This window comes from Heloderma suspectum, chromosome 8 (assembly GCF_057233095.1).
Source record: "Heloderma suspectum isolate Gila_16-S chromosome 8, 16-S_ref, whole genome shotgun sequence".
Taxonomy (NCBI): Eukaryota; Metazoa; Chordata; class Lepidosauria; order Squamata; family Helodermatidae; genus Heloderma; species Heloderma suspectum.
In genome coordinates this window covers 6,195,259-6,265,500 of record NC_139465.1, presented here as the reverse complement: position 1 = coordinate 6,265,500, position 70,242 = coordinate 6,195,259, and the positions used below count along the sequence as shown (strand labels likewise).

The 70,242-nt window shown below is 48.8% G+C and overlaps 4 protein-coding genes across 5 annotated transcripts in view; 1 reads left to right on the top strand and 3 right to left on the bottom strand.

Moving 5' to 3' along the window:
• The window catches only part of IRF8 (interferon regulatory factor 8), a 22,077-nt gene extending 14,156 nt beyond the window's left edge, over window positions 1-7,921 (bottom strand). The window contains exons 1-2 of the mRNA XM_084812833.1: window positions 7,463-7,921; window positions 763-937 (exon numbers count right to left, since the gene is read on the bottom strand). Of these exons, the coding sequence (XP_084668959.1) occupies window positions 763-937; window positions 7,463-7,575 (288 nt within the window). The 5' untranslated portion in view covers window positions 7,576-7,921. The remainder of the gene's footprint in view (window positions 1-762; window positions 938-7,462) is intronic.
• A 9,920-nt stretch (window positions 7,922-17,841) lies between these two features.
• On the bottom strand, window positions 17,842-50,342 carry LOC146338814 (dual specificity protein phosphatase 22-A-like). The gene is made up of 8 exons (XM_084812832.1): window positions 49,737-50,342; window positions 49,442-49,550; window positions 43,479-43,512; window positions 42,484-42,566; window positions 37,492-37,541; window positions 31,265-31,339; window positions 30,092-30,263; window positions 17,842-18,989 (listed from the first exon to the last, which is right to left on the bottom strand). Exons 1-8 carry the CDS (start codon window positions 49,880-49,882, stop codon window positions 18,768-18,770), a joined length of 891 nt encoding a protein of 296 aa, XP_084668958.1. The 5' UTR covers window positions 49,883-50,342; the 3' UTR covers window positions 17,842-18,767.
• A 3,325-nt stretch (window positions 50,343-53,667) lies between these two features.
• COX4I1 (cytochrome c oxidase subunit 4I1) lies at window positions 53,668-61,663 on the bottom strand. The gene is made up of 5 exons (XM_084812830.1): window positions 61,616-61,663; window positions 59,941-60,020; window positions 58,905-59,069; window positions 58,588-58,719; window positions 53,668-53,949 (listed from the first exon to the last, which is right to left on the bottom strand). Exons 2-5 carry the CDS (start codon window positions 60,017-60,019, stop codon window positions 53,813-53,815), a joined length of 513 nt encoding a protein of 170 aa, XP_084668956.1. The 5' UTR covers window position 60,020; window positions 61,616-61,663; the 3' UTR covers window positions 53,668-53,812.
• Window positions 61,664-69,644: 7,981 nt separating this feature from the next.
• The window catches only part of EMC8 (ER membrane protein complex subunit 8), a 17,021-nt gene continuing 16,423 nt past the window's right edge, over window positions 69,645-70,242 (top strand). For both annotated transcript variants that reach the window (XM_084812828.1, XM_084812829.1), the window contains exon 1: window positions 69,645-70,082. In XM_084812828.1, the coding sequence (XP_084668954.1) occupies window positions 69,852-70,082 (231 nt within the window). In that variant the 5' untranslated portion in view covers window positions 69,645-69,851. The remainder of the gene's footprint in view (window positions 70,083-70,242) is intronic.

The following is a 70,242-nucleotide window of genomic DNA, read 5'->3' as shown; positions in this document are numbered from 1 at the left end:
ACCTGTCAGGGATGCTCTGACTTGGATTCCTGCATTGAGCAGGGGGTTGGACTCGATGGCCTTGTAGGCCCCTTCCAACCCTCCTATTCGATGATTCGATGATTCTGTGTTTCAGAGTCAACGCCACACATACACTTAACCTTCTTGCTTGCCATTTTAAAAGTTCGAATGGGTATCCCATCTGGAATATGTGGCTGCTTTTCTTCCTTTTGTTCGTATAAGAAAGCAATGCTGTATTGCTTTTTCCTGCAACCAGGTTTCACTAGAGCACTCTTTGCACCGCGAGCAGATTCAACAGCACAGCAGTACTTCAAAGCAAAATACAAAACGGAGTTCCTTTGCGGGGGGCGGGAGAGGCAAACTTTCACACTTTCTCTATGTAAAACAGGATAAAACCAATCCAGATCCATGAGACCATGCCACATTTCATTAACACAGGCCACCAAACAGCAATACTCACCATGTGAGAGGACCTACAGTAAAAAAACAAAGGGGGGGGGGGCTAGCCCAACGTGTACTTAAGCAAGAAGTCCTTTCTTTCTACCATGCCATTTTCTAAACAAATCTAAGACTAAAGCCCAGTTTGGAATAGAGATAATGCACGGGGCATTGATTATGGAAAACTCACCCCCAAAGAATTCTGAAAACATCGCACCTGAGAGTTTTGTACTAAGCAACCAACAATGGCTATCAACAAAGAACGTGACTCAGAAAGAACACTAGAGTTGGCTGCAATATTTACACGAGACGCATTCTTACTACCTTGAATATAGATGCATCCACTTCCTGGTTGTAATCCTGTTTCCCCGCATGTTTCCATGGGATACGAAACATGGTTTTCTCATCGTTCTCCCAGATCAGCCCAGGGTACATCCCACTATCGATTTGTTCGATCAGCCATTGCCTCAGCCGCCTTCCACCGTTGCGGTCGCACATCCTGAATGGAAGCGTTTGAAGAGTTTTTGCAAGGAACCTCCAAAATCAGTCAATCCCAACCATCAACCGCACTTGCCATTTATGGAAATCGAACTTTGCATACATGCACCCCAATCCTATCAGGTTTACATTACAACATTTTTAATGTTGCATGAAACTAATCCCGCCGATTTCAACAGGAATTACCTTCAGATAAGACAGCGCAGGATTGCCACCTAAGATAGTGAGGCAGTTGCAGGTCTGAGAACTAAGGCGGAGTCTGTAAGAGGAGTCTTTTCTGTGGCGGCACCATTCTGATGGAATTCCCTTCCATGGGAGTTAAGCTTGGCTCCATACCTATGTTTAATTGGACCATAAAGACCTGGCTGTTTGAGTCCTCTTTTAATTGATATTGTTCTCTGCTTTACATTGCATGGCTTAACTGCCACTGATATTTTATTTGTTGTTTAATTAATTTATTACATTTATATCCTGCCTTTTTTCCTCATTAAAGAACCCAAGGAACCATAATCCTGCTCCTATCCATTTTATCCTCACAACAACAACCCTATGAGGTAGGTTGGGCTGAGAGTCTGTAACTGGCCCAAAGTCACCCAGTGAGCTTTATGGCTGAGTGGGGACTAGAACCCAGAGCTCCCAACTCCCAGTCCAACACTCTTGCTACTACACCACATTTCAGTTTGTACTGAACTTGTTCTTCCAAAACTGAATTCAGCCCATCTCAACAATCCTTTGAGGTAGGTTCAGCTCAAAGGTGCATGGCTGAGGGGGGGGGTGTATTTGGGTCTTCCCTCTCCTGCTCTGACACTCTAATCCAGGAGTGGGCAACTTGTGGCCTTCCAGATGTTTTAGCCTACCACTCTCATGAGCCCTCACCATTGGCTATGCTGGCCAGGGCTGATGGGAGTTGTAGGCCAAAACATGTGGAGGGCCACAAGTTGCCCACTCCTGCTCTAACCACTACACCACACTGGCTCTCAAGTGTTATGTTTCTGTGCTTTTGAATGTTGCCCAATATGCATCAAAGGGAGCCAATGTTCCTTTCCTCGTAAGAATTGTGGTTCTTATATTTATTATCCTACTTTTAGGCCTGAAGTGGCTCTTGCATTGAATGTCAGTGAGCAGATCGTTAGGGCGACCTTTTTGGTTTCCAATTTTTAAAATATTATTATTGTTTTGTTGCTGCTGCTGCTGCTGCTGCTGCTGCCTTAACCTTACTACCCAAGTAGGCTTCCACATGCTTTGGAACCATGAGACTCTCTTCATCCCTTCTCATTTTGACCTGCTCAGTCTCTTACTGAGAAAAATACTGAGCCCAACTAGTTTGTTTTTCCCTCTTCTGGTTTTCCAAAGCTAAACGCGAGGGTCGATTCGCACATGCACAGCTCAGCACTTGATCGCTGCGGCATTGAGGTACCCTTCATGTCTGAACAGATTAGGTGTCACTTCTTCACATCCTCTCAAAGGCAGTGCTGGTCAATGGAAGCTGTGCATATATTCAAAAGCGACTTGGAAGGCTGGTCTGTTCACATTCCTCTAAATCATAGACTCTGTATTTGTGGAATTGGTTGTGTGGTGGATCTAGTGCACTACTTATTGTGCTGTCCACAGTATGCTTGTCCCAGAGAGCATTTTTGGTCTCACCTTGTGTCGCAATGTAGCGGTGGCCAGCTCAGAATGTAATAATTGAAAAGGTTTTCACAGAAAGGTTGAAAGGTCGTCACAGAGAGGAAGGCCAGGATCTCTTCTCGATCATCCCGGAGTGCAGGACATGGAATAATGGGCTCAAGTGACAGGAAGCCAGATTCCGGCTGGACATCAGGAAAAACTTCCTGACTGTTAGAGCAATGCGACAATGGAACCAATTACCAGGGAGGCGGTGGGCTCTCCCACACTGGAGGCCTTCAAGACGAGGCTAGACAGCCATCTGTCAGGGATGCTCTGACTTGGATTCCTGCATTGAGCAGGGGGTTGGACTCGATGGCCTTGTAGGCCCCTTCCAACCCTACTACTCTATGATTCTAATCCAGCTGCTTTCTGATGAGCAGAAGTATGGTTCTTATCAAGTCGCACTATATGTGACCGCAGCAAAGAAAATTAGAGTGAGAACCTTGGAAGAGATGGCAACCAACTGTAAGGGGAATTCAGCAATCTGAAAGGGCTAACCTCATAATTTTAGTATGCTTCAAGGTCCATTTAAAATTTGTGCAGTTCTAAATTGAATGCAAAGTTCTATTTTATTTCTATCTCTGTGTTCACACCAGTGGTGGTTCCACTGTTAGATTTTGTGAGTAATTTTAGTAAGATTTGAGGTGTATTTTAAATGTGAATGTTCCAAGATGTATTTTAAACCATGAATGCTTTTATTTATTTATTTATTTTATTACATTTTTATCCTGCCTTTTTTCATCCTAAGGAACCCAAGGCAGCATACACAATCCTTCTCCTCTCCATTTTATCCTCACAACAACAACCCTGTGAAGTAGGTCGGGCTGAGAGCCTGCGACTGGCCCAAAGTCACCCAGTGAGCTTCGTGGCTGAGTGGGGACTAGAACCTAGATCTCCCGACTCCCAGTCCAACACTCTTGCTACTACGCCACTTTTCAGTTTGTACTGAAATTGGTTTTTTTAAATGCTGCTGGTTTAGTTAACTGCATTTGTTATACCCACACACATTATTGTTTTATGTTTCTTTTCTTTTTTTCTAAACTGCCTTAAGAAGGCATTGCCTGGGGGTGGGGGAGTTTAAGTATTTTAAATAAATAATTGTTAAAAGTAATTTAAAGTAAAAGTAAAGGTAAAGGTAAAGGTGTCCCCAACCAGTCGTGTCCGACTCTAGGGTGCGGTGCTCATCCCCGTTTCTAAGCCGAAGAGCCAGCGCTGTCCGAAGACGCTTCCGTGGTCATGTGGCCGGCATGACTGAACACCGAGGTGCACGGAGCGCTGTTACCTTTCCCGCCGAGGCGGTACCTATTTATCTACTTGCAATTTCTTGCTTTCGAACTGCTAGGTTGGCAGAAGCTGGGACTGAAGACGGGAGCTCACTCCGTCATGCAGCACTCGGGTCTCGAACTGCTGACCTTCCGACCTTCCAGTCTGCAGTTCAGCATCTTAACCACTAAGCCACCGCGGCCCCTCTAAAGTAAAAGTAATTACTGCTAATTACTTATTTAAATGTTTATCTTGCCCTTCCTGGGGACTCTGGTCAAATTTACAGTACTTTAAACCTTAAAAATCTTAAAGATGAGTATGAAATGAGGTGTAAAATTTAAGATGAAGCAACCCATCCCAGCCTTATTTAATTCATTTGTTCCAATGATATCCCGCCTTTCCTTCAAGGAGCCCAAGGCAGTGCACATGATCCTTCTCCTCTCCTCTTTATCCTCACAATCCTGTGAAACAGTCTAAGAGTCAGTGCCTGACCCAAAGTCACCCAGTGAGCTTCACGGCTGAGTGGTGACTAGAACCCGGATCTCCCGACTCCTAGTCCAACACTCTAACCACTACACCACACTGGCTCTCAGTGTGCCTCAGCCTTCTTCAGCCCACTTCCAGTTTAGCTCTGATCAGTAAATGCTAGATCCCTCGCCTCCACCAGATTTCCAGAAGGCATTAGATTCAAGCTCTGAATGGGTCTCCAAGGCCAGATCTACACCTCCTGTCGTATCAATACGATCTCGTCATGGTGATGCAATATCCCTCTGGGGCATTTATACCTCGTATCACACACAATGACATCTGTTGCAGTATTTTGGATAATATGGAATAAAAAGCAGGAAATAATGCGCCCCAATAGTTATCAGTGCCCTTCCGTACTGATAAAAAGCATTAGTGTAGATCTAGCCCTGATGGAACAAAGTTGTACAACTGGGGGACAGCCACCAGTGATGCACACTTATACCCATCTTTTCACAAAAGTGGTACATGGACAGGAAGACACTGGCTTACATCAAATCACACCATTGGTCCATCTAAGGCAGCTGTGCTGGATCAGGCCAAAGTCCTACCTAGTCCAGCATTCTGCTCACACAGTGGCCAATCAGATGCCCCAAGGAGAACATGAGTTCAACAGCACCATCCAGACCATGTGCTCCAGGAATCAGCATACTGCCTCTGAGGTAATAGCCATCATGAGTAGTAGCGATTGGTAGCCTTCTCCATGAATTTGTCTAATCCCCTTTTAAAGCCATCCAAATTGGTGGCCATCACCACATCTTAAGAACATAAGGAGAGCGGTGCTGGATCAGACCAAGGGTCCATCTAGTCCAGCATTCTGGTCAACCGGCTGCCCAAGGGAAACCCACAAGCAGGACATGAGTGCAACAGCACCCTCCCACCCATGTTCCCCAGCAAGTGGTGTACATAGGTATACTGTCTCTGATGCTGGAGGTAGCACACAGCCATCAGGACTAGTAGCGATCAATAGCCTTCTCCCACAGGAATTTGAGAGCCCTGGTCAAGGGGACCAAAGGTCCATCTAGGCCAGCCCTAGTTGCTTCTGGAAAGCCCACAAGTAGGGCATAAAGGCAACATACCAACAAGTATAATGTGACATAAGCTTTTGTGGGCCAAACATCACTTCATCAGGTGCATAATGCTATCCTTTAAGGGCCAACGTGGACAAGAAATGCAAGATCTTTATTTGGCTCTCCTGCATTTTTTAGAAAGCTTAAAGCAAGAGCTGGGGTTGGAAATGCAACCAAATGCAAGAGCTGGGGTTGCAAATCAGATGAAGGCCATGGTGCTGAGGGAGGATATTCAACCCTTTCCCTATGCCATGTTCCTGGTCTAAATCCCCCTCCCCCGGCAGAAGCTGCTATATGCCCCATGGGGGGTGGGGGACACATACATACAAGCACACAAATAGAGAGGATCAATGACAATGACAGACAAAATCTAATAAGGAAAAGACAGTTGCAGATATGGTTCCAAACACATTTGAGGAAACTCTTTATCAAGGGAAATATTTAATGCTTCTTGATAAAAATGTGTCTGCTACAGTTGAAACAAGCTGTAGTAGAAAAGTTGTCCCACAGAGTTCTAACTCAAGAAACATGAAACATTTCCTCTGATAAAAAGTTTCTTCCAAATGTGTTTGGAACCTGATCTACTGCACAATGACTTTTTTATTCTAGGAAATAACATGCGTAGGTATATCTAACCCAAGCATGGAAAGAAGAAGAAGAAAAATAATTTTCTGTTGTTATTGATGTTTTACATCAAGAAGTGAGATGGTCGAGCAAGATAACACGACATGGCTGCGAGGGACTAGCAGCCTCCTTTAGTGACTTTCATCATGAGTCAACTCACTCCATGGCACATGGCAATCCTATCCTCACCTACTCAGACATTCAATGGGACGTACTCCCAAGTATAGGATTGCAGCCTTCCTCTTGAGAAATTTGCAACAGATCAGAAGCAGTACATCTCTCTAAGCAAGAATCCCAACTCAAAATTGCAGCAAATGGTTTTGAGACAGCAGAAAGCGATGGAAGAGGCAAATGTAGAGCAGGAAGGCAAGACCATAATATAATTATCCCTCTAAGGCCTGAAGTGCAATGGCCATTACAGCTCCAGAATTAAGCGTGGATAGGTCACAGAAGCCATATGAGATATTGCAATGGAAATTCATTTGAGAATTTGGCATCACCATTGTTCCTTCTGGAAACAATTTTTGTTCTCCCAGTAAAAAGTATCAGTAGTTGTGCCAAGTCAGATTATAAGCAATACTGCAAGCTGATTATCCCACTTCAAAACCAGCTAACAGGAACTGCTACTATTATTATGAATTGTACATATTAATGAACAATTTCTGTAGCACTTCTTAACAGCTAAAGCATGCAACAGCTTTTTAACAATTTGCTATTTGCTTTCTTCCTCACACAAATATGTACACACATATGTATACAACCCAAAGCTATGCATATCTCCTTTGCATATTTACATGAGAGTAAAACCCATGCAACAACTTCTGAGTAAGCATGTAGAAGACCCAGGTACATATAGAAACACACAAACACACAGGAAAGAGGAGACAGCCTTAGGGTGCAAATCCCGAGTATGTCCAGTCGAACTTTATGGAGCTTACTTCTGAATAGACACGCATAGGATTGCTCCGTTACAGGGTAATTCTAGGTATGCTTAATCACAAGTAAGTCCCACTAACTTGCTCACAGATAAGTGTGCACAGAACTGCAGTCCACAGCTTCTTCACGGGGAGAAGAAGGAGAAAGTTCAAATCTAATAACAATAATGGAGAAAAATGCAAAGGTAAACCCCAGTCGCATAAGAAGGCGAAGTTTGTAAGATTAGCAGATCGGGGAAGGTCTAATAGCTACGAAGAGTTGTGCAGCTTATTGTTAGCGAACGCCCCGAGCCAAACTGCTGTTTTTCCCTTGCAGGAGAAAAAGCCTGGGAAACCGGTCAGCCGGCCCCGTTCTGCTAACAGAGGAAGCGGAATCAAGGCGTTGCACTCGCACTCGCACTCGCACTCGCTCACGCACGGACACACGCACACACCACTGACCTCCACATCTGTGCCGTTTCGCCGCTCGGCCCGGTCTGCACCTCCGCTAGCTGTCGGGTGGCGAAAGTTACAGAGAGCCGCTCGCCCGCCCAATATATACCGCATCTCCGCATCTGGAAGAACCGGGGAGGATGTGCGGCCGCCTCCCCGCGGGGGGCGCTCAGCCAATGGCGAGCCGAGAGAAGGCGGCGAGCGGGCCAATGCGAAGGGGCCGGGATCGGTCGCCCGCCGCTCGGCCCAGTCTTTTCCGAGAAGTCGGCGGCCGCGCGCGTCGCCCGGGCTCTCGCCGGCCCGCGATCCCCGGGTCCGCGCCCCGCTGCTCCGCTCCGCTCCCGTTCGTCCGCTCCGCGCGCCTCGGCTCGCGCCCCTCCCCTGGCGCCCCGGTGCGCCCCGCTCGCCGGAGATCGGGAGCGAGCAAGGGGGCAGGGCGTCCCCGGCCAGCCCGGGCCTCTTCGCCTCTTCTGCCCGCGGCCCGATGGTTTCGGCCGCGGCGTGAGGGTGCCCCGCCGTCGCCGCCGCCTCGTCCTTCTCCGCGCCTTTCATTCGGCGCGTCCTTCGCCGGTGAAAAGCGCCCGGAGGGATGCGGGGCAGCACCTGGCAGCCGGGCGCGCGCGCCTCAGGCAGGCAGGCCGGGAGCCAGGAAAGGGTTCGGGGAGGGAGCTGGGTGGTTTCCGCCGAAACGGGCTCCGACTGGAGCTGCCGTGCGCCGGGAGCGTCCCGCAGGGAACCCAGGTTCGGTTTGCTTGGAAAGATGCCGCTGCCGCCGGTAGTTCGGAGACTTCCAGGCATCTCACGATGCCGGACGGGCACACCTGCTTGACAGGACGGAGTCTTTCTGAAACGCCGAGGTGCAAAAAAAGCCCAAAGCCTCACCACCGCACGTACGCGCGCGCAGGGCCAGAACTGGGGCCTCCGACCCCCCTCGAGGGATTCTTTAAACGTGTGTTTCTGGAACGGCTCCTCTCCCCGCCCTTCACAGTGCATGGAACGCAGGAAGCTGCCTTATTGTGAGTGGGACCCTCGGCCCACCTAGCCAGCACTGTCGACACTGACAGGCAGCAGCTCCCCAGGGTATCAGGGGTGCCTGCCATGCCATCCAAAAACTCCCCAAGGAGTCTGTGGAGTGCTGCGGATTCCATGAGCCTCTTGGCGCGGACAGTCCTGTCCCCCGTGCCCGTAGAGGAGAAATAACCACAGAGAGTTTAAACCTCAACAGGAACATAGGAAGCTGTCATACTGAGTCCGACGGCTGCTCCACAGAGCCCGGTGTTGTTGGCACTGACTGGCAGCAGCGGCTCTCCAAGGTTCAGGTGGGAGTTTTTTCAGCCCTACCTGAGATGCCCGGAATCGAATGCGGGACCTTCTGCGTGCAAAGCAGGGGCTCTTCCACACTTGAGCTATGCCCGTCCCATAGCATCATCATGATATGCGCAGAACCGCTAGAACAGCCCTCCCCAACCAGGAGCCCACGAGATCTTTGGTCTGCAACTCCCACCAGCCCTTGCCAGCGTGCATCATGCCCCTGTCGGAATTCCCCCCCAGGAGGAAGAGTTGGAGGCCCCAATGGGAGATGATGCCCCGCTCCTGCCAGGGCCCGCACCGCGACAGGGGCCTGAGTCTGTGGAGGAGCCTGCTGAGGTCCCAGCTGCTCGGGGAGGGGGGGCTCTGCCTCAGGGGGGGGGGCCGAGCAACCCCCAAGTCCCAGGGAGCAACTTTGCCAGAGGAGGCAGGCCCAACTCAGGGAACCGCCACGAAGTTCCAGGCTGCAGCAGAGGTCTACTTGGGAGGAAGCGGGCTCCTCGTGAGTAGGGCTGTGACCAGAGAGCTCGAACGCCCTGTGGCTGAGCCCTGGGTAGGGTAGCAGGCTCTGCTGTTAAAAGCCTTCAGTGTCGGCCTAGCTGGTGTTGGGAACAACACTGCTCCAAAAGGTCCCGTGCCTCCCAGGCCTTGCCCTGTGATCGATGTTCCATGATTCTCACCTTTGGGCTCCTTCTTGACTCTGCTTCTGGACTGTGTAATTTATCTGGGGAAGCCCAGGTGGCTGTGGTGTCCAGGAGTGCTTTTTACCAGCTTAGGCTGGTATGCCAACTGTGGCCCTCTCTGGAGAGGATGGACCTTGCCTCAGTTATCCACGCACCAGTCACATCTAGGCTGGACTACTGAAATGTGCTATGCTGCCTTTGAAGACAGTTCAGAAACTCCAGCTTGTGCAGAATGCGGCTGTCCAAGTATTGGTGGGGGCGAGGCGATCCGATCACATAATGCCCATACTGCACCAGCTGCCCTGGTTACCGGTGCATTTCAAAGTGGGTGAGATTCAAAAAGCTGGTTTTGACCTTTAAAGCCTCATATGGTTTCGGACCAAGTTACTTGAAGGACCGCCTTCACCCTAGCCTGCTCCCACTTTAAGATCAGAAAGAGAGGTCCTTCTCATTTGTCCATCCATGAGAGCAGTCATGTGGGTGATCACATATGAGAGGGCCTTTTCTGCAGTGGCCCCACACCTTTGGAACAACCTGCCACCAGAGGTCCACCATGCTGTGTCATTGCAGACTTTTAAGAAGGCCTTGAAAACATTATTTTACCGTGGCCTTCTCATGATATGACTGCTATTGTTACTGTTACTGCTGTTAACATTGTTGCTGGTTTTATTGTTGGTTTTTATTGTTGTTTTTATGTTTTTATCGCTTTTAATATTTTAACTGTTTTTATGTATTTTATTGCTGTAAGCCACCTTGTGAGGGCTTCTGCCCTGAAAGGCAGCCAAGAAATATTTTAAATAAATAAATCTGACTGCCTCACTGTGTTTTGACCTCCGCCTGCTCTTTGGACCACTACTGCCAGAGGGTGCCTTTATGCCAGCCTAAAATCCCACATTTAACATGAGGCTTTCTGCTTCTGTTTCAAATGCAGGATCACGACAGACTCCCTTTACATGCGCTTCCTTTTCCCCTTATCTGAGTCTTCCATATATTCATCTCGCTCCTGTTATTGTGACTTTTCCTTTTTTACAGAGGCAACTCAAGTGGAGCTCAAGCATGGTAATTTGATAGCTCATTATCTCCAATCTTTTAAAAACTGGAATAAAGGTCATTTAGTGCAGGAGACGCCCTGGAGGTTGATGACGTCATGTAAAGGACCCGCAAACTGCAAACTTCCATGAGTAACCAATCTTAATAGCAGGATAAAAACTCTGTGTGAAGAAGACTTAGCCTGACCCCACATATCTGACTGCTTGCCTGTGCTTGACCATTTGCCTGCTTAATTCACCACTCTTTTGTTTATGTCCTTGTACCAAGTCATCTTGTCTGCCTCCTGAGGAATCTGTATAACGACCAAGTAGCAATGGTAAGAACAGACCATGGAACAACGGACTGGTTTAAGATTGGGAAAGGAGTATGGCAGGGTTGTATACTCTCACCCTACCTATTCAACCTGTACGCAGAACACATCATGCGATGTGCTGGGCTTGATGAAGCCAAGGCTGGAGTTAAAATCGCTGAAAGAAACATTAACAATCTCAGATATGCAGATGATACCACTATGATGGCTGAAAGCGAGGAGGAGCTGAGGAACGTTATGACGAAGGTGAAAGAAGAAAGTGCAAAAGCTGGGTTACAGTTAAACCTTAAAAATACCAAGATTATGGCAACCAGCTTGATTGATAACTGGCAAACAGAGGGAGAAAACATGGAGGCAGTGACAGACTTTGTCTTTCTAGGTGCAAAGATTACTGCAGACGCTGACTGCAGCCAGGAAATCAGAAGACGTTTACTTCTTGGGAGGACAGCAAAGACAAATCTTGATAAAATAGTTAAGAGCAGGGTCATCACACTGACAACAAAGGTCCACATAGTTAAAGCTATGGTATTCCCCTTAGTAACCTATGGCTACAAGAGCTGGACCATAAGGAAGGCTGAGCGAAGGAAGATAGAAGCTTTTGAACTGTGGTGCTGGAGGAAAATTCTGAGAGTGCCTTGGACTGCAAGAAGATCAAACCAGTCCATACTCCAGGAAATAAAGCCAGACTGCTCACTTGAGGGAATGATATTAAAGGCAAAACTGAAGTACTTTGGCCACATCATGAGAAGACAGGACACCCTGGAGAAGATGCTGATGCCAGGGAAAGTGGAAGGCAAAAGGAAGAGGGGCCAACCAAGGGCAAGATGGATGGATGATATTCTGGAGGTGACGGACTCGACCGTGGGGGAGTTGGGGGGTGGCAACGGCCAACAGGATGCTCTGGCGTGGGCTGGTCCATGAAGTCACAAAGAATCAGAAGCGACTGACTGAATAAACAACAAATTGACTAGCAAACAGCCAAGACTCAGTTTAGAGTGGGACAGTATGGCTAAAGGTCAGGAATGCTGGGAGTTGCAGCCCAAAACATCTGGAGAGCACCAGGTTGGGAAACCTGCACTAGAAGGTTCAAAAGCAGTCTGAGGTAACAGCAGGAGGGAGGAGCTTGTTTTTCCAAGTCAAAAAAATTATATGGTATCAGTAACATACGTGGCACTTTATAAAGTCACAATGGCAGCAGACCTGCCCCAAGAGATTACATTAGATGTGGCAACCAAGGAGAGAGGACAACAAAGGTTAACAATGGACATAGGAAACTGCCTCATACCAAATCAGGCAGTATTAGTCCAGTTGGACCCAATGGTGTCCACTCCAATCTGCAGCACTCTCTAGGATCTCTTCAGATCCCAGCCCAGTTTCCTGAGATCTTTTAACAGGAGAAGTCGGGAAATTTATTTATTTACAGAAAGATTTCAGTCCTGCCCTTCTAGTGAATATGCACTATTCAGAGTGGCTTCCAACAATTTCAAACCACAATATGACATAAAACAATAGATTAAATAAATACAACGAAAATACAGCAGAAGCAGAGACCATGGATAAAACACAACCTTTAAAACACACACACACACACACACACCAGATACTTAACACAGCAAAAGCCTGCTGGGATAAAAATGTCTTCAGCAACCAGCAGAAGACAACCAGATAGGGGACCACCCATTCTTCACCGCTGCAGCCGCTGAGAAGGCCCTATATCTCTTGCCACCACCAACCGCAGTGCCAGCTCCAGGTTTTTGAGGGCCTTTGGGCAGGACCCCCTCAACAGGCCCCCCTCCCTTAGTGAGTCTACTGTCTCACTGCCGTTGACACCAGCTGCTCTTGTTTCTCATCCTCTAGTTCTCATCCTTGCTCCCACTTGCTGGCTTGACAGGCAGAGAGCCAGGGAGCAAGGAGGCCGCGGCATCTGCTGCTCCTCCTTCTCACCACCACCATTGACTGGGCCAGAGCAAGAGGCAGGTGAACAAACAGACTGGAATGAAGAAGAGGAGAAGAAAGTCCAGGGGGCTCTTGACAGGGGGGCCTCAGCAGGTGCCTGACCATGGCTGTCCTTAAGAGGAGTTTGAGCCAGGATGTGCATGAAGCAAAAGAACATAAAACAGCCTTCATCTCATCAAGGTCCATCGAGTCCAGCATCAGATTTCCAGCAGTTGCCAACCCTCCCCTAGGCAGAGCATGAAAGCAACCACTCATTCTTGCTGTTTGTTCTGGCAACTGGTACTCTGAGGCACACCATTTCTGAAACTCCCATATAACCATAACTGCTAATAGCCATTGATAGATATTTCATTCTTTCATTCATTACATTTATATGCCACCTTTCTTCCATTGTGGAATTCAAGGTGGCTACGTGTGGTTCCCAGGTGGTCCCCCCTCCAAGCACTGACCAGACCCAGACCTGCTTAGCTTCAGCATGGTGGCTGCCTCATGTGGCTTCAGACTATGACGTCTCCTTCATAAATTTGTCTGATCCCCCTTCAAAGGCATTTAAATGAAACCAAGTTTGTGAATGCTGGAAAACCGGACTACCCGAAACTTAAAATCCTCTTTGGAGGCCCTGCTCCACGTGCCCCGCCCAAATGAAGCGAGGAAAGTGACTACCAAGGAGAGGAACTTCTTGATGGTGGTACCCCACTTGTAGAATAGCTTCCCCAAAGAGGCTCACCTGGCACCTTCTTTATGCTCTTTTCTGTGCCAGATGAAGACTTTGTTATTCACCCAGGCCTTACATTTTAAACACTCCTTGGACTCTTGTTTTTCTGTGGGTTTTCATCTGAGCTGCTGCTAGTTTTAGACTATCTGTTAGAAAGGGTTTGTTTTTTAATGCTGCATATTTATTGTTTCTTGTTTTTCAGTATTGTATTTTGTACTGTTACCATTTTATTTTGTTTGTCTTGATCTGTAAGCCTGTTGTTGATATGTTTGTTGATGAGAGGACATCTAAATTTAATAAATCAGTCAAAACAATCAATCAATCAATCCAGTATAGTAGCTAATGCAGAAATTAACCCCAGGACTTGTGTAAATACTACCCAGGGTTACATGATGTGCTCTATCTAGACCCATGTACAAACTTGCACACATTCTAATGAAACTCACACACCTGCTTATAAGGAATCTTTAGACATTGGCCATAGAGCATGTATGGCTAAGAAGGCGATTCCTACCCAAAGAGATTCACACTCAGACATTGTTGAAGAGGATCATGCCACAATGGCACATTTATTGGGGTTTACAAAGATTCAAATGCACAAGTTAGTTTGGGGAAAATTAGCTGAGCAAATGGATTTAATACTTAAGACCAACTGGGGATGCTCCAGCCATCACCAAGTTATGCTTTGGTGAGGAAATTAGCTGTATTCTTGATGAAGCTGAGCTCCAGGCCTAAAAGTAATTTTCAAGACTGTGGGAAGGAGTCTTCCTGAGGCTTGAAACATGCATGCACAGAGAGAGAGAGAGAAGGGAAAGAGGGCATGGAGGCTACAATTTGTAGTAAGACCTTCTCAAAACAATTATACCTTTCCTTGGGCTGAAGCCCTTTCCTGCAGACAGGAACTAGTGCGTGTTGCAATTCCTGGTCTCAAGTGAAGAGGAAGGAAAGCAGAGAGCCTTGACTAGGGCAGGCGAAGAATCCACTGTTGGCACCTTGCTCTAGCAAGCAAGGAGCTTAGCGATTTCAGTGATTTCAGCATGGAGCCTTTGCTCTGGGAGCTCTGAGTGATTTCAGCAGCAGTGTGGCACCATACCCCTGGAGGGGTGAGGCACCTAGTGATTTCAGCAGCATGGCCCCCCACCTCTGGGAAGAGGGGACTCGGGATTGCCCCAACCTGAGGCTTCTTTTACAGTTCATAGAAAGGCAGTGACATCGCAACTCTGATGAGCCAGACACTGCTCAGAGGCACGGGAAATGGTGCTACTTGCTATGGGAGAAAGACTGAGTTGGCCTCCCATCCCATATAACAAAAGAGGGTGCTTGAGGATGATGGCTGTACCTGCCGAAAACAAAAGTCCTACTTACTATCTCTTATTCTTTTATCAAAAGATGACCTTGGACAATAGGAGCATACTGCAGGTAATTGACTAGGTAACTTACCAGATATCACTCCTGCTATCCAGCAAATTTATATTTTGCTGAATTTTCACCCCCACCTTTGTCTTTGGCGGATGGTAATTTTAAGAAGTCCATCAGCAACTGAATTGCCTGATCTAGTCTTGCATGATGCTCTCAATCCCATTCCTGTGCCTTTCTCCTACCTTTGCTGAGGCTGGGGATGAAGATGCCGGGCTTTTTGGCTGTGTCTCAAAATGAAGTCAGTACCGTTCACTCAAAAGAGAACTACTTCATAACACCAGAGAATCTAATGCAGTGCCTCAGCATCTCTTGAGTCGGGGAGTACATAAGAATAAGGCCACTGCTATTTTAAAAGGCATCGAGTATAAGCAATTGCTTCATTATGATCTAAGAATCCTCTCCATCCATCGCAAATTTGGATCGTCATGATTTAAATGCATTGTCAAGCTCAGTTCCTCCTACTTGCAGTTCTCTTCATGTGCATGGTGGTGGCAACAACTGACTGCAACCAAATTACAGGGTTATTCCAAACTATTTGCTGTGAGGGAAATCAACAGCAGGAAGTGAAATTAATCCAAATCATCATGGCTTGTGTAAAAAAAATGTCCTCTCATGATTCCTAGATGTTAAAGATTCATCATAACCCACTGACCTCCTAATTCCTGAAAACCTAAAGGGTTCTTGTTTTTCTCTGGCATCTTAATTCCAAATGCATTGATTTAAAAGTCCTATTAATTTCAATGGAGTTCATATCTAAGAAAGGGCACAATCTTCTGCATGTTTAGACAGAAAAATGTCCTAGAATTCCCAGCATTCCCCAGCCAGCCATGCTTGCTGGGAGTTGTTGGACATTTTTCTGTCTAAACATGCATAACATCCTAAATGTGTTATGATTGGGGCTTTAGAAAGATTGTTGGTACAAGCTTAGGGCAGAAATCTTTCACATAAACTATAGCAGAAACACTATTGTTTATAGGCATGCCTATGTTCCTTGATTTATCCATGGAGAACAGGAATACAATGAGATTTTGCAACTGAAATTGTACCTACTTGGTTTTCACCTCTGATTCTCCTACTAAGGGGTTTCCTATCAGAAGACAGAATATGCAACGTGTGAAAACCACACATAATGAGGTGACTGATCGATATATTAGAATTATCTAAATTAAAATGCCTGTATTGAACTCATGTGTCCTTATGTGGCCTCTATCTGTTGGTAACACCTATTGCAAATGTAATCTCTGCTTATCACATATCTACTATAACTTCCTATTCCTACCAGAAACAGCCTGTCTCTTCTTTCCATGTTACACTGTTGGCTTCCTGTGCTGTTTACAACCAGACACACTGTCTGGGTTTTTTCCTAACTTCCTCCCCAACCCATTTTGATTAACAGCAGAATTTGCAATTGCTTCACATATTGGTTGCCACAGGTCACTCTCCTAAGGAGTGGAGGTTCTTGGCATTGTCTTCCAACAGGTGGTCGTGGTTTGGAAGGCTGCCATCTTGAAAGGCCAAGGAGATACAGGTAAAGGACTAACACAAAAAGCAGGAAGGTCCCCATTTTCCTAGATCAAGGATGAGTAACTTGGGGGGGGGCATTTTCATACACACCCAGATGCCCCCATGGGTCATACTCCTGCTGTCGCCCTGCCACCAAATTTGGTTGGGACAAACACTGCAGCAATTTGCCACAAAGCTAAAATGGCCAAATTTAGATTGAAAACAAGCTATATTTGGCCATTTTAGCTGTCTGTAACCATGTGCAGCCAAAATTCAGTGGCAAACAGCCCATTTTTTGCCACCACCACCACAAATTTCAGTGGCGCAGTGTCCTAGAAGAAGAATCATGCAGCAGATTAATCGACAAGTGGGTTTAAATGTTAAAAAAAAAAACCTTGGCAATTTGCTGGGAGTTGTTACCACTGTTGTTTCCAGTAAAATATGACTCCTTCCCTAGCTGGAGGGTTTACCGTGATTTGGGACACTGTGAATGTGAAATTTCATGGGCACTGTCTACTTGCACTTGCATGAATGTTGCAGGCGCCAGTTGGATAGTTCCCATGATGTCCCTGGCAATGAGTGACACAGTTCTTGCTACCATGTATGCATTGGGCTGTCCCCCAGCAAAGAGGGAGTTTTCACAGGAGTCAAGAGTGAATAGTCTTATGGCTAGGCAAACTCTGGGGAAACCCCTGGATTAGTTACAACTTCCTGCAGGTCTTCCTTAGACTTTGCTATAATGGGTAAAGCTGACAATGATCTTCTCCAACCTCTCTCTTTAGACTAGTCAGTTTCAGCTATCCAGTACTGAACTAAACAACAGAAAGGTACAAATCTCTTACCAGTTTTAACATTTTGTCCCTGCCCCCACCCCCTTAGGCTAGGGAGAATAAAAGTAAGGGTTTGGAACCTCAGGTCTGGGGGCCAAATCTGCCCCCCCCTGCTGTCTCAATCCAGACCTCTGGGGTTCCCCAGGGGGCCACCCCCCTTTCTCCCAACCATCAATCATTTGGTGGTTTCACAGCTTTTGTGCAGTTCTTCCCCCATTCTAAAAGGTTGAAATGCCTCTTGTAAAGCATAGTTACTGGCAGGAAGAGCTGTGAGCTAAAACATGCTAAAATTTGGGAAATTTTAGCCCTGCCCCTTGTGCCTTTGGCCCTGCCCACCACTGGAATGCAGCTTCCTCAAGAGCTTCTCCAAAATGGAATTCAGCCCCCGACGTGAAAGAGGTTCAGTACCACTGAGCTAAACTGGGAATGTGGCCCTGGATGCACAGATAGAAGATGAGATCTCCTATGTGACTTGACTTTGAGTCATGAAAATGTGTGCCAGCAGCATACGTGCATGTTGGTAAGGCCCTTAATTCACTGGAAAACAGAATAAAGCCCCTGGCACAAATGTACACAAAGCCAAACTAGGAAGTTTTACCCAAGAAAGTTCTGTTGAATTTACAGTTTAATTAGAATGATGTGGGGATATTTTCAAGAAAAGCAAAATTGTGCCAGTCAGCATAAAAGGCATTTGGGATACAGAGAGGGAGAGGGCAAAGGCAGAAGGAACAAACAACGCAGGAATGAACCACAGTTTGTTTACTAGACAAACCCTAGGTTAAATAAACCATGGGTTAGCATTAAGTGTGAACTAGGCCAATGTTCACAAGAACTAGAAGACACACCTCCAACTGATCACTCCAAACGGCCCACATTTCTGAAGACTACAAATGGCCATTTCCCATGTGACATGCCCCAATAGCCATATTCAGTAGTTGAAAACTAAAGTGCCTGCGCTAAAGAGCAAATGCTCTCCATCTCGCTTGTGGAAGCACCCCTCAAGGATTTGCAGGTCAACCTTCATCTTCTCAACTTGCTAGATACTGGCACTATTGCATTTCAAATGTCTCCTCCTGAAACTATAATCTTTGGTTCAAGACCATCACCACCTGTTGTCCTTGGCTGTGGAAAGCCCTGGATGGCCGCTGAGAGTCATGCTAAAGGGGAGCCCAACTCAGAGAGACCTGTTGCTGCAGCCTACCCAGTGAAGTCATACAATGCATCTGCGGCAGAGCCAGAAAGCAAAACAAGAGAGGGTATGGCTCTAACCACTTGAGAATGCTGACTGCAACAGCATCTTCAAGATGCGGCTCGTCGGCTTGCTCACCACCATAGGCCAAAATAACCAAACTGCTCTTCCTAGAAAGAAAACAGGCAGAGTTCAGTCCAAGCTTTTAATGCAGCCTTTCCAGCTCAGGACCCTCCAAACATGTTGGAATATGACTCCCATTATCCCCAGATGGCTGCAGATTATGGGAGTTGTCATCTGACACATCCGGAGGACATCTCAGCTTGGGAGAAGCTGCAAAAGGAGTCCTTGTTATCTGTTCATCCACCGGCAATTGCTGCTGCTGCTGCTGCTGCCGGCATAGGGGGCATGTGGCCGGGGTCTGGTTGGGCTCGGAGCATTCATCCAATTTGTCTCTCCGAGTCCAGTTTGCTGCTCTTTTAGTTTCTCTTCCTGCAGTGTGAGTAAATGCTGCAGCTGTTCTTGGTCACGGAGTGGGTTCTTGCCGTACTCCTGCTGGATCCAGACACGGTACTGCCAAGACAAAATCCCAATGCTGTAAGCTAAAAGAGCAAGGCAAAGTTACTGAACGTACTCCATCCACAAGGCAACCCATGTAAACAACTGGGGCACAGCGGGAGTATGTCAAATGCAGCTGCATTGCCAAGAGGATGGTGAAAACACAGGTGGGTGCAGCAGTCTTTTTCTAAACTGGTTTCTTAGCACAGCATGCTTAAGTAGCCACCAAGGAAGCTGCCTTACACCAGGCCAGACGGTCTGTCCATTTAGCCCAGGGGTGCAGAGGGTAGAATCCAATGGCTGCTTACGCCTCCGCCGATTCTCTTGGGCCCTGTTGATTCTTTGCACAGGCAGGACTCACGTGCACAACAGTGATTTAGCACCCTGAAACAAGCAGAAACAAGCAGAACTGGGGCAGGTCGGCAGAGCTCCCTTATGTGAGCTCCGCCAACCTGTCCCGTTCCAGAAATGAGCATTTTCGCTCATTTCCGGTTGCTCCAAAAGCACTAAATCTTCCTTCCGCGAGCAGTGGATCCCGCTTGTGGACAGGAATCAGCAGGTCATAAGGGAACTGGGGAAGGTGCGAGTGCTTTGTTGGATTCTGCCCATTCCGGACCGATCTACATTGCTTGCACCCACCATCGCAATGAATACGGTGTCCCGTCGGGTTAAACGCTCTCGCATTAAAACGTGATTATTCACACTCACCCATTTTCCCCATTGCAGTGCTTCAGCGAATGCGCGAGCAAGGTTCACACTCGAGCGCTGTGCTGTTTTCCTACTGTTTTCCTGCGCGCGCTTGTCTGATCTCAGATGCTAAGCAGGGTCGGCCCCGGTCAGTAGTTGGTAGGGATGTTAGAGAATTCCGCCTCGGATCCCAGGGAGGCCGAATTCCAGTAAATTCGGGGGCCGAGAATCTGTAGTGGAATGGAGCAACCCGCCCCACCACCCCGCGAAAACCCCATGAAACGGAGCCTACCTGGCTGTGTCTCTGCCTGCAGCAGCTCCAGCGGCTCCAGCTGCTGCTGGGCGGCAGCCGCAAATGGCGGCCGCTACGCCGGCCGCCATTTGCGTCCCTGGCAAGCTGTGATAGGCTACCAAAGTATCTACGTAGCCTATCATGGCTCAGGGCAGGGATGCAAATGGTGTAGCCACCGCCATTTGCGTCCGTGTCTTTAGCCGTGATAGGCTAAGTAAATATATACATAGCCTATCACGGCAATAGGAGGAACGCAAATGGTGGTGGCTACAGTGGCCACCATTTGCATCCCTGTGCAGCCCAGCGGCTGAATGTCCGGCTGCAGGCAGCCTCGCCAGTGGCTCTGCGGAGTCACCATGGAGCGGAGCCGGCTGGGGGGGATTCCGGGGGGAGGGATGGAGCGCCTCCCCCCCACCATGGATTGCCCGGCTTGTGAAGCTTCACAACTTCGAATCTTTGAAGATCATGCCTGAATTAGGGGAAAAAAAACATTGCGGAGAAACCCCGATTCTGCGAGGGTAACGCCTTAATGAAAAAAAAACACATCCAGAGCGGGGGATAGGAGGGGGTAAAATTTAGTCTCATTTGAAGGGATAGAACAACCCCCTGCTCAGTGCAGGAAGCCTGATTCCCAGGCGGTCACCCATCCAACTACTGACCAGGGCCGACCCCACTTAGCTTCCGAGATCAGACAAGCACGTGCATATCCAGCCCTTTGCTTGTTGCTGAGGAAATGGGGGCTGCTGAGGAAGCTATGCGATCAGTAGCCGGAAGAAGACATGGGGCTGTTGAGAGCTGTGATTGGACAGGAGGGAAATACAAACACCGCCGTATATGGACAGGCGGGGGAGGGGACTACGACCGGATATGGTAGCGAAGGTGGAAAATCAGAGCACATTAAGGGGAAATACCGGGATATTCGTGTATTGAAAGCAGGAGCACGGAAGTGGGAAATTCCAGTTCCAATTCGAGGCGGGTACTGCGTAGTGTGAAAGGCGGGCAGTGAAACCTCATTGGAAGTGAAAAAGGGCGGTAAGTGTAGATCCAGCCTCCCTCAGGCCCAGGTACCAAATCCATACCACCTGAGGTTGCCCAGATGGCCACCTCCCTCCCCCTGTCCCCCAGCTGATTTTTGGCGCCCGCCGCTGCACCAGAGTGTGTCAGGAGGTTCAGCCTGACTGGTGACAGCCTTCCATAATTCTTTTTGGAGGGCAGGAGGACCTTTGTAAAGAAAGAGTCCACCAGATTTGTAGCTCTCAGGACTCCTTGGAGGGAGAGCTGCATGCAAATAAACAGCATTGTCCCTGATCCAGCTGTAGTCATGGGCGACCAGTCACATGTAAAAACTGGCCTCCCTCCCCAGGTGCAAAGACAGATGGCTTTTCACATCTAAAGAGACATCCAGTTGGTTCATTACGGCTGAAATGAACTGTGGTATGGATCAAAACATGCCTCTACCACAGCCTTCCCCAACCTGGTGCCCTCCCGATGTGTTGAACTACATCTCCGATCATTCCTAACCCCAATGGCTGTGGATGATGGGGGTTGTGGTACAACACATCTGGAAGGCTGCTTTATATCAACAACATGCCCAGAAGTCTACTTATATACACAGATCTGTCCCTCTCTTTCTTGCTGGAGCAGGACAACTGTGTGCAATTATTTTATTTCTATTTTATTCTAATACTGTTATCCAGTTCAGTTTCTCTCTGCCACCCCGTCTCTTAGCTAAGCAAAATTATGACTATTAAAAACATTTTTTAAAAAACAGCCATGTTAATAAATGCTGAAACATTGCTATCTGATTTGAGAAAGTCAGCTGAGCTATTTAAATGTTATGTTTAAAAAAGAAAGAGCACAATGTGTGTTAATTTCAAACCAGAAAAAGAAAAACCAGTGTGAGAACCGACATAAAGCCATGCGAGTTAAGAATTAGGAAATAATGAAAATGTCACCCATGCAACATATCCAGCCCTCCACCAGCCAGGACCCTGCATCTGAATTCTCTCTCTCTCACTCATAGCAGTGTTTTATGGTCCCTTGATCATTCATGCTCTCAAGTGGGCTCTCACCAACTTTGGGGGACTTCCAGTGGGAATTTCTGATGTTTTGCTTGTAATGACAGATCTGCCCTCTGTGCTGCAGAAACCCACTGCTTGAAACTAGTCACAGCATTGCTTTGAATCATGAAGGCAGGCAAGAGGATTTTTTTTTTAGGGTGTAGATGATGCTGCCATGCTGTTGGCTACATGCTAGACAGGTACATACTGCTGCTAAACAAAAGGCCAAGAGACACTCTGGCTTGAAAAATAACTCTGTTGGATTATTTGCAATTTTTTTTTTTGCAATTATTTTTTTTTGTTGGATTATTTGCAATTTTTTGTTGGATTATTTGCAATCCAATTTTTTCCTCCATGCATAAGAGTTATACTCCAAAAATGAACATTCTTTCAACTCCTATAACGTTTCTTCTTCCTTCCCATCCCTTCCTTGTGTGTCATGTTTTTTTAGATCGTAACCCCAAGAGCAGGGATTATCTTGTTTGGGGAGCAGGATAAAAAGGCATTAAATAAAGAAACAACAACAACTACAATAACAGCAGCTAACCAGTGGCCATGCTAGCTGGGGCTGATGGGAATTGTAGTCCACAACATCTGGGAGGTGCAAGGTTTCCTACCTACTTTAAACTCTTTGCTTCCTCTGTAAGTTTGGGTCAGCAGCAAAAGCAACAGCCTATTTGGAAGAAACTGCTACTGGATTTAAGAACTCATATCTTCTCTCATTATACTAGACCACAGAATTGTCCAGTGAAACTGGTTAGCAGTAGATTCACGACAGGCAAGAGAAAGGACTTCTTCACCCAATGCATAATTACTTTTTAGAACTCATTGCCACTAGATGTGAAACTTAGATGAAGGCACAAATACATGGAAGAGAAGAGGTTTGTCAGTGTAAGTCATGATGGCTGTATGAAACCTCCATGGACAGTGACAGTATACCTCTGAGCATCAGTTGCTAGGGTCAAACACCAATTGCTTTTATGTCCTGCTTTTGTGGACTTCCCAGAAGCATTTGACCAGCCACAGTGGCAAACAGGATCCGGACTTTATAGAGGGGTCCCCAACCTTTTTGGGTCAGTGGGCACATTTGGAATTTTAAGAGAATGGCATCGGTCGTTTCCCAAAATGGCGGCTGGGCAGGCTTGCCCATTCATAAAATGGCTGCCATGATCGGTATAGCCAGTCACAAAACCCTCATTTCCCAGAAGGCAAACTGGTGGTGAGACTAAACGAAAAGTAACGTGCCCAAAAATCTACGGATGAGGCAGAGGTGGTGCCTGAACTCAAAAACACAAAATCTGTCTTTTGAACCTAAATAAAGATGGCACTAGAAGACAGAACTTCCCTTTGCAAGATGCCAGCATCCCAGTTCAAAAGAAATTAATTTTTAAATGTCTTAAGACATACAGTAAAAATCAGGAGGGGCAGGGAGCCTGGTAGGCACCAAGGGACGCGCCCATGGGCACCACTTTGGGAAAAGCCTTTGCGTTCTTCTCCAGCATGGCTTTTATGTTCTTTCATGATTAGATACTTCCTCATAGGGAGATCCAATAACACAGCAACCCAGAGGTCTAGAATATTGTTGTCTGTCTCCCCAGTTCAAGAAGACTTTGCACTGGAGCTTAGAGCAATAAGGGAGCCATTGCTTCAGTGATGATAATTAAAGCAAGAGCTCATATAGGAGCTGAAGAATCCAACCCTTCTTGGCTCTCAGCCAGGCTTGATCTGTGCAAGAGTATGTGTGTGTCTCCCCTCCCAGTGCCAGATCCTGGTTTTTGAGAACCCTGGGGCAAGACCCCCGCAATGCCCCCCTCCCTCAATGAGTCTGCCTTCTCACTGCCATTATCACCAGCTGATCTTGCTCCTGATCCTCATTCTCATCAATGCTACCGCTTGCTTGCTTGACAGGCAGAGAGCCAGGGAGCAAGGAGGCCATGGCATCTCCTGCTCCTCCTTCTGACCACCATTGTTGTCCAGGCCAGACTGAGAGGCAGGTGAAGAAGCAGGTTGCAGTGGTGCAGAAGAGAAGCAAAGTCCAGGGGGCTCTTGTCAGTGGGCCCCTGCTGGGCCATGGGCCCTTGGCAGGTGCCCCATCATGCCTACCCTTGATGCTGACCCTGATGTCTAGATCCGAAGGGTCATTGGGAGGCTTGTGACAGGCTGCCGGGGGAATCCTGCTCCTCCCGCTCCTCCTCCAAGGAGACCCCAGCTACCAGGCCTAGGCAGGGCTGAACCCAGAGAACTATGCGGGCACTTATTTATTGTATTTATTTATTACATTTCTATACTTCCTAACAGCTGAAGCTGTCTGGGTGACTCACAACATGCACTTCCAGCAATTGGAGTGGAACTGTATGTTTCACTGGCAAATGCTGAACAATGTAGAACCAGGTTGCAGGGGGGGGGGGATATTTGCCGAGGGGCAGCGGTGATGCATAGCCTTTCTCTTGCCACCTTCTGGATCCTCCCCGAGGCTGCTTTTTTCCCTCCTCCCTCACCTTCCCGTCTTCCTTGTGTGCCATTTCTTTTAGATTGTAAGCCTGAGGGCAAGGACTCTCTTGCTACCGATATTCGTAAGCCACTCTGGCTCAAGAGCAGGATTCAGTAAATAAAACAACTGAATCATGTTCTCACTAGAAGAGCAGCCTATCAATATTTTAAATACATCAACCTCCAAAATGGCCACTTGTGGGGAGACACTGTTACGCTGTTTGAAGGGCAAGTGCTGCGATGGGGCAAGGGAATTCAGCATCAAAGAGAAGGTATTCAAGCCACAGGCATATAAAAGCGACAACTTGGGCGTGGTGCCACTACAAACACCCTTTGATTGGCAAAAGTTGCATTTCCAGTCCATCCTGCAGAGATAATTTGGCTGGATTTGCCTAGTGGAGCCCTCCACACCCACAAATAGCGCTGGAGGAACACAAATTTACTTTTCGTTTAGAACTGAATGTGAAATTGGGTTCTAGATCATTTTCTAGATCTATAAGACATGGAAATAAAAGGTCCTGTTGGCCAGGATCAGACCCACAGTCCATCTAGTCCAGGCTTCCTCAACCTGGCACCCTCCAGATGTGCTGGACTGGAACTCCCATCATGCCCATCTGGAGGGCACCAGGTTGAAGAAGGCAGATCTAGTCCACCAATCGGTTTCCCACAGTGGCCCTGGAAACCCAGAAGCAGGGCATGAAGGCGGCAGCTCTTCCTTACTGTTGCCTTTCACCACCTGTTATTCAGAGGTAAACTGCTGCTGACACTGGAGGTTCTATTTAGCCATCATGCCCAATAGCTGGTGATCAACCTTGCGTCCGTGAATTTGTCTTAATCCCCTTTGAAAGGTGGTGGCTGCCTGTTGCACATCTTGCAGCAGTGAAATCCATAAATTGCATGCTGAATGTGAAGAAGTAATTTCATTCATCGTAATCATACACACACATACAGATGTTCTGCTCACTGTTAAATCAGGGCCTGCTGATGACCTAAAACAGATCTGTGTTACTGCCTGAGGGATGGGGAACCTCTGGTCCACAGGCCACATACAGCCCACAGGAAGTCCCAATCCAGCCCCTGCCTCTCCTATCAGAGGTAAGGGATTTCCCCTCCTCCCAACTGTGCTCCGAGTTTTTTTTTAAAGCCTCCATTAATAACAATGGAAGCTTTTGAAAACCCTAATTGCAGCATGGGTGGGCACTGGGGGGGGTTGCCTCTGGAGAGGTGAGGGCCAACCCTCCGTTCCCAACCCTATGACCTCCCCAAAATCACCCTTCCCCCACTGCAATCAGGTTTTTAAAAAACTTCCATTGCCCACAGTTAGGGTTACCAGGTCCAGAACAACCCACAGAGGGCCCCTGGTGATGTCACGGGCGGGGCCCTGGTGATGTCACAGGGGGTCACTGGAGGTGGACCCGAGGGCACCTGTTTTCCTGTCCCCAAGTCCTTTGCTACACAGTTCAACAAACCAACACACCAACCCCCCTCCCAGACATTTCTCCAGAATAACAATACCAGGAAAGCAATTTGTGGCAGATCCCACTTATTGGAAGCAAAAGGGGTGGGGGGAGAAGACAAAACCGATTTCACACACAGACAAACTGAGCAGCTGGCAATTAAAGTCAATGACTGCAAGAGAGGGAGTAAGTTTGGGTTACATAATCTCAGCATACTAAATTCACAGAACCAACAGAGAGCAGGCCTTTTTTTTTTAAAGTGACTTAAAAAAAAAACACAATTTATCCAGAATGTGTCACAACACAGTGAAAGGCATTCGAAAACGAGCCCGCTTCTCTGAGTTCTAAATTAAAGGGAGATGGGAGACCAGGAAACCCATTTCACACACAGCAAACTGAGGCACTGGGCAATTAAGAGTCAATAACGGCAAGTGAGGGAGTTTGGGTTACATAATCACTTGAAAAAAAAGTGTGGCCCAGCAAACATTAAACAGGAGGAATTTACCCTGGGATATGTGTCAACTTGCACCATCAGTGGGAAAGAAAGGGTCTTTAAAACCACATGTTCACAATGCGACTCAGATGCATTATACAGCAAAACCGCTCTGAAATCTGTTTTAGATATGGAGTGGTATACAAATATTGTCAATCGATCAATCAATCAATCAATCAATAGGGTCCCAAATTAACAAACCAACCCAACAACCCTTCCACCCACCCCCACAAATGTATCCAGAGTAACCACACAGATAAAGCCATTTCTAGCAGAGCTGGCTTCTTCAACACTGACAGCAAAGGCAGGAGGGAAGAGGGAAACACCCATTTCTCTCAGACATACACATGCTTCCATGGGAGTAAGTCCCATTGAATTCACTGAGACTTCTTTGTGCCTTACTTCTGAGTAGACCTACTTTGGATTTACGTATATATCCCATCATTTAAAAGCAATCATCATAATCATCAACAACAACAAATGTCATGTTAAGTTGCAGCACCATAAATTCAAAAGGATTTATATTAAGGACTGAATCCACCCACAATTCATATGTGCCATGGGCCTCAGGGTATTGCAATTCTTTCTTTTTTTCCCCTTTCAGATTCTACACAGCATCTCTCTCTCTCTCCCCTCCCCTCCCCACCCCCCAAACCTCACAGTAGTAGCAGCAGCAGCTGCAGGGCTGGTTGGGGCAGGAGGGCAGTAGCTCAGTAGGGGAGAGGGCGCCAATCCGCAGCTCCTGCCAATCCCTTGCTCAGGGAGGGAACCACTTCAGCAGGAAAAACAGCGTGGCTGCTGCTCCAGCCTTGTGCGCCAATTATCGCAAGAGGTCATCCAGCTCCAGCCTCTCAGGATAGCTTGTACGAGGGAGTGGCTGGCTGAGTGGGTGGGAGGGCGGTGTCAACTCCAGACATGTCAAAAATGGGACCCATGCTCCCTCCACTCTGCTTTCTTCCATCACATCCACCGCCTCCTGCACAGGGTAGGGGAAACGGCAGCCAGCGAGAGCTCTCACCTGGAGATTTCAGCCCCTCCCATCCTGCCCGGAAATTCCAGATGAGGTCCGGAAACTCAGGGCAAGGCCCGGAGACCTGGGAAGCCTCCATTGCCCACAATGGAGGTTTTCTAAAAGCCTCCATTGCTCACAATGGAGGTTTTCTAAAAGCCTCCATTGCCCACAATGGAGGTTTACTAAAAGCCTGATTGCAGCAGGGGAAGGATCATATGTGCGTGTGTGTGTGTGTGTGTGTGTGCGTGCGTGCGTGCGTGTGTGTGTGTGAGAGAGAGAGAGAGAGAGAGAATATATAGATAGATATAGATATAGATACACATACACACACACACACACACACACACATATATGAGAGACAGCGTGAATGGGGTTTGAGCAATCACACTGGGGCCACTGCCAGCAGCGGGCTAGCTGGGATGCAGCCCCTGACATGCTTGTCCAGAACCAATAAGGACCTTGGGCTGAAAGGGGTTCCCCACAGCCACCGCTGCCCAGAATCATCTTTCCTGTATCCGAAGCACTGCTGGTTGCCATCACTGAAGGGCCTGCTGTTTGCACACTCCGCTCCCAGGCCCTCACCCCTCACTGTGGGAATGTTCTGTCCTACAAGCCCATGTGGGTGATGCCCACATCAGCTGAATTTGCAGAGGTGGAGAGCTCTGCTCTTTGGGGGAATCCCAGGCTCAGAGCTTTTGCAAGCTGATGGGCATTTTTGGCCAAAAGCCTTCTTGCGTGGCCTTGGCTGCTGGGCGCCACTGTGTCATGTGGCCAGCAGCTCTGTCTTCCACCCTCCATTAGCCCAGCACGCGGTTTTCTCAGAATGTCCCGGCTTCAGTGGGTTTTTTTAAAAAAACAAACAAACAAACTTCCTGAGAAGGAAGTTAACACACAGGGCAGCGGCCCACACAAGCCAGCAGTCACAGCGCTACAGTTAGATAAGGCTTTAGACTCTGGATATCATGGTCTCCTGTGGTGAGGCTGGGCGGGTGGGGTGTCACTTTGAATGGTAATGTATATTATTTCACTTACTTCAAAATATGGTAAGCCAGTAGGGGAGCCCTCCTGCTCAATCTACTGAAAGGGACCCTGGACATCTGCCCCAAAGTCCTACTCTAATGGTACCACTGCTCAGTGAAAACCTGCTGACATTCTAAACTATATCACATGCTCACAAAGAGTTCCCCTTTGGGTACCAAGAAGTAAACAGTGGCTGCAAAGAGAAGAGCACTTTCACTTGAAGTCTTACTATCCTCAGGAAATCAAAGGCTGTCATATCCTACCCGCCTAAGTATTCTTATGGGTAGGATCACTATCTGATTGCTCTGAAGGCATCTGGGTTTGGACAGAAAGGGGATCTGAAGGATTGCTTAAAATCTTTAATAGGGATGGGTGGGAATTTTATTTCAGTTTGGTTTTGAAAAGAATTTACCAAAATTCTCTGAAGTCCTCTGAAGTTGGGAGAAAAAGAACTGGAGACTTAAAAAAAAAAAAAACCCTCAAATATGGGTGAAACCAGACCTGACAGATTCATCCATCCAGGCCCAGGGCTTTGAGTGCTTTGCTCTTAAAAGTTTACATCTGGAATGTACACAAACATAAATAGGGATAGCTTAGCCACTGTGATCCGTACACGGGGAGCCTCACAATTAGACTACTGTAATGAGCTCTAAGTGGGGCTGTCCTTGCACCCGGTTCAGAAGCTGCAGCTAGTGCAGGATGCAGCAGCTAGAATGCTCCGTGGAGATATATACATACTCTACCTGTGTTAAAAGAACTCCACTGGCTGCCTATTAGCTACCGAGCCATGTTCAAGCTTTTGTTGCTTGTATACAAAGCCATAAACAACTCTGAACCAGGATACCTAGCTGACCGCCTTCTGCTATATACACCCAATCGACCCCTGAGGTCTTCAGAGGAAACCTTATTGGTCATTCCACAACTAAGTGTGTTGCCAGGTAACAGCATGTAAGCAGGCCTTCTTGGTTGTGGCACCCACCTGCTGGAACACCCTCTTGTTCAAGAGGCGGAAAGTGTGTTGAGCTTTAAATGCCCCTTGAAGACATATCTGTTCACGCAGGCTTTCCCTGACTTGTAGTGGATTATGACAATGTTCCATTTTATGATTGCCTTGTGGTAATGTTTTTATGTATTTATTGCTTTGTTTGTTCTTTCATTGTTTGGCTTTGTACTATATTTTATATATGCATGTGCCGTGAACTGCTAGGATATTAAGTGGTATAAAAGTAGTAAGTAAGTAAGTAAGTAAGTAAGAATGAATGAATGAATGAATGTCTATGAAAATAACTAACTACTCACTAAAATAAAGAATGTGTACTATAAATTAAGCCCATGGTTTTCCTCCCTCTGATCAACATTCCCGATAAACCCCAGAGGACTGGGAGGGTACAGTTGCAGTCGTGTCCTGCTTGTGGGTTTCCTGTGGGCAGCTGGTTGGCCACTGTGTGAACAGAATGCTGGACTGGATGGACCCTCGGTCTGATCCAGCCCAGCTCTTCTTATGTTCTTATGATTTGACTCACAGGCCTGAGGTTGAACATCCCTGCTGTAAAAGATTGTCCTGAAACGCCAACTAAGTATGCAGGGTGGGAGCATGAAATCATACCTCTTTGAGCAAAGTTGTTTCATACTCCTGAAGCTGCTCCTGGAAGCCAAAGTTGGGGCTCACGTAAGAACGGACAGCTTTGGTGGCTGCCAGGCACTCTTCCCAGCCGAAGCTGGTCACTGTCATGAGGTAGGCTACCAGAATGGTGGTGCTGCGGGAAACTCCAGCTAAGCTGTTGTGGTAAAATGCAGAAGCAACATTTTAAGATTACAAACAGGTGTGTAGAAAACACACACATTACGATCTCACAACGGTAGTGGCGGCGACACCCAAGCCCCTGTACACTCTGCAATGCCTTCCCATGATGTAGCTCAGTGGCAGAGCACATGCTGTGCATGCAAAAAGCCCTAGGTTCAATTCCCAGTTTCTCCAGGTAGGGTTGAGAAAGATCCCCTCCTGGAAACCCTGGAGAACTGCTGACAATTCTAAAGGGACCAATGCCCTGACTCAGTATAAGGCAGCTTCCTATGCTCCATGTTTGCTTATGCAGTGCAACATGCATGCATCATGGAATTCAAGATGGCCAACCTCTTGCCAAGTACCATGTTATATTTTCTCATTAATGTGTACTGTTAGCTTGCAAGACTCTCGGCTATCAAAATGAGGGACAAACAGTAGGGTGGCCATGTGCCCTACATTTCAGGATAGTCTTCTATTTGGGAGAGCTAGCAGAGGACAGCCCTCTATATGAAAGTGTCCCCTATTTGAAGTCCAGGGTCTGGTTTAAAGTCAAAGAACCATAGGGAGGGAAAGCAGCGGAGGCCTTGAAGTTGCCTTTCTACACCTGGCCCTTGGACACAGCAGACTGAGCAGGCACACAGCTCACCTAGTCAATCTTCACTACTACGGTGACATATAACGTATTTCTTTTTAAATTATAGTTATACAGCATAATCCTATGCTGGCTGGGGAATGCTAGGAGTTGTAGGACTTTTTTCTGCCTAAGGGGACTTGCATAAGATTGCACCTGTAATTTCTAAATCCACACCTACATATGTCCAAATTGGCATCTTCTTTTGTCCCTTTTTCTGATTATGCATTTCTTCTTCTTTGGAGATGAGTAAGCAGGACTTCTAAATGCATTCATATTTGCAGAGACATTTAATGCATGCACATATACATCATGATACATTCAGCATCCTGGGGAAAGAAAGAGAAAGAAAAACTGCTCACCAGTGAATGAGACATCCTCCCCCGTGCAGCCGACAGTCATGAACAAACCTGATGCACTCCTTAAAATGTTGCATCCTGGGAATGGAGAGGAAAAAATAAGTTATTTTTTCCCCCAACCCAATAATCTCACACATTTCTTGACCTACTTATGCAAGGACTGGAGAAACTGGACAAGACAGAGAAGACATTATCTCCGCTTCTCATCCAATTGACCAGACAGCAAAAGGAAGTTCTTTGTTGCATAGTGCACTATTATTAGTTCATGGCACTCAATGCCCAAAGAAGGGGTGAAGTCCACTAGTTTAGCAGGCTTTCAAAGGGGACTTGAAAAAGATGTGGAGGTGGTAGAGAGGTCTATTTATTGGCGATCAGAAATGGTGGTAGAAAAATGGAACCTCCATGTCCAGTATCTCTAGGGGTGCCAAACGCTTGGGGGTGGGGTGGGGATACAGTGGGAGAGGACTATTGCAATCATGTTAGTGGGTTTCCTGGAGCAAGGGCTGGCATCAAAGGTAGGCATGGTTGGGCACCTGCCAAGGGCCCACACCCTAGCAGGGCCCCTCTGACAAGAGCCCCCTGGAGTTGCTCCTCTTCCTCACCCTCGCAACCTGCTTGTTCACCTGCCTCTCGCTCTGGCCCAGGTGGTGAGGAGGAACAGGCGATGCCGTGGCCTCCTTGCTCCCTGGCTCTCTGCCTGTCAAGCAAGCAAACAGCAGCCATGATTAGAAAGAGGAGGAGGCACAAGAGCAGCCGCTGAAAAGGTAGACTCACTGAGGGAGAGGGCATGTTGAGGGTCCACGGCCCTCAAAAACCTGGAGCGGGCACTGCCTGGAGACTGTGAGAAACAGAACATTGGACTAACTGAACCATTGGTCCGATCCAGCATGGCTCTTCTTATTAACATTTATACCTTGCGTCTTGGCCATACTGAAACCATGCTGTTCCTTCACCTGACATCTTTTTGGACCATCCACTACTCAGTTCCGCACGCTTGCTGCATGGCATGACTGAAACTTAAGTGCGCCTGCAATCATTTTTATGCTCATTCCTTCCCCCCTCCCCCCCACACACACCCTCCTGAACCACTCCTCTGAAGCTGGCAAAGGGAAGCCACAGCATGATCTTTGATCTTGGTGGCCTCCTTACAAAAAGAGAATGAAGGAAAAACAAATCCAAAGATATGGCAGTGCCAGCACCAATGCCCGTAAAGAGGGCCCATAAAACCATATGGGGCAGGAAGATTCCCCGCTTGATGATGAGACAGCTTAACTGGAAGTGTGCTGAGGGAAAAGCATACACATGCACTGTCCTTGGTCCCTCAGTATAAGGCAAGGGGTGGGCTATTCATGGCCCTCCAGAGGCTGCTGGACTGCAACTGTTATCAGCCCTAGCCAGCATAGCCCATGGTGAGGCATGATGGGGGTTGCAGCCCAGCAACAGCTGGAGGGTCACGTGTTCCCCTGTCCCTGGTTTATTGTGATGGGAATAAGCTGCAGTAAGCCTTGGACTCAAGCCTCCCCTCTCTTCCTCTGGTTCAGCTGTGAGGAGGAAATGGAATGTTTTTACTCGCATTTTGGATTAACCGCTCTTTAGCATTATGTCTGAACCTTAAACTGTGCTGAATCTTAACTATGGTTTATTGAAACAAGACAGTGTCATAACCCATCATCTGAAGTTGGCTTGTTTCAAACAAACCATAGTCAACCAGAGTTTGTTGGGTTCAGGCAGAACAACAAGTTGTGTTTAATCAAAAACAGAAGCAAAAGCTTCCAAACTCTTTGTGGCTGTGCCAGAGAAGGAGGGTGCGGCGCATCAGCCCAAGGGTCACTACAGCTCATTCTCATCACAATAAACCATGATTTATCATGATGTCTGAACTGATAGATGCAAAAACATCTAACACGAGGTCACTCAATATGGATCAGGCACCCAACCACCATATGGTTCAGAAGCTGTGCTGGTGCAGAATGCAGCAGCTAGGATACTCACTGGGACACCCAGCTATGTTCACATAATGCCTGTGTTAAAAGGACTGCACTGGCTGCCTGTTAGCTACTGAGCCACATACAAGGTTATGTTATTATCATATAAAGCCCTAAACAATTTAGGACCAGGTTTCCTAGCAGACCGCCTTCTCATATACATACCCAGGTGACACCTAAGATCTTCAGAGGATGTCTTGTTGGTCATTCCAAATTGAAAAGAATGTCACCATGAAGAATCTCAATGACAGGCCTTCTCGGTAGCGGCACCCACCCTCTGGAAAACCCTCCTTCATGCCGTTCAGGAGGCATAAAATGTAACATCTTTTCAATACCTCCGGAAAACACACCTTTTCACACAGGCTTTCCCTGGGCTGTAACTGCTGCTGGGTTTTACTTTGGTTTTACATGGTGCTTTTAAACTTTTAAAAGTTTGTATTGTGTCCTTTCATGTATTTTATGGTTTTAATTGTGAACTGCCCAGACAGCAGTATAAAAATGTAATAACTAGCTAAATAAATAACTTGCCCTGTTCTACTTGTGATCAGGGTAGTTCAACTGTCCAAATGGATTTTTCCCAGCCTTTCACTGCATGCTTACAAGTGTACAAAATGGGATGGAGGTCACTGTTCTGGATCAATTAGCAAAGAGTCCAAGGTCATGTTCTTGTGTATGTGGCATTCTGACCATATTAGGAGCCAACTGCAATTGCCTACTTGGAAACAGCGTGATTGTCCTAAACCCCACCTGTCAGCCAGTTGACACAGGGCAACCTTGTCCAACCTGGAGTCCTTCAGATGTGTTGGACTACAGCAGCTATGATTCCCCACCCAATGGCCATTCTGGCTGGGGATTATGGGGGTTGTAGTCCAACCCATATGGAGGGCCCTAGGTTGGGGAAGTCTGATACAGGGTCATTTCAAGTCACCCTGTTCTCATCTAGCTTCTTGGAAAACCTTTTCTAAGTTCACCAAGATTGTGAAATCCAGCATCTAAAGCTTTGTGCAGAAAATAGCCCCTTAAAAGCAAAACTTCCTTTTTGTGGTCCATTGCTTGGAGGCATGTTGTGATTGCGCACACGCGCATGCGCACACACTGGAAGGAGAAGGAGAGAAGCATCTCAACCTTGCTGAAAAAGTTCCTTCTAGTCCAGCTTCTCAGGGGAAATATTCTTTTTCTCAGGAGAGGGCCCACAGATGACAGTGGGCTGGATAAACCAAGGGCTTGTCCCACGATAAGCCAACTCATACGCTCAACATGATCAGTCATCTATCAGCATGCATCTCAGGTTCAACCCCTGGCATCTCCAGTTAAACAAAGTTCAGGCAGTAAAGCAAGGATGGGGAACATTGGGCCCAGGGCTCCAACCTGGCTCTCCTGGGGTCCCCAGGGGGCCACACCTCTTCCCCTGGACCCACCCCCTTTCCCCCAACTGCCTATCATTTGGTGGCTTCCCGACTTTTGTGCAGTTTCCCCAATCTAAATGGTTGAAATGCCTCTCCTAAGGCTTAGCCACTGGCAGGAAAAGTTTGAAAGTAAAATATGCTGCTATTTTGAGTTCCACCAATTTTGCCTTTGGCCCCACCCATCACTGGAATGCAGCCCCCGAGTGCTTCTCCAAAACTGAATTCGGCTCTTGGACTGAAAGAGGTTCCCCACCCCTGTGTGGTCTAGTGGTTCAAGGGGTTCAAGTGCGGGGATCCGGGTTTTAGTCCTCACTCTGCCCTGAAGCTCACTCAGTGACTTTGGGCCAGTCATTGACTCTCAACCTAACCTACCTTACAGGGTTGCTGTGAGGATAAAATGGAGAGGAGGGGGATTGTGTGAGTTGCCTCAAGTTCCTTGCAAGAGGAAGAAAGCCAGGATTAAAATGTAATAATAATAAAATAAAAACAAATAATAAAATATGGGACGGGAAAGACCCTTTTCTACCAGCGATTTTGGAGCACTGTTGCTGGTTAGAGTAGACAGTACTGAGCTAATTGGACAAATATTCTGACCTGGTATAAGCGTCATCCCACTGGTCCATATAGCTCAATACACAGGCTAACTCCAGGATTTCAGGGAGGGATATTGCCCATTACTTCTTGGAAATGCAGGTGATGGAACATGGGACCTTCTGTGTGCAAAACAGGAACTCTACCACTGAATTTCAGCTTCCCCCCTGTCTCCTCAGCAAAGCAAAATCCAAACTGCTTTCCCTGCTAGTTCTCACACCAGTTCCCTGCCAGGGTGCTTCCAGACAAGGCTTTTACCATGCAGTCGCACTGCCTCGTTCATGGGATTTCACAAGGGGTCCAGACATCGCCATCTTCCATTTGTAAACCTCCTGTGTTTTCCCGTTGCTCCTTCCTTCTTTTTTCTCACGGGAACAAAATCCAGAAAAAAGATGGAATCACTGCATAATGGATTTTATTGGTAGTGACAGGAGCCTCCATCTGGAAGGACCCTCCATTAAAAGGAACTTCTATAACACCCACATCTGCCAGGTTGGTGAGTCCCTGCAGTAAGTAGGAAACAATACTGCTAACCACCCATTAATCAAAGCTTTTCTGCATGAGGCTTTTATCCTGCACCCTTTACCAAGGCTACTGTTTCGGGATTCTTTGCAGGATTAAAATTGGCTCTTTTACACGTTTTTTTCCAGGGGTTTTCTTTCTCTGCCTTTCTATATCTTTCATTGGAAAGGAAAGGAAAGGTTCCTCCTGTGCAAGCACCGGGTCATTACTGACCCCTAGAGGGATGCCGCTTGCGCTGGCGTTTTCATGGCAGACTGCAGCGGGGTGATTTGCCATTGCTTTCCCCAGTCGTGACTACCTTTCCCCCAGCAAGCTGGGTATATAATTTTACCGACCTCGGAAGGATGGAGGGCTGAGTCGACCTGAGCTGGCTACCCAAAACCCAGCTTCTGCTGGGATCGAACTCAGGTCGTGGGGAGGGTTTCGGTTGCAATACTGCCGCCTACCACTCTGCACCACATGAGGCTCATATCTTTCATTACACAGCCACTAAGTGGCAGTGTGATATAACAGAATTGCACAAATACACAAGGCTCTTATAACACCACTGAGAAAAAATACCAGGCTTTTCCTCTTAGGGAAAAAATGCTGTAATAGTTGCAAAGCACAGGACAAGCCCTGGAGGATGGCAACGTCATGTAAAAAACCCACAAAGTACCGTGAGTGAGGAAGGACGAGTGCACAATAAAAGCCTCGTGTAGAAAGGCTCTTGGTTTCTGTTGTCCCTCTCAGCAAGCAGTTCTACCACACTGAAGAAATGATGAATTTCCCTGATTTTGCATGAGAAAACCATGGTATAACAATAGTATTCATTTTTTAAAAATCTGAATATATTCATTTCATTTATTTAAATATATTCTGAATATATTCATTTCATTTATTTAAATGCGGGTTCCAAAGATTTCCCCCTGTTCGCACTCGAATACTTCTGTGTCCGCACCAGAGCTTCTAAAGGGTTGTTTTTCTCTTTTGCATGCAGCTCATTGGTACGGTATCAGAGGCTGCTTCAAGGGAGTCTTTTGATTTTAAGGATTAGTTTTTCAGGGGGCTTTTTGCAGGGGTGGAATCATGGTCATATGCAAAAGAGAGAGAGAGAGAGAGAGAGAGAGAACCCACCAGATTATACCCACACTGGCTGGCGATAACGGGAGTTGCAATCCAACACATCTGGAGGGCCCTAAGCAGTGCTGCCTTTAGGTTTTTGAGGGCCCCTGGGGGGCCCACCTTCAATGGGCCCCCTTCCTCAGAGTGTCCGCCTTCTCACTGTCATTGTCAGCAGCTGCTCTTGCCCCTCATCCTCTTCCTCATCATCGCTCCCCCTTGCTGGCTTGCCAGGCAGAGAGCCAGTGAGCAAGTCGGCCGTGGCATCTCCTGCTCCTCCTTCTCACCACCACTTTTGCCTGGGCCAGAGCAAGAGGCAGGTGAACAAGCAGGTTGCAATGGTGAAGAGCAGGAGCAACTCCAGGGGGCTCTCATCAGAGAGCCCTCAGCATGTGGACCCTCAGCCCAATCATGCCTACCCTAACCCCACCCTTGACGCTGGTCCTGGCTCCAGGTTGAGGAAGGCTGCCCTACATACATAAAGTGGACCAGTGCATTTCTGTACGAAGCAGGTGACTTGAAAAGGTTTTGGTGACAAACAGATGGGAAAAGACTAGAATGGCATTCTCCTAAAGTGAGCTCAAATGTTTGCAGCATATTGGCTGAAAACCTTGATAGGACTTACAAGTTTTGATTTGAGGAGTCAGAGGCTGAGATGCAGAGGTAGGTCATGTCCTGAAACAAAAGAGCCAAGTGTTGCAAGTAACTCGTGTGTTTCTGCTTCGTGCTGGACAAAGACTGGAGAGTAAACCACAGGCTTTTATATATCCAAAACACCATTCTTGGTTTTGGTGACCCCAGCAGCCCGTGGTGCAACCCGAAACCTGTTTGCACCTAGCATGGTCTAATTCAGCCTCCCCAACCCAGCACCCTCTAGATGTGTGTCAAGTGTGACTCCTATCATCACTGACCATTGGCCATGCTGGTTGGAGCTGATGGGAGTTGTAATGCAAAACATTTGGAGGGCACCAGAAAGGGAAAGGCAGGCTTGGGGCCTGGAGCAGAATTTAGGAACATCTGCTTTACACAAGAACAACCCAGAGGATGGCAACTTCTGTTTGAGTAGAGATGTGAAGGCTTGGAAATAAAAACTGGGGAGGGGTACAGAAAAATTAAGGGAAAACAGATTTTTAACCAAATTTTCCAAATATTTCTGAGGGGAAAAACAGGGGAATATTTTTCCACACCTTTTTCTGGTTGTTTCCACATTTTTTTCTGGGTTTTTCCAGGCCTTCACATCTCTAGAAGGGGGAATTTGGGATGTTTAGATCACAAACCTTTGTCCTCTTCCTCTAGCCATTAGCAGCAGGTCACTCTATGCAGCTGTTGGACTTCACCCAAGAAGAGATAACAAGCACGCTATTACCAAGCATGATCAGAGACCAAAGAGATGGAAACGAAGCCCTCCTGAATTTGCCAAGGTTCGTTCACCCTCTAGCAATTCACTCCTGCTTCTCATGAGACAACAGGCTTGAATCATGAGTAGAAGGCGCAACAGAATAGGATAGAGGGAGATAAATGGTTGGTTCAGGAAGAGACCATAGCTCACTGAAGGAGCATATGCTTTGCATGCAGAAGGTTCTGTGTTCAATCCCTGGCATCTCCAGTTGGATCTCAGGTGGCAGGAAATGGGAAAGACCCTTTTCTACCCAAGACCATGGAAAGCCCCTGCCTATCAGAGTAGACAATAGATGGACATATAGTCTGACCTGTTATAAGGCAGCTTCCTTTGTTGAGATGCAGAATAAGAGGACATCGATTATAAGACTACATTGAGCATCAGGCTGAGTACCCCATAGAGTAGAGAGCTCATCACATTTGAGGCCATCTACGGCAGTGCAATTATTCTGATGTGTGTGTATGGCTGGGGGAGTTCTGCTGGGCCAATCACTCTCTCTCAGCCTAGCCTGCCTCATCTATACGGATGTCTAAAAAAAAAAACATGAATCAAAAATACTTTTGTGGATAATGTTGCAACTCATTTGCAACAGCAAAATCATCCAGACGGTTGCTAACATTTGCTTCTCTCTCTCCCTCCCCTCCACCTTCACCCGCTTCCCCGTCACTGACCCCAGCAATCAAACAATACACATCAGGGCGAATTACTATTCTCCTCCAAGCTTCCTTTCCTCCACTAGAAACGGGACCCTCCCTCCGCCTTTGCCATGCTTGGGAACAAGCGCTTGGCTCTGCACTTCTTTTGCCAAATCTGTGATTGACATATTGCTCAATGCATCCATGTGTTTCCGGTTCCCCTTTTTTACCCTGGTCTCATTCACTCCATCATGTTGTAAGACCTCTATGTGGAATCGCCATCTGTCTGGCAAGTCTGCAGAGATGTGGTCAAAGCCAGCTGCAGCTTTGCTTGAGTGGTTCCCCCCACCCCCACCCCACGATTCGATTTTTTCCCCATCCCTTTTCTTTCTCTCCAACATTACTCAGTATCTCCTACTGAGAAAATGGCTTTCCTGGAGTTCTTCTTTAAAAATATTCTTAGGAAGCACACATAACCAAGCCTTATTCATCCGCACGAAACCTCCAGGAAACAGTCACAGTTCTTTGTGTTCTTCTACACCATCGCTAACCACAAACTCACAGCTCTAAGCGGGATTCAAACCCACAACCTTCCCAATAGGTCTGACAGCTTTTCCAGTGGGCAAATGCAACTGTGCTGTGAGCAGCAGCTTTGCTGGGAAGGAAGATAGGAAGCTGGATTAAGTTATATGCAGTAGGGTGGCGGTACATTCTGCAGTGCAGGTACTCATCATGACGGTCTCCATAACTACATCCACAAGGAGGGTCCAAGGATTCGGGCAGATCTATATCCAGAAATCACTTCTAGCAGTTTTCATCTCTGCCAGGAGCAGGTCTTTTGTAAAGCTAATGGGTCTGAATAGGTGCAGGGTTCTTGTGCTTACCTTACTTAGGAGGTGGTCGAGGAATGTGCAGGACTGTCCTGTCTTTCATTGTACAATCATCTCTCTGGCAGCCGGCAGCCTCCTCAGCTTCCCACACTTTATTAATTTTATACGGTGGCCACCTTCCCTCTCTTCCCCCACAAGGCCCTGGAATTGTGCTAGGTATGGGACACTGTGGAGGATGTAAAAGGGCGGCCAGGCTGCCAACACAGTCGCTGCTGTTGCCACTTGCAGCGGCAGTGCAACACACACACACCCCGCAAAAGAAGACCCCTTAGGAGAGAAGAAAGAAGCTGTGGTACAACCTCTGCCAATGGCAACCCCAGCTGTTGAGAAACTGCTGGAGAATTGATCTTCCCCCCTGGAAAAATTCCGTGAAATTGTCCCCCCAACTCCTCTGCCGACAAACAGGGTGGAAAATTTCGAGAGGCTCTTTGTGCACAGCTCTAGTCTGAATTGCTCATTCAAGACCAGGCCATTCACAAATACATCTCATCACAACAGGGACAACTCACAGCCGTATATTGTTTCTGGGAAAATGCATTGCCACCCCCACCACGCCTCCTGTAAGGACTGCAGCTGAGCTCAGAGGGAGCAAGGAAGCCTGGGGGAGTGGCAGATGGCATCATCACCCCTGCTATTCAAAATATCCCAGTGCTTCGACCCTGTGAGCCCTGCCTCCACTACACCACTGCTCCTTTCAGGCCCAGCCAGCTCAGCCGATGTCAGGCACATTGGAAGTCATCGTCCAAAACATCTGGAAGGCACTAAGTTGGGGGAGGCTGCTCTGCTCCGATAGGCAGCAGCTCTCCGGGGTGTCAGACAGGAGCTTTCTCGGCCCAACCTGGAGATGCCAAGGATTGAACCTGGGACCTTCGGCATCCAAAGCAGGGGCTCCATCACTGGGTGAGAGCCCTTTCTCTGCACTGGCTCCACGCCAGGCGCAGACACACTTGGGAAAGGGTGGAGGATATGCAACATCTGCCCCCGCGATCGACAGGCAGCACAGAACATAGGAAGCTGCCTTCGGCCACATCAGACTGTGGGTCCTCATAGCTCAGTGTCGTCTACCTGCAGACGTTAGCCTGTGCTCACATCATCCTCCCATGTCATGAAAGCTCCACCTACCAGTAGAGACTGGTGGCGCTGATATCAGTGGGGCAGTGAATCTGCTCCAGGTTTCAGTCAGAACCAATCAGAGCTCTAAAGGAGCTATCCACAGTGCTTCACTTGCATAGCTCCTTGTTCTGACTGAAACCCGGAGGGGATTCACCACCCACTGACATCAGCACCACCAGCCTCCACTGCCGCCTACCCATTTCTGCCAGTCAAGCTCCTCTGCAAAGGCACAACAGCCAGCAACCCAGTTCTGCAAGAGCTCCTGGAGAATCCTGTTTTGCACTGCCTGTAGCAAAATATTCTCACCTGTCTTGCCAAGAGGTATCCCTCAGAGCAGAAGCAATCCATCGGCTCCTCGGACAGCCTCCCATGACTTGGTGCCCTCCAGAAGTGTTGAACTACAATTCCCATTATCTACAGCCCTCATGGCCACGTGAGGGTTAAGGAATTGGGGCCCGAGGGACAGTAAATCAAAGTTGTATTTTCAAATGCGGTAGGCTGCTTTCAGGGCCTGGGGGCCAAAAAGTGAGATATAAATTCAATTAAAAAATGAATGGGGCAAATGTCAGGGTTGCCAGAGCAGTTCAGATTCTGAGGTTGTCCTTTCCTCACTTCTTCTGTTCGCTATCACTCACAGGGGAATGTGAAGGGAGGGCATCTCCATCCAGCTGTGCCTCTGAAAACTGTGCCTGGGAAATTTCTTCCCCCATTTGTTGCAGCTCTTCCTCAGAATCTGAACTGCTCTGGAACTCTATATGCTCAGAGGCAACTCTGACAGCAGAATACAGGGGGGTGGGGTCATTACAAAACAGTTGGAGCAAAAGCTCCCTAAGTGTGAAAGAAAAACCAAGGAATGGGAGAATCAGAAAGAGTCGAGCTCGCCAAAGTTCTCAGAAGTCCATCTCGAAGCTCATTTCGACTCGAGTCCATATCAGACTGCGAGCTTTGTTTTTTTTCTTTCCACATGAAAATCCTCACATATTTTCACGTGTATTTTCCCAACTGCATGCATCAATTGTGTGCATCGTTGAAATGTATGCATACTTCTCCCATTGCTTAAGGCATATTCATGCGTATTTTTCAAAACTACTCATTTTTTCACACAAGTATTTCAAATATACGCACACAGTCGAACGCATTTTGGGGGGTCTGCAAATCACATTGCAAGCTTGGAAAGGTACCAACTTCGACCACAGATTGCATCCAAGTCCGTGTTTGGTCCAGAAGACGCAAACTAGGTAAATCTTGATCAAAAACAAACTGAGAGGAATTCCTCCTACACCCTTAGAAGAAAAAAAAAACAGCCAAAATCTCTTGTGTAGTTGTACTGCCCTCTAATGGCTGGAACATCTCAGAGCCTCTCTTTCTTTTTAGCAAAATTCTTGCTTTGTGTGTTGCTGGAGGAGCCAAAGAAACATGAATGAATGAAATGGGGGAATGGTCTGTTAGTGGATTCTCAGAACCACTTTACCCATTTTCCAGCAGCGATGCTGTAAATCCATAGTCTGAATCCCTCCACCACCACCACCACCACCCCACTTGCTTTTCCCCAAAATGCCCCCGTTCTCCTCCATACTCACTTCCAGCACTGGTTTGGCATTGTTGTGCACCGAGAGGATGTGTGTGATTCCATGCTTCACCAAGTTCTCTCTGTCCTCAGAATCTGTAAGCAAACAAGTTTCTCAGGCCCCAGAATGAATAAACTGGCACATTAGTCACAGGCCCAGCTCTCACTGAAATGGGAAAACTGTGAGTCTGGGCTTTACCACATGACTTCCAGATAGATAGATAGATAGATAGATAGATAGATAGATAGATAGACGGACAGCATTTTATATAATTAAATGCATTTTCATTTTCTAGAAGAACAACTTTGCATATAGAAAACTAGCAGGTCAGGATAAAGGTTCTTGCCCAACATGCTTACTTTCTATCTGCAGGGATAGGCTAGATAGCATGTTAGGTTATAACCTTTATCCCTGACCTGCTAGTTTACTGTATGCAGGGTTGTTGCTGTTGTTGTAAAAAATGAAAACACGTTGAATTATGTGAGCCCACACCTAAAGTCTAAGGCACTGCAGCCCAGATCCCAGTGTTCACCACCTGAGCGCAAAGCAGGCAAAATCCAGAGTGATCATGGGAGGGCTGAGGGGCCCACATGGGATTTAGCAGGACAGACATGCAGACAAAATATTTAACCTGCTTAACATGTATTTTCTATTGTGCTGTACAGAATTTAGAAGCAACACTGTCGTCTTACGTAGGGGCCTTAACACTGATACTTTGTAGGAATGAAGGAAAAAAATCAGTGATCAGCTATGGTGAGACTGGAAGAATCAAGTATTAGGGGAGAGCTGGATGAGGCTGTCATGATCTCTGCTGAACTCTAGAAACTCGTGCACACCCTTGTGACCCAGTGACTCTCAAATCTATTGTGCCGTGGACCACTCTTTCAGTTCATTTGATCTTTTCAGACCACCAGGGTTTGTTAAGCTGTGCCACTCCCACAGGAGGCAGCTGCAAAGGGCTTCCAAATGACCTCGCCTCTTTCTGTACTCCGCCAGAAAACACTTACCCCTGATGTTTCCCAGGAACAGGCCCTCCACGACCTAAGAAGAGGATGAGAGAAAGAGTTAGTGTGGCAGGTGCGGTGGCTTGTACCCTCCTGTAGTACTCTCAGAACACAGCGCAACCCTCGTGAATTCACAGCAGAGACAAAAGGGCCCATAGGATGCTATTGCGTAGGACAGCGATCCAGCAAAGAAGGATTTTACTGAGGGGAAACCAGCAAAGCTTGTCCAGTTGGTAGGGTGGCCCCTTATAAATTGCCCCCAAAAGAGGAAATGCATCACCATAAAAAGAGGACAAAAGAGAGCAGTGATTTGCATAGCATTTGCATATGCTAATTGATATGTAGATATGCAGATTTCGAAAAAAAATATTATAATTTAAATAGACATGCAACTGCATATGTCCAGGTGACCTGTATGCCTACCTGTTCAGTCTGTGGTTCAGGTGCTCACTGTTGATAGACAACAGTTCTGATGGTTCTTTATCTTTAAACTGGAATTGGACAGAAGAGCGCTTCAGATAGAGGATGCCTTCAAACAGTGGACTGTCCCCTGTAAAAGAGGGCACATGGCCACCCTGCCAGTGGTTGGTCAGTTCCATTAGGGCAGAGGACACAAGGCTGGCTCCAGGTTTGGCCAGGCCTCTCCCTCACCGCTGCCCATTCACTTGCCCTGTTCCTCTGCGTTGTTGAACCTCTTTTCAGTCCAAGGACCAACTTCAAATTGGGAGAAGCTTTCAGGAGCCGCATCCCAGCGGTGGCCAGGGCTGAGGGCAAAAGAGGGCAGGGCCTAAACTACCTGCCTAGTTTAGCTTAAAGCTCTTCCTGCCAGTAACAAAGCTGAAGAAGAAGCACTTCAGCCTTTCAGAAGGGGGGAAAGATGTGCAAACCTGGGGAACCACTAAACAGTGGGCAGTCAGGGGCAAGGGGAGGGATCGGGGGAAGGGGGCGTGGCCATCTGGGAAACCCGGGAGGGCCAGATTTGGCCCACGGGCCCTCATGAGGTTCAACACCCCTGTTGGAGCTGAACAGGCAGTGACAGCAAGGTGGAGGCAGAAGCGGTTCAGGGGTATGGTAGCAAAGCCCCTGCTGAGGTATGGGCTTTGGCAGGTGCCCAGCAATGCTGACCCTGAGAGACACATCCTAACTGAGAAATCCCGTCGTCCCATTGTTGCAATGTAAAATAGGGAATCTGGCCTTTCCAGTCCTCTGAATTTTTTTTCTTTCTACAATGACAAAGTATTTAGCAACCTGTGGCCCCCTGGGTGTCACTGGACTGCAACTACTATCATCCCTCCTCCTTGGCTATGCTAGCATGGTCTGGTGGGCATTGCAGGCCAATGACCTCCAGGGGGCCACAAGCGGCCTGCCCCGGTCTTAGCCTCTAAGAGAACACTGGGAGTGGCCAGATTTAGGTTTCAGGGGCAGAGAGTGACTGATTCTTCAAAAGCAACATTCTAGATCCTTCACTCACTGCCTGGTTCTGGAAACAACATGCCAAGCGACAAGCAGTCTAAACAGAAGACCTTCTCACCATGACCTTTCAAACAGGCATGGCTTGACTGTAAACTACACGCAAGGGTTGTGGCCCAGAAACGCCGAGGCTCTGTTTTGGGTTTTTATAGCAGCAACGTCTTCCAAACAACCCAAAGACTTGGCTACAAGACTGCATCCATGCCATGAACAAGGGCGCTATTTTTAAACACTTGCCAAAACATGGGGGCATCTGAGCAAAGGCTTTGAAACACAAAACAGGTTCCAGCAAAGAATGCTAACTACACTTTTATACCGCCCAATAAACAAAGCTGAGCGGTTCACAAAAATTTAAACCCAAAAATACATGATATACAGATATCTATAGATATATGTTGTATTTGGGGGGGGGGCGGGGGGATGTGTGTGTGTGTGTGTCTGTGTGTGTTTAATTATATATATTTAATATATAAATATTTAAGAGTTTAAAACAGAATAAAAGAGACTAAAAGCCAGACTAAAAGCCTGCAGCAGTGTGAAGATCTAAAAACACAATGACACATTGCAAAACAAAACTGAAGGACTAAAAAGCCTGGGAAATAAAAAGATCTTCACCTGGTACCCAAAAGACCTGCCAGGCAATCCTCTAGGGACAGCTTTCCACAAGTGGGGTGCCACCACTGAAAAGGCCATCTTCTTAGTAGCCACTCATCTCATTTGGAAGAGGGACTCTGACGATGTTCTTGGGATCATGTTATAACATGCACACCATATTTTCCCCCCTAAGTAATTAAGGTGGGACCTTTTTCCCATTGAGAGATGAAGGGTGGGTGGGAATTGGCCAATGGGATCTTCCTCTTTCTAAAAGAAAACGTACGGAGAGCACTTCTAAACTGGATACTTAAGGAATTAACAGCAGTGTTTACAAAGAATATTGTGCTGACATCTAAGGCTTTGGCTCACTAAAATGATCTGGCCCATGAGAGGAGGGAAAGAGGTTGAACAGTAACAACGCCTGAATCTACATATCTAGGGGTGTCCCTACTTCCAGTCACCAACATCTTCTACCTAGTTATATTACTTCTCAACCAGCCTTCACTCACTTGGCACCATCCAGATCTGTTGAACTACAACTCCCATCATCCCCAGCCACCATGCTCCCTTCCCCCCCCCCCGTTTGTGGTGCCATCCTGTTTCTGTTGTTGTTGTGTTCAGGGTGATTTTTGCTATCATGATGGCTAGAAACTTTCGTTCTTTGCAGATAAAGTTGCTCAGATTCGTTTTGACTTGGACTCCAGTATTGGGGAAGGTCAGAGTGATGTAACCTCAGCAACCACTTGTCCAGTTGTTTTGCATTCTTTTCAGCTTGTGGATCCTGAAAATGTGGACAGGGTATCTGGAGCGGTGAGGGTGAACACCTGTGTCCTCTACCCTTGCCCTTCTTGGTTGATTTAATCAGCCTGAGTGGGGCAGATGCCATGGCTAAGGGAAGTGATTAATGCCTCTTTGGCTGTTCCCTGTTGCTTAAAAGAGGCAATTAAATAAACCTTCCCTTGACCCAGGAGATCTGTCCTATAGGCCAGTCTCAAATGTGCCATTCTTGGCAAAGGAGATTGAGAAGGTGATGGCATTACAACTCCAGATGCATCTGCATGAAATTTGCTATCTGGACCCATTTCAGTTGGGCTTTCAGATGGGATATGGGACTGCTTTGGTCACCTTGGTGGGTGACCTATGCCAGGAACTGGATGGGGGGAGTGCGATCTTATTAGTTCTCTTGAAGGCTTTTGATACCACCAACCATGGTAACCTTCTGGATCATCTGGCAGGGCCCTGGGGGTGCTGTTCTGCAATGGTTCTAGTTCTTTCTGTCAGGGCATGTCCAGAAAGTGACACTGGGAGATTACTATTTGACTCCACGACCATTGGCCTGTGATGTTCCATAGGGTTCTATCTTGTTCTCCATGTTGTTTGATATCTACATTAAACTGCTGGAAGAGGTCATTCGGAGCTTTAGGGTGAGGGGCCACCAATATGCTGCTGACATCCAGGTCTATTGCTCTTTGTCACCTAACACCAAGGAAGCAGCTGAAACCCTTGAACACTGCCTGGGCTCGGTAATGGGCTGGATGAGGATAAACGAGCTGAAGTTAAACCTGGACAAGACGGAGGTGTTGTCAGTAGAAAGCATGACTCCGGGGTGGAATTCAACCTGTTCTGGAAAGAGTTCTGCTCCCACTGAGAGTTCAGGTCCATAGCTTGGGAGTGCCCCTTGATCCTACACTATCTCTGGATGCTCAGGCTGCAGCCATGGCAAGGAGTGCACTTGCACAATTACGCTTGTGCGCAACCCTTCCTGAATCGGTCTGATTTGGCAACAGTTATCCATGCCTTGGTTGTATCATGTTTAGACTATTGCAATGTGCTCTACGTGGGACTATCCCCAAGGAGTATCCAGATGCGTCAGTTGGTACAAAATGCAGCAGCTACACTGCAAGCCAGTGCACAGTATTGGGCCCATATTTCACCTGTCCCAAAAGACCTGCCAATTGCTTTTGGCACTCAGTTCAAGGGGTTGGTAGTAAGCTCTACAGCCCTAAACAACTTAGGACCTGGCTATCTAAGGGACCGCCTGTCTTGCTATGAGCCTGCGCAGGTATTAGGATCTGCAGGAACGGCCCTTCGGAGGGCACCATCTCCCGACGAGCACTGTTGGTTGGACACACATGAAAGGGCTTTCTCCTGTGATGCCCCTGCCCTGTAGAATGCATTCCGTCAAGCATCACAATTCACCACCACTCTCTCGTCCTTTAGAAAGGGTAGAAAGTGCATCTTTTTAAATTTAGCCTTTAAAAATGTGTCATTTTTAATGTTTTAATGTTTTTAATGTTGATTTTATTGTTGCAGCATTTTATGGTTTTAAACTGTTGAACACTGCCTTGATGGCTTTTTAGCAGATAGGGTGGTATATAAATGCTAAAAAAACAAACAAACAGAGTGTGTGTGTGTGTGTGAGAAGAATACTGAGATTCATAGAATCATAGAACAGTAGGGTTGGAGGGGGCCTACAAGGCCATCGAGTCCAACCCCCTGCTCAATGCTGGAATCCAAGTCAAAGCATCCCTGACAGATGGCTGCCCAGCCTCCTCTTGAATGCCTCCAGTATGGGAGAGTCCACTGCCTCCCTAAGTAATTGGTTCTATTCCAATGAGCCCAGTCTAAGGGCTCAGAATTCTCTACCCAACATAAAGCCCCTTTGTGGGCAATACGATAACAGAAATGTGAAATACATACATAATGCCATGAATTATCACACCCACATAGCTGAGCAGTTCACCTACTGTGGGGCACCAGGTCATTCTCCAATGTCAGCCACAAAACTGGGATTGCAAGTTTCTCAGACAAATGGTAATAGCAAGGGTCAGGCTGGTTTTGGAGAAGACTTTATAAAGATTAGGTCCCTGCCTGCTTTTGCAGGGAAGTCAGCCTTCTGGTTGACGACAGTCCCTTCTCACAATCATTTCCATCCGGAAAACAGGGAGATGGCCTCTCAATTGAGCTGACATTTCCATCTGGGTCAGGGGATCTAATTTTAAATCAGTAAAGGCAATGACTTTACCAGTTACTTAGAGGTATGAGCTATCATTGATCCTTGGCCGGGCCGCAAGTTGAACTGTACGTTAACAGTTCCGTAAGTTAAAAAAGCAGAAGACCCAAATAAAAATAAGAAAAATCCAGTTGCTGAATGTATTTGGCTGTAACAGGAGGTTGTAGCAAGATTGCAGAGGAGGAGAGAGAGAAGCCTGAATAAACCCTGACTAGCTAACTGGGAAAAGTCAGCTGTAGGAAGTGGGAGGTCTATAGAGGGATGGAGCAATTTATATTTCGACTAGTTAAAAACCTTCTCCTGATACTAAACATGAAACAGTTAATGTCCACTGTGTAGCTATTCCTTCCGGTACTCACAATATTATGATACAATGATACTAAACAATAATTCTACTCCTAAGTAATATTAAATACTGCTACTACTAAATAATAGTTAACACTACTACTAATAATAATACTATTACTAATGCTGCTACTAATAATAATAATATAAGAATAATACTAATACAGCCCTTGTACAGAGCATTTAAAGTATTTCAAATGCTTCACATACAGTTATTCCAATATTCCTGACACCAAGCCTGTAAGATAGGCCTAGTATTATTATACGCACGCTGCAGAGGGGGAGGCCTGAGGCTGAGAGAGTACGGTTGTCCAAGAGCCACCAAGAGAGTTCACAGCAGAGGCGAGATTCGAACTGACAACCCTTCACTGCTACTCTCTTTTTTTTCACCCACGTTGCAAAATTGTGTTGGCCCATCCCGGCCCAGTTGCAGAATGCTATCATTCCCCCGCCCCCACCTCTCTCTCTCTCTCTCTCTCTCGCTCACACACACACACACACACCCCTCCTTTTGCTAAATTGAAACGAAGGGCGAGGGTTTTACCTTACTCATCCCGGTCCCCATGGCAGCTTCTAGGTCCTCAGCAGGCACGCTCACATGCACGCACACGGAGCTGTTCACTCTGGTTCTTCCCTCGGTAAGCAGCAGGGCACTGCAAAAGAGAGAGAGAATTAAAGACACGTCTCGCAGCCAAGACTCGCTTGTCTCCCGCGACACACTGAAGAGCGCGTGGATCAGCGAGGCGCACGGACCTGCGGAGGAGACGTGACATGGAGCAGGAGGGAGCTTGCGCTGAGAAGGGAGCCTGGAGAAGACCGGGAAATCTCCTTCCACTTACCCGTTCCGCAGGACGATTGCCAGGGACAGGGCAGACAGCTGTCTGCTGCCAAGCGCAGGACGCAGGAGCGAATATTGAGGGTCAGCGCAGGACACTGAGGAGGGGGGACTCGGGGTGACCTTCCGGGGCTCCGGATCTTGCGCCATCAGCTGTGACACAGGCACCACTGCTTCTCTCTCTCACACACACACACACTCACACGCTTTTCCCCATCTCTGCTATGACTCACTGCTGCAGCTGCTGCTGCCAGGCAAAGTGTCCCATCATGCACGGATGCAACGCAGACACCCAGCCAGCCCGCCACATGGCCCTAAGCAATCCAGCGGGGGCTACAGGGAACAGCCGGCCCAGGCCCTCGCTGCTCAGTCAGCCTCCCGTCCAACGCTTCTCCGGTCGCGCCTCCTCCAGTTCAGTTTTGCTCCCGGGTTCTGTCGGCAGCCTGATCCGAGACCGCAGCAAATAACCCGGACTCCTCGAGCGCCGCTTTTAGTCCCAGCTCGCGTCTTCAGGGCTGGCTTCCTAAGGGAGGAGGGCGCCAGGGGATCTCCCTCCAGGCAGTCGGCTGAAGTGGGCGCCCCCACAGCAGCTGCGCTCTCGCTCGCTCTCCGGACAGAGGTCCAGAAAGCACACTGGCATAATACCCTGGGCTTATGGGGGCAGGGACCTCACCTGGGATTTACTCCCCAGACTCCCGAGTGTCCACTGGTGCCAATGGAAGGGTTTTTTTCTCAGCGAAATTGCCCTGCAGGGGGAGTTTCCAGCTGGGGAGGGAAGGGCTAGCTCTCCCCTCCCCACATTCTGCAACACACACAGATCTCTCCCTGCATGGCACTTAAGCTTTGGGGGGCGGGGGGTTCCCATTGGTTTGGGATGATCTGAGGCCGGGTGCAAATGACCAAACTATATCCCTGCTTAACACAAAATTCAAGGCTTTTTCAGACAACTATGCCCAGAAATAATGCAGGGTGGGGAGAGGGATAATGCTGCTGACCTCACTCCTGTCTCCTGCAGATCGACCTAAAGATCTTCATAGAATCACAGAGCTGGAAGGGGTCCACAAGACCATCGAGTCCAACCCCCTGCTCCCCAGGCGGTGGCCCATCCAAGTACTAACCGGGGCTGACCCTGCTTAGCTTTCGAGATCAGATGAGACTGGGCGCATTCAGCCCTTTGCTTGACTTCTGAACTAAGCTTGCACACATACAAGGGTTCGTGTGAACCCTAAACCCCACAGTGTTCATTTAGTTTGAATATGCATAGTCTCTGCTCACATATTTGAGTCAATAAGCATAGGCCAAGGAGAGACTGACAGCGGTGATCAGTCCCAGTTCTTCCCCTCTTTGTACATTGATCCTATGTGGATTTGTTGCATGAAGGCTTTCCTGGCTCCCAGAAGATTATTCGGTATCAATGTTCTATCAGTGGTACCAAGTCTGGGTCAGCCATGTTCACATATGCACGTCATGCGCTGATGGCACAGGCACCAAGTGACAGACAATGCCTGTGTAAAAACAGCCTTTTAAGAGGCATTTTTCAAGGCACCGAAGTTTTACCATACGTGTTCATTCACAGAGCCACTTGGCTGAAATTAACACGCACCCACCCCCCATGAAAGATCACCACCACAGACACAACCCCTATGTTTTTGCACACCATCTGAATGATACACTTGAAAACTGAGATTGTGCAAACAGCTCAGGACTGTGCATTGAGATTGTGCATTTGATGACTAGCGTGTCATTTTGATAGATAATATGCACGTGCATGCACATACACACATTGCATGACTTATGTAACAAGAGGCCCCGCGAGGCTGCACTGCATGTCTATGCTCTGAATTACACCAACAGTAAAATCTCTGTAAGTAATGGCCAGGTTGAAGGTAGAGGCCAGATTCCACTCCCAGAACACTTCACCTTCTCCCCAAAAAGGAGATGGCAGCCATTCACACAAGGTAAGGAGTAGGGGGGAGTACTGGTCAACACCACTGACATGAAGCCTAATCGTGTGACTTACAGCGGAGTTGCTTTATACAGAGAAAGCGTGGCAACACAGCATTTCATATTGGAGACAATGCAAGCTGCTGTTGTTGTTCAGTCGTGTCCGACTCTTCGTGACCCCATGGACCATAGCACACCAAGCCTTCCTGCCCTCCGCTCTCTCCCGGAGAGTGTGCTCAAGTTCATATTCATTGCATCAGTGATGCTATCTAGCCATCTCATCCTCTGCCGTCCCCTTCTCCTTTTGCCTTCAATGCTTCCCAGCATCAGGGTCTTTTCCAGTGACTTTTCTCTTCGCATTTGGTGGCCAAAATATTTGAGCTTCAGCTTCAGTACCTGTCCTTCCAATGAGCAGTCAGGGTTGATTTCAGTCAAATCAACTTACTTTATTAGGCTTTTATACACATTGTCAGAGAAGGCTAACACTGTTTGACTGCAAGCACCCCCTAAAGCTGAATGTATGAGTGAAGCCATGAGATATGGTTATTTGCTTCCTTCTGGGAGACAGCCGCATGGCACTTGCTGCTGCAGCAAATGAAGAAGGAAGAGGAAAGGGAGGGAGCAGGAAATCAGAACTGATCAAGCTACAGGACATCTCTATTGCCCCCTAGTATCTGAAAGCATGCAGAGCTGTTCCTATTGCTGTGAACTGCCCAGAGTTTCAGCTATTGGGGTATATAGAAGTGTAATAAATAAATAATTCAACACATACCTGTTGAGCCATTATCAAAGACAAAGGTGGTCCTACCTCCCATGCTGGTTTGTGTTGCTAGATTACAACGGAGAATAGGAGGAGCTAGCTTTCCGAAAAGCCCAATTCTTAATTTTGTGTTGTTAAGTCTATAGCTGCCTTGAGGGGCAGCTTGTAAAATATATTGATCAGATCTCCCGCAAATACAGAATTTATGTTAATGATGTTCTACAGCCAGCTTTGTTTTAGCCACAGCTTCATGGTGACCTCTTGCTGCAGTCAAGTGACACCCTTTGCAAGTTGAGCCACTTTGAGGCAAGCCATGGGTACCCTGCGCCAGCTTTGGGAAGGCTGCCAGCAGGCCAGCTCCCATGCAGACACCCCTTGCTGCATTGGCTTAATACAGGAGTGCAGAACCTCAGATGGCCACGGCCTTTCTCCCTGGCTGTTTGGTAGTTTTCTGACTCTTGCAGTTCCCACCCCTTCTAAAATAGTGAAATGCCTCTTCTAGCAGTAAGAGCTTTAAGCTAAAATCTGCTGGCATTTTTATTTTTTAGTATTTTTGGCCCCACCCACCACTGAAATGCAGCCCCCAAGAGTTTCTCTGAAATGGAAGTTCAGCAGCCCTGCCTTAGCAGAAGCAGTGAACAATGCATCACATGTATGGGGCTGCAACAGGGCTATAGCATCTGAACCTCATGACTTCACTGCAGGCAAATGCATTTATTACCTGGACTATGACCTGCATATCACCATTTGTAACACACTGCATGCTGCTGCATCCATGCAGGAGCTCCTTCCTCATGCATGTGCAACAGAAAACACTTTGGATCATCTTTCATCAAGATCGTCTCTGCTGCCGTGCCTGAGAAATTCTAAACAAGTGCTAATACAAAATACATCACTATGGGAGTAAGGCATCCAGAGTTGTTAAATCAAATAGGATATATTTGGTAATTCAGCAGCCAGTTTCTCAACCCTTCACCCGAGATTTTACAAAGAAAACATCCTCCCCACACCAAATAAAGAGATGTTCACAATGTGCATCTTTTTAAAATGCAACTTTTAATTCTGCTATGCATGTTTTGCATTTTAATAATAGAGGATTTACACTTCTTTGGACCCATTTTTTCCCCACAAGTGCAATTGGCCTACAAAAAGGCAGTAGCCAGTGTTTAACATTTGCAAGTTCACAAGCCACTGCAGCCTACACAGAAAGCATTCAAAGACAAAAAGAAACTTTTCAAGTAAACCAGACATTTATTAAGATTTTTTTCTCAATGGAAGGGTTTTCCCCATGTACAGAAGCAGCGAGGTCACATGGAGAAGATGGAATCATTTCAGAATTTCAAGCAAGAACAGGAGTGGTGCTTTCTGGACTGCTTTTACTTTTTCCATTCATTCTTGTCGTAGTCCCACTTGGCTGCGAAGCCTTCAACTGGATTCATCCTCAGATCCAGCATTCTTTTGGTCTGCATGGCCTTCCATTCATCCGTGAAAGTGTGAGGGACCGGCCCATAAACTGCATATTGATAAGCACGTGGAGAGAAATCACAACACTAAGAACCACAGCCCATCCAACCTTCCTCCAAGCCTAAAATCAGAAGAATTCATCTGCACCCAAAGGGTGCAGACATTAAAACAGCCACCACCAACAGCCATTTGAGTAGCCTGCAGCCAGGGAAAAGGGCAATTTCACCAGCCCTGCTGAAAAACCACTTGCTTTTCTCCTCTTCCCTCCCCATCCCTTTTTCCTTTTGTGTTGTGAGTTTTTAGATTGTAAGCTTGCGGACAGGGACTGCCTTGTTTTTATTAATCGTTTGTAAGCCACTCTGGGTTGAGGAGCAGGATAAAAATGATTTAAGATCGGGGTGGGCAACTTCCAGAGGCCAATTTTATTGCTTCACAACAATTAATTTGTTTTTGCAATAAATGCCAACCCTGTTGATGACTAAAGTATCCTTTGCTGTTCTAAAAGGTACTGATTTTCTTGACTATTTGACAGTATCTGATCAAATCTTTTCTGGATGCTCAAATGGCCAATGCTAATGGTGAGCGCAGTTCATCTCCAGGTAACTAGACAACAAAGCTTTGCAAAGGTGGGGCTTTTTGTTGTTTTAAAATCACAGTTCAATAAGGGTCAGGATGAGAGCTAAAAATTGACGCCTAATCCAGACAAGACGGACATGTTCCAGCTGAGTCAAAGGCAGATTAGGGAATAGGGATTCAACCTATGGGGTTACACTCCCCCTGAAGTTTCAGGCTCATAGCTTGGGTGTAACTCCTGGATTCAGCTCTGAACCTGGATTTCCAGGTTTCAGCAGTGGCTAGGAGTGCATTTCTTGGTGAATTTAATTCAGGTGTCCATTATATCTACTACTGTGGGCAATAATCCCTTAGAAGAAATAGAGTATGGCATAAGAAATGGCATTTGGGGTGGGGTTACGGTATTTTAGAAAATGTTTTTATTGTAGAATTTTATTATTTTAAACTGTTTTATTGTACGCTGTACATCGCCCAGAGTAGCTGGGTGACCAGCCAGATGGGCGATTAATAAATTTAATAATAAATAAATAAATAAATAGAAGCACTCATAATCAATAAAAGGGTGGGAAAAGCAGTACTGGGGTACAATCTCAAAAACGATAGAATGATCTCAGTACGAATCCAAGGCAAACCATTCAACATCACAGTCATTCAAGTCTACGCCCCAACCACTGATGCCGAAGAAGCTGAGGTTGATCGGTTCTATGAAGACCTACAACACCTTCTAGAACTAACACCAAAAAAAGATGTCCTCTTCATCATAGGGGACTGGAATGCTAAAGTAGGAAGTCAAGAAATCACTGAGATAACAGGCAGGCATGGCCTTGGTGTACAAAATGAAGCAGGACAAAGGCTAATAGAGTTTTGCCAAGAGAACACGATGATCATAGCAAACACTCTTTTCCAACAGCACAAGAGGCGACTCTACACATGGACATCACCAGATGGTCAATATCGAAATCAGATTGGCTGCAAAGGACATAATCAAAGATGGAGAAGCTCTATACAGTCAGTAAAAACAAGACCTGGAGCTGACTGTGGCTCAGATCATGAGCTTCTTATAGCAAAATTTCAGCTTAAATGGAAGAATGTAGGGAAAACCACTAAACCATTCAGGTATGACCTAAATCATATCCCTGATGAATATACAGTGGAGGTGAGGAATAGATTTCAGGGATTAGACCTGATAGACAGAGTGCCTGAGGAACTATGGACGGAGGTCCGTAACACTGTTCAGGAGGCAGCAACTCAATCCATCCCAAAGAAAAAGAAATGCAGGAAAGCCAAGTGGCTGTCTGATGAGGCTTTACAAGTAGCTGAGGAAAGAAGGGAAGCGAAAAGCAAGGGAGAAAGGGGAAGATATATCCAACTGAATGCAGAGTTCCAGAGAATAGCAAGGAGAGACAAGAAGGCCTTCTTAAATGAACAATGCAAGAAATCGAGGAAAACAACAGAATGGGAAAGACTAGAGATCTCTTCAAGAAAATTGGAGATGTCAAGGGAACGTTTTGTGCAAAGACGGGCATGATAAAGGACAAAGAAGGCAGGGACCTAACAGAAGCAGATGAGATTAAGAAGAGGTGGCAAGAATACACAGAAGAACTCTACAGGAAAGATCTGAATGTCCCTGATAGCCATGATAGTGCGGTCAATGAACTTGAGCTGGACATCCTAGAGAGTGAAGTCAAGCGAGCCTTAGGAAGCATTACTAACAACAAAGCTAGCGGAGATGACAGTATTCCAGCTGAGCTATTTAAAATCCTAAAAGATGATGCTGTAAAGTGCTGCACTCAATATGCCAACAAATTTGGAACACTCAACAGTGGCCACAAGACTGGAAAGTGTCAGTTTACGTTCCAGTTCCAAAGAAGGGCAGTGCCAAAGAGTGTTCAAACTACCGTACATTTGCACTCATTTCACATGCCAGCAAGGTGATGCTCAAAATCCTACAAGCTAGGCTTCAGCAGTATGCGAACCGAGAACTACCGGAAGTACAAGCTGGGTTTCGAAGAGGCAGAGGAACTAGAGATCAAATCGCCAACATTCGCTGCATCATGAAGAAAGCAAGAGAACTCCAGAAAAACGTCTATTTCTGCTTCATTGACTACGCTACAGCCTTTGATTGTGTGGATCACAACAAACTGTGGCAAATTCTTAAAGAGATGGGAGTACCAGACCACCTTACCTGTCTCCTGAGAAACCTGTACCACGGTCAAGAAGCAACAGTAAGAACCAGACATGGAACAACCGAGTGGTTCAAAATTGGGAAAGGAGTACGACAAGGCTGTATATTGTCGCCCTGCTTATTTAATTTATATGCAGAGTACATCATGAGAAACGCCGGGTTGGATGAATCACAGGTCGGAATTAAGATTGCTGGGAGAATTATCAACAACCTCAGATATGCAGACGATACCACCCCAATGGCAGAAAGTGAAGAGGATCTAAAGAGCCTCTTGTTGAGGGTGAAAGAGGAGAGTGCAAAAGCTGGTTTGAAACTCAACATTAAAAAAAACTAAAATCATGGCATCTGGCCCCATCACTTCCTGGCATATAGAAGGGGAAGAAATGGAAGCAGTGACAGATTTTACTTTCTTGGGCTCCAAGATCACCACAGACGGTGACTGTAGCCATGAAATTAAAAGACGCTTGCTCCTTGGGAGGAAAGCTATGGCAAACCTAGACAGCATAGTAAGAAGCAGAGGCATCACCCTGATGACAAAGGTTCGTATAATCAAAGCTATGGCTTTCCCAGTAGTAACGTATGGCTGTGAGAGCTGGACTATAAGGAAGGCTGAGCGCCGAAGAATTGATGCTTTCGAACTGTGGTGCTAGAGAAGACTGTTACAAGTCCCCTGGACTGCAAGGAGGTCAAATCAGTCAATCCTACAGGAAATCAATCCTAACTGCTCACTGGAAGGACAGATACTGAAGCTGAAGCTCAAATATTTTGGCCACCTAATGCGAAGAGAAAACTCCCTGGAAAAGACCCTGATGCTGAGAAACATTGAAGGGAAAGGAGAAGGGGACGGCAGAGGATGAGATGGCTAAATAGCATCACCGATGCAATGAATATGAACTTGAGCACACTCCGGGAGAGAGCGGAGGACAGGAAGGCCTGGCGTGCTATGGTCCATGGGGTCACGAAGAGTCCGACATGACTTAACGACTGAACAGGAGTGCATTTGAGCAGCTGATGCTAGTGCGCCAGCTGTGCCTGATCTTGCTATGGTCACACAAGCCTTAATTACATCCTGTTTTGACTACTGCAATGGGCTCTACATGGGGCTGCCTTTGAAAACTATTCAGAAACATAAGCTGGTCCAGAATGTTAATGGAAGCCATTTACAGGGAGCACGTGACTCCTTTGTTACAACAGCTTCATTGGCTACCAGTGTTTCCAAGCACAATTCAAAGAGCTGGCTATGACATATAATAATATAAAGCCCTATGCAGCTTGGGACCAGGCTACCTGAAAGACCACCTTCTCCCACACGAGCCTGCCCATTTTTTAATATCTTCGGTGGGGGGGCTTCTCTCAGTACCACTGCCATCAGAGTCATGTTTGGTGGGGACACGTGTGAGGGCCTTCGCCACATCCTGAGGAAGCAAATACCGTAGTTTAACTGTGCACTGTATGAAGTAGCACTCCCTTTTGTGCATCCTTGGTTAAGAGCCACAAATGCTGCTCGCCTGGCCATTAAGCTGCCTGAAGCAGAACCACCATATTATATGCAAGGCTACTCTACGACATGCCACCACAGGTTCCGCCAGAAATGTGACAAGTTACCTTAATTACCAAAGTATAACAAAGATACACTTCACTGTCTTAAGAAGCACTGGTTGGTGCAAACACACCTGCAAGTGTAACCCAAAAATTATTTTCCAGTAGCTTTTCATGTTACCCAGCACACATACGTACGCGTGTGTGTGTGTGTGTGTGTGTCTGTCTGTCTGTGTCCGTGTATACACACGTGCGCCCCCTGCCCCATTACTTACCCTTGGAACTAGCGTGACAGATTATGAAAAAAAACACAAGCGTTCCTCATTGGAAGGACTTTACTGGTGCTGCCCTTATGATTTAACATGGCTCTTTCAAATGCCAATTACTTACCATATTTCCTTTGCCAGATGACAATAAAGCCAGTGAAGCCAAGGATGAGGAACAACCCACCGATAACAGTCTTCCATTCGGCTGACCCCTTGTTCATTTCTGCAAAGCTTTCATTGAATTTGATGCGGTACACTGGGGGGGGGGGGGGGGAGAGAAAGAAGAAACAATTGCCACCTTTTTCTAACGGTTCCAAGAAATACAGCAGCATGAGTCCAGCAAGCAATCATTTATTGATATCTACACATTCACCAAGCCAAAGATCTTTTCTTGCCCGTCCGTTTTTCTCCTTTTCCACTCAGCTCCTTCACTACACTTACAGGCTATCTTCTCATCCACAGAAAGAGCACTCCATGAGGCCTTCTCTTTTTCTTTCAGGGCTTTCTGCTCAGAAGAGAGGCTTTTTGTATATGCAACATCAGGCAAAGGAATATCCCGACGGTCAATATAGGCCGGCAGACTGAAATCCTCCGTTTTCACAATGCCTGTTTGGGAGGGAAAAGACAAAGCCGCACATGAATACAACACCAGGAAGCTTGCAATGTCATCAGCAAAATACAGGGATTGGAGCAGAGGTGTACACACTAATACAAGAGTGGAGGTCAACAGGCCTGGGGCCCAAATCCTTCCCTCCTGGGGTATCCGTCCAGCCCTCCAGGGTTCCCAAGATGTCCACACACCCTTCCCTGGTCCCACACCCTTTCCCCCAACCACCAAGGATTTTGTGATTTCCAAGCTTTTGTGTAATTTTCCCCACCGTTCTAAAACACTGAAATGCCTCTCCTAAGGCTTGTTTACTGACATGTTTTAAGCTACAGCCTTAAGTTAGAACATGTTATTTTTCATACTTCAGCCTCATCTGTTTTGCCTTCAGCCCCAAATACCACTGGAATGCAGCCCCTGAGAGTTTCTCCAAAATGGAATTTAGCTCTTGAGCTGAAAGAGGTTCAATAACCTTGCACTAAGATTTCTGCCTGGACATTTCTTCATTTAATTATTCTTCGTAAAGGGAGAAACCATCCTGCCAGAAAAGAGTCAGTCTCCTTAGCACAAGCTGGTTCTTCAAACTGAAAGAAGCCAAGAGGGCCTGCAAAGGGGGGGTGGGGGAGAGAGTTAATTACGTCTGGAAGCAAGAGGCCATTGTGATTTAGCAGACAAAGGCCTGGAATAGGACAGAAGACAAGTTCAAACCTGTCCTCAGCCATTACGTTCTCTGGACAGACATGGGCAACTCATCATCTTTTAGAGAGATGTTATGGTAAGAGATCACTGTAGAACACTTTGTATGTTGAAATACACTAGACAGACGAATACAGTTTAGGATAATCAGACTAAGATGACTAACAGTCAGCTTACCATGTCCATGGGCTCTTACACAGACTGAAGTGGAAAGGGCCCGCTTGCCAAGAAGGCTAAATGCCCTAGAAGCCAACATCCTGAAAGAGAAAAATATAGGACATTATTCATCAGGAGTTACCGTGAACCCAGCAAATGTAATTTGCCACCTGAGTTACAACTGCCATTGTTTCTTGCAAAATATGATGCCACGGTCTCACAGCTCAGATGACCTTCTAGCAAACCAAAACTTAGCCTAAGTTGTAACATTTGGAAAAGATTCAGATTTAGCCTTTAACAATCACAGGGGAGAAAAAAGGATACAAATATGCCTGTCACATGAAAGGGCTATTCACCTATCAGTCAGCCACTTCTCTATCATACTAATCAAGACCTCACAAGCAAAGTGCCACATGAGCAAAGAGCAGGTCCAGAAGAACCTCCAGACTTCAGGTGACAGGAAGAACAAAATGAAACTTCAGTGGAGGGCGAAAAGAGGTTAAAGTCCCTCTACAGAATATGTGTGTGTCACTATTAAATTTTTAGAAGCCTGTCTCAGCAGACACCTGGGATATCCCTTGCCTTCCCAAGAAGACCAGTTCTATGTATTTACTCAGATGGGCCCACTACATGCTCAGTGAGTGAACACATATAGGACTGCAGCTTTTGAAGGGCACAGGATGCCTTCCCAAGAGGTTGACAACTAGCCAGGAAAAGAGGCCTACTCCACCCCTGTCTCTTTGAGAGAAAGATTACCAGGTGAAGCTTCTCGTGGCATTTTTCCCCAACTTGGTGCCCACCAGATGTCTTGGACTACAACTCTCATCATCCCTAAGCAACATGGGGCTCATACTACAATTAAGAAGCAATGGGCTAGTTCCAAAATCAGCAACCCTACTTCCCAAAGGCCCTTAGATAGGAAACCATTATACCTTTCCACAGATTCCAATTTTTTTAAAAAAAAATCTAACAACTTTTACCATTGCTAGCTTCTAAAGTACCTCTTTCATCATCCCTGAGAGCAAGGATGCTTTTAGTCAGGGATGGGGAACATGTGGCCCTCCAGATATTGTTCAACTGCAACTCCCATCATCCCTCACCACTGGCTGTGCTGCCTAGGGCTGATAAGAGTTGACGTCCAAAAACACCTAGAAGGTGACATGTTCCCCATCACTGCTTCAAGTGAAGCTTATTACTCATAGCCCAAACCTGACCACACAAATGTACACAGACCTGCAACTGCCCGCTTGTCCTCCCTCTCTCTAGGGCAGCCTCCAGATGTGTTAGACATCTGGAGGCTGCCCTAGAGCAGCCCAACATCCCCAACCACATCTGGAGGGCATCAAGTAAGGGGAAGGCTGTATCTCTCTACTAGAGCGGGCACCCCCAGGCCCACATCCGCCAAACGTGTCAACCACAACCCCATCATCCCGAGCCCTGCTGGCTGGGGACACTGGGCATTGTAGTCCAATACTGCCACCCTGGCTGGCGGTGATAGGATTCGCGGTCAGCACGGCCATAGCGGCTAGGGCTGTTGGGAACCGCAGTCCAGCACATCTGGAGGGCATCAGGCTGGGCGTGGCTGAGCGAGGGCAACTCCTTGCAGCAGCCCCATGCCCCCTCTCCGTCACCCGGTCGGGACGACGACGCCCTCGGCCTCTCCCCGTCTGCAGGGAAACTGAGGCCTCTCTCTCACCTGCCGCCGTCAACCACAAGCCCGGGGCTGCTCGCGTCCTCTAAGCGCAGAGCGGGAGGACGGAAAGGCAGAGGAGGAAAAAGGCAGGGAAGCGGAAACGCAAGGCGCCACGGGATTGCGGCCGACTCAAAGGTGGGGCGGAAGTGCCTGAGGCTAGGCTGCCGCCGCGAAGCACGACGGGATATGGAAGCCGGCGACCCCACAGAAGTAAGAAAAGTGTAGAGGGACACATTTCGGTATCGCCGTAGGGATCGCCCGGGTTTGCTTTGAAACCAGCCCTGCTGGGTCTGCCTCCCCCCACCCTCACCGGAGGAAACGAGAGACGCTCATAGAAATCGATGGGGAAAGTTTTGCACGGGTGGCAGCCGAAGACCATCATTTTATTTCATTTATTGTATTTGTGCCCCCGCCTTTCTACCAAAAAAGAATGATATTCAAGGCGGCCTACAGAAACGGTTAGAATTGATTAAAACAATAAAACAATACATTAAAATACAACAAAAACAGCAATTCCTGGAAAAACACGTGTCTAAACATGCAAAGGATTGCTGGCAGGGGCATGCTGGGAGTCGTAGGACTTTTTTGCTGGCTGGCAGGGGCATGCTGGGAGTCGTAGGACTTTTTTGCGCTGGCAGGGGCATGCTGGGAGTCGTAGGACTTTTTTGCGCTGGCTTCAGGGGCATGCTGGGAGTCGTAGGACTTTTTTGCGCTGGCTTCAGGGGCATGCTGGGAGTCGTAGGACTTTTTTGCTGGCTGGCAGGGGCATGCTGGGAGTCGTAGGACTTTTTGCGCGGGTTTCAGGGGCATGCTGGGAGTCGTAGGACTTTTTTGCGCTGGCTTCAGGGGCATGCTGGGAGTTGTAGGGCTTTTTTGCGCTGGCAGGGGCATGCTGGGAGTTGTAGGGCTTTTTTGCTGGCTGGCAGGGGCATGCTGGGAGTCGTAGGACTTTTTGCGCGGGCTTCAGGGGCATGCTGGGAGTCGTAGGACTCTTTTGCGCGGGCTTCAGGGGCATGCTGGGAGTCGTAGGACTTTTTGCGTGGGTTTCAGGGGCATGCTGGGAGTCGTAGGATTTTTTGCTGGCTGGCAGGGGCATGCTGGGAGTCGTAGGATTTTTTGCTGGCTGGCAGGGGCATGCTGAGAGTCGTAGGACTTTTTTGCGCTGGCTTCAGGGGCATGCTGAGAGTCGTAGGACTTTTTTGCGCTGGCTTCAGGGGCATGCTGGGAGTCGTAGGACTTTTTTGCGCTGGCTTCAGGGGCATACTGGGAGTCGTAGGACTTTTTTGCGTGGGCTCCAGGGGAATGCTGGGAGTCGTAGGACTTTTTTGCGCGGGCTCCAGGGGCATGCTGGGAGTCGTAGGACTTTTTGCGCGGGTTTCAGGGGCATGCTGGGAGTCGTAGGATTTTTTGCTGGCTGGCAAGGCCATGCTGAGAGTCGTAGGACTTTTTTGCGCTGGCTTCAGGGGCATGCTGGGAGTCGTAGGATTTTTTGCTGGCTGGCAGGGGCATGCTGGGAGTCGTAGGCCTTTTTTGCTGGCTGGCAGGGGCATGCTGGGAGTCGTAGGACTTTTTTGCGCTGGCTCCAGGGGCATGCTGGGAGTCGTAGGACTTTTTTGCAGGCTGGCAGGGGCATGCTGGGAGTCGTAGGACTTTTTTGCGCGGGCTTCAGGGGCATGCTGGGAGTCGTAGGACTTTTTTGCTGGCTGGCAGGGGCATGCTGGGAGTCGTAGGACTTTTTTGCGTGGGCTTCAGGGGATGCTGGGAGTCATAGGACTTTTTTGCTGGCTGGCAGAGGCATGCTGGGAGTCGTAGGACTTTTTTGCGCTGGCTTCAGGGGCATGCTGGGAGTCGTAGGATTTTTTGCTGGCTGGCAGGGGCATGCTGGGAGTTGTAGGACTTTTTTGCGCTGGCTTCAGGGGCATGCTGGGAGTCGTAGGACTTTTTTGCTGGCTGGCAGAGGCATGCTGGGAGTCGTAGGACTTTTTTGCGTGGGCTTCAGGGGCATGCTGGGAGTCGTAGGACTTTTTTGCGCAGGCTTCAGGGGCATGCTGGGAGTCGTAGGACTTTTTTGCCCTGGCTTCAGGGGCATGCTGGGAGTCGTAGGACTCTTTTGCGTGGGCTTCAGGGGCATGCTGGGAGTCGTAGGCCTTTTTTGCTGGCTGGCAGGGGCATGCTGGGAGTCGTAGGACTTTTTTGCGCGGGCTTCAGGGGCATGCTGGGAGTCGTAGGCCTTTTTTGCTGGCTGGCAGGGGCATGCTGGGAGTCGTAGGACTTTTTTGCGTGGGCTTCAGGGGCATGTGGGAGTCATAGGACTTTTTTGCTGGCTGGCAGGGGCATGCTGGGAGTCGTAGGACTTTTTGCGCGGGCTTCAGGGGCATGCTGGGAGTCGTAGGCCTTTTTTGCTGGCTGGCAAGGGCATGCTGGGAGTCGTAGGACTTTTTTGCGCTGGCTTCAGGGGCATGCTGGGAGTCGTAGGATTTTTTGCTGGCTGGCAGGGGCATGCTGGGAGTTGTAGGACTTTTTTGCGCTGGCTTCAGGGGCATGCTGGGAGTCGTAGGACTTTTTTGCTGGCTGGCAGAGGCATGCTGGGAGTCGTAGGACTTTTTTGCGTGGGCTTCAGGGGCATGCTGGGAGTCGTAGGACTTTTTTGCGCGGGCTTCAGGGGCATGCTGGGAGTCGTAGGACTTTTTTGCCCTGGCTTCAGGGGCATGCTGGGAGTCATAGAACTCTTTTGCGTGGGCTTCAGGGGCATGCTGGGAGTCGTAGGCCTTTTTTGCTGGCTGGCAGGGGCATGCTGGGAGTCGTAGGACTTTTTTGCGCGGGCTTCAGGGGCATGCTGGGAGTCGTAGGCCTTTTTTGCTGGCTGGCAGGGGCATGCTGGGAGTCGTAGGACTTTTTTGCACGGGCTTCAGGGGCATGTGGGAGTCATAGGACTTTTTTGCTGGCTGGCAGGGGCATGCTGGGAGTCGTAGGACTTTTGCGCGGGCTTCAGGGGCATGCTGGGAGTCGTAGGCCTTTTTTGCTGGCTGGCAGGGGCATGCTGGGAGTCGTAGGACTTTTTTGTGCGGGCTTCAGGGGCATGCTGGGAGTCGTAGGCCTTTTTTGCTGGCTGGCAGGGGCATGCTGGGAGTCGTAGGACTTTTTGCGCGGGCTTCAGGGGCATGCTGGGAGTCGTAGGACTTTTTTGCACGGGCTTCAGGGCCATGCCGGGAGTCGTAGGACTTTTTGCGCGGGTTTCAGGGGCATGCTGGGAGTCGTAGGACTTTTTTGCGCGGGCTTCAGGGGCATGCTGGGAGTCGGACTTTTTTGCTGGCTGGCAGGGGCATGCTGGGAGTCGTAGGACTTTTTGCGCGGGCTTCAGGGGCATGCTGGGAGTCGTAGGCCTTTTTTGCGCGGGCTTCAGGGGCATGCTGGGAGTCGTAGGACTTTTTGCGCGGGCTTCAGGGGCATGCTGGGAGTCGTAGGCCTTTTTTGCGCGGGCTTCAGGGGCATGCTGGGAGTCGTAGGACTTTTTGCGCGGGCTTCAGGGGCATGCTGGGAGTCGTAGGCCTTTTTTGCGCGGGCTTCAGGGGCATGCTGGGAGTCGTAGGCCTTTTTTGCGCGGGCTTCAGGGGCATGCTGGGAGTCGTAGGCCTTTTTTGCGCGGGCTTCAGGGGCATGCTGGGAGTCGTAGGCCTTTTTGCCCGGGCTTCAGGGGCATGCTGGGAGTCGTAGGCCTTTTTTGCGCGGGCTTCAGGGGCATGCTGGGAGTCGTAGGCCTTTTTTGCGCGGGCTTCAGGGGCATGCTGGGAGTCGTAGGCCTTTTTTGCGCGGGCTTCAGGGGCATGCTGGGAGTCGTAGGCCTTTTTTGCGCGGGCTTCAGGGGCATGCTGGGAGTCGTAGGCCTTTTTTGCGCGGGCTTCAGGGGCATGCTGGGAGTCGTAGGCCTTTTTTGCTGGCTGGCAGGGGCATGCTGGGAGTCGTAGGACTTTTTTGTGCGGGCTTCAGGGGCATGCTGGGAGTCGTAGGCCTTTTTTGCTGGCTGGCAGGGGCATGCTGGGAGTCGTAGGACTTTTTGCGCGGGCTTCAGGGGCATGCTGGGAGTCGTAGGACTTTTTTGCACGGGCTTCAGGGGCATGCTGGGAGTCGTAGGACTTTTTGCGCGGGTTTCAGGGGCATGCTGGGAGTCGTAGGACTTTTTTGCGCGGGCTTCAGGGGCATGCTGGGAGTCGTAGGACTTTTTTGCGCGGGCTTCAGGGGCATGCTGGGAGTCGGACTTTTTTGCTGGCTGGCAGGGGCATGCTGGGAGTCGTAGGACTTTTTGCGCGGGCTTCAGGGGCATGCTGGGAGTCGTAGGACTTTTTGCGCGGGCTTCAGGGGCATGCTGGGAGTCGTAGGCCTTTTTTGCGCGGGCTTCAGGGGCATGCTGGGAGTCGTAGGCCTTTTTTGCGCGGGCTTCAGGGGCATGCTGGGAGTCGTAGGACTTTTTGCGCGGGCTTCAGGGGCATGCTGGGAGTCGTAGGACTTTTTGCGCGGGCTTCAGGGGCATGCTGGGAGTCGTAGGCCTTTTTTGCGCGGGCTTCAGGGGCATGCTGGGAGTCGTAGGCCTTTTTTGCGCGGGCTTCAGGGGCATGCTGGGAGTCGTAGGCCTTTTTTGCGCGGGCTTCAGGGGCATGCTGGGAGTCGTAGGCCTTTTTTGCGCGGGCTTCAGGGGCATGCTGGGAGTCGTAGGCCTTTTTTGCGCGGGCTTCAGGGGCATGCTGGGAGTCGTAGGCCTTTTTTGCGCGGGCTTCAGGGGCATGCTGGGAGTCGTAGGCCTTTTTTGCGCGGGCTTCAGGGGCATGCTGGGAGTCGGACTTTTTTGCTGGCTGGCAGGGGCATGCTGGGAGTCGTAGGACTTTTTGCCCGGGCTTCAGGGGCATGCTGGGAGTCGTAGGCCTTTTTTGCGCGGGCTTCAGGGGCATGCTGGGAGTCGTAGGCCTTTTTCCGCGGGCTTCAGGGGCATGCTGGGAGTCGTAGGCCTTTTTTGCGCGGGCTTCAGGGGCATGCTGGGAGTCGTAGGCCTTTTTTGCGCGGGCTTCAGGGGCATGCTGGGAGTCGTAGGACTTTTTGCGCGGGCTTCAGGGGCATGCTGGGAGTCGTAGGCCTTTTTTGCGCGGGCTTCAGGGGCATGCTGGGAGTCGTAGGCCTTTTTTGCGCGGGCTTCAGGGGCATGCTGGGAGTCGTAGGCCTTTTTTGCTGGCTGGCAGGGGCATGCTGGGAGTCGTAGGACTTTTTTGTGCGGGCTTCAGGGGCATGCTGGGAGTCGTAGGCCTTTTTTGCTGGCTGGCAGGGGCATGCTGGGAGTCGTAGGACTTTTTTGCACGGGCTTCAGGGCCATGCCGGGAGTCGTAGGACTTTTTGCGCGGGTTTCAGGAGCATGCTGGGAGTCGTAGGACTTTTTGCGCGGGCTTCAGGGGCATGCTGGGAGTCGGACTTTTTTGCTGGCTGGCAGGGGCATGCTGGGAGTCGTAGGACTTTTTGCGCGGGCTTCAGGGGCATGCTGGGAGTCGTAGGCCTTTTTTGCGCGGGCTTCAGGGGCATGCTGGGAGTCATAGGCCTTTTTTGCGCGGGCTTCAGGGGCATGCTGGGAGTCGTAGGCCTTTTTTGCGCGGGCTTCAGGGGCATGCTGGGAGTCGTAGGACTTTTTGCCCGGGCTTCAGGGGCATGCTGGGAGTCGTAGGACTTTTTGCGCGGGCTTCAGGGGCATGCTGGGAGTCGTAGGCCTTTTTTGCGCGGGCTTCAGGGGCATGCTGGGAGTCGTAGGCCTTTTTTGCGCGGGCTTCAGGGGCATGCTGGGAGTCGGACTTTTTGCGCGGGCTTCAGGGGCATGCTGGGAGTCGTAGGCCTTTTTTGCGCGGGCTTCAGGGGCATGCTGGGAGTCGTAGGCCTTTTTTGCACGGGCTTCAGGGGCATGCTGGGAGTCGTAGGCCTTTTTTGCGCGGGCTTCAGGGGCATGCTGGGAGTCGTAGGCCTTTTTTGCGCGGGCTTCAGGGGCATGCTGGGAGTCATAGGCCTTTTTTGCGCGGGCTTCAGGGGCATGCTGGGAGTCGTAGGACTTTTTGCGCGGGCTTCAGGGGCATGCTGGGAGTCGTAGGCCTTTTTTGCACGGGCTTCAGGGGCATGCTGGGAGTCGTAGGCCTTTTTTGCGCGGGCTTCAGGGGCATGCTGGGAGTCGGACTTTTTTGCTGGCTGGCAGGGGCATGCTGGGAGTCGTAGGACTTTTTGCGCGGGCTTCAGGGGCATGCTGGGAGTCGTAGGCCTTTTTTGCGCGGGCTTCAGGGGCATGCTGGGAGTCGTAGGCCTTTTTTGCACGGGCTTCAGGGGCATGCTGGGAGTCGTAGGCCTTTTTTGCGCGGGCTTCAGGGGCATGCTGGGAGTCGTAGGACTTTTTGCGCGGGCTTCAGGGGCATGCTGGGAGTCGTAGGCCTTTTTTGCGCGGGCTTCAGGGGCATGCTGGGAGTCGTAGGCCTTTTTTGCGCGGGCTTCAGGGGCATGCTGGGAGTCGTAGGCCTTTTTTGCTGGCTGGCAGGGGCATGCTGGGAGTCGTAGGACTTTTTTGTGCGGGCTTCAGGGGCATGCTGGGAGTCGTAGGCCTTTTTTGCTGGCTGGCAGGGGCATGCTGGGAGTCGTAGGACTTTTTTGCACGGGCTTCAGGGCCATGCCGGGAGTCGTAGGACTTTTTGCGCGGGTTTCAGGAGCATGCTGGGAGTCGTAGGACTTTTTGCGCGGGCTTCAGGGGCATGCTGGGAGTCGGACTTTTTTGCTGGCTGGCAGGGGCATGCTGGGAGTCGTAGGACTTTTTGCGCGGGCTTCAGGGGCATGCTGGGAGTCGTAGGCCTTTTTTGCGCGGGCTTCAGGGGCATGCTGGGAGTCGTAGGCCTTTTTTGCGCGGGCTTCAGGGGCATGCTGGGAGTCGTAGGCCTTTTTTGCGCGGGCTTCAGGGGCATGCTGGGAGTCGTAGGACTTTTTGCCCGGGCTTCAGGGGCATGCTGGGAGTCGTAGGACTTTTTGCGCGGGCTTCAGGGGCATGCTGGGAGTCGTAGGCCTTTTTTGCACGGGCTTCAGGGGCATGCTGGGAGTCGTAGGCCTTTTTTGCGCGGGCTTCAGGGGCATGCTGGGAGTCGGACTTTTTTGCTGGCTGGCAGGGGCATGCTGGGAGTCGTAGGACTTTTTGCGCGGGCTTCAGGGGCATGCTGGGAGTCGTAGGCCTTTTTTGCGCGGGCTTCAGGGGCATGCTGGGAGTCGTAGGCCTTTTTTGCGCGGGCTTCAGGGGCATGCTGGGAGTCGTAGGCCTTTTTTGCGCGGGCTTCAGGGGCATGCTGGGAGTCGTAGGCCTTTTTTGCGCGGGCTTCAGGGGCATGCTGGGAGTCGTAGGCCTTTTTTGCTGGCTGGCAGGGGCATGCTGGGAGTCGTAGGACTTTTTTGCGCGGGCTTCAGGGGCATGCTGGGAGTCGTAGGACTGTTTGCGCGGGCTTCAGGGGCATGCTGGGAGTCGTAGGCCTTTTTTGCGCGGGCTTCAGGGGCATGCTGGGAGTCGTGGGACTTTTGTCTGTCTAAACATGCGTAGGATCGCTCCCTAAATTGCCTCTTATTTTTTCGCAGGAAATAAGAGTCACATTGGAAGCAATGGGGACTTCTACGGATGCAATGAATATGGGCTTGAGCACGCTGCGGGAGAGAGCGCAGGACAGGAAGGCCTGGCGTGCTGTGGTCCACGGGGTCACGAAGAGTCGGACACGACTGAGCAACAACAACAACCTTTGCGGCTAACTTGGGCGGGGGGGGGGCGAATAGAGAACACCTTTCTCCCCGTTACACCTCTACCAGCAGCGCCATCCTGCGCATATCTACTCAGAAGTAGAAGCAGAAGGAAAGAATCGGGGGCGGGTGGGGATGGAAACGGCAAAAACAACCCGGAAGTCCCGCCCGCGAGCTGCGGGCTGCGACTCTGCTGTGAAGCCGCTCTACGGCGGCAGGCTCGCCGCGGGGCACGGCGGGACATCGGAAAGGCGGGGCGGGGCGAGGCGAGGCGGGCGGCCGAGTGGGCCGCGGCCGGAGGCTCGCGCCGCGCCGCTTTCCTCGCTGCGCGGCGGCGGGCGCTGCTCGGCAGGCCCGCGGAGCCGGGAGCTGAGGTGGGCCGGCGCTGCCCCTGCCGAGCTGGGCCCATGCGGCGGCTGTGCTGACGGAGGCGGGCCGGGCCGGGCCGAGCCGAGCCGAGATGAAGCTGAGCACGCAGGCCTACTGCAAGATGGTGCTCCACGGCGCCAAGTACCCGCACTGCGCCGTCAACGGGCTCCTGGTGGCCGAGAAGCAGCCGCCGCACCAGCCCCGCGGCCGGGAGCGGGAGTCGCCGCCGCCGCCCGCGCCTCACGCGCTCTTCGTGGACTGCGTTCCGCTTTTCCACGGCAGCCTCGCCCTGGCGCCCATGCTCGAGGTGGCCCTCACGCTGGTGAGCGGGCTGGGGTGCCGCCGGGCGAGCGGGCGGGGAGGGGGAGGCGGAGGGGGAGGGACAGCCGGAGCCCCCTTGCGGGAGGGGGAGGGGGAGGGGGAGGAGGAGGGCGATGGCGGGAGAGAAGGCGGGCAAGAGAGGGGGGGAGAAGGAGGGGGAT

Excerpts from the sequence above, each read along its gene's own strand:
- LOC146338814 (XM_084812832.1), bottom strand. The coding sequence starts at position 49,882 with ATGGCGCAAGATCCGGAGCCCCGGAAGGTCACCCCGAGTCCCCCCTCC. Across the intron at positions 49,551-49,736 it reads GCAATCGTCCTGCGGAACGG|TGCCCTGCTGCTTACCGAGG; the intron begins GTAAGTGGAAGG and ends TCTCTTTTGCAG. Across the intron at positions 30,264-31,264 it reads GGAGGATGTCTCATTCACTG|CTTAGCTGGAGTTTCCCGCA; the intron begins GTGAGCAGTTTT and ends TTACCACAACAG.
- COX4I1 (XM_084812830.1), bottom strand. The coding sequence starts at position 60,019 with ATGTTGGCTTCTAGGGCATTTAGCCTTCTTGGCAAGCGGGCCCTTTCC. Across the intron at positions 58,720-58,904 it reads TGTGGATGAGAAGATAGCCT|TGTACCGCATCAAATTCAAT; the intron begins GTAAGTGTAGTG and ends CCCCCCCCCCAG. Across the intron at positions 53,950-58,587 it reads CATCTGGCAAAGGAAATATG|TTTATGGGCCGGTCCCTCAC; the intron begins GTAAGTAATTGG and ends ATCAATATGCAG.